The sequence below is a fragment of the Sardina pilchardus genome, chromosome 14, assembly GCF_963854185.1.
Source record: "Sardina pilchardus chromosome 14, fSarPil1.1, whole genome shotgun sequence".
Lineage (NCBI taxonomy): Eukaryota > Metazoa > Chordata > Actinopteri > Clupeiformes > Clupeidae > Sardina > Sardina pilchardus.
Genome location: NC_085007.1, coordinates 17,846,216 through 17,916,484, shown reverse-complemented (window position 1 = coordinate 17,916,484; position 70,269 = coordinate 17,846,216). Strand labels below are relative to the sequence as shown.

The window sequence follows — 70,269 nt, the reverse complement described above, 5'->3', positions numbered from 1 at the left end:
TGGTGATCTGTCCTTTGGAGAAAGAGGGTGCTGGGCCAGGCTTTCCTGTGTTGCCGTGGAGACATGTGGCATCCAGTGTGGAATGGAGCTAGCCCAGTGTCAAATTCCTCTCCTCAGGGGAGGGGGAGGTAGACTCCTCAGTCCTTCCAGATTTCCTCTGCCTATATCTCAAACACCGTTGTATGGATGCCCTGTCCACAATCTTGTGCAGTTATTGTACTGTTGTTATAGAACATATACTCTGTCCGTAGAACTTTTCCAAGCTGTATGATGTCTTAGAGTCGGATTATTCACTATCTCAAGTAAACAATTTTATATCTAACTAGTGACATGCTTTTGGCTGGGCTGTGAAGAACTGCTGCATTGAAACAACTAAACCTTAGAGGAACAAATGTTTGCAAACAGACAACGACAAGGGCACATTTTGTAACTACTAATAGAACTGAACACTAGCTTCCCAATGACTTCCCTATGCTTTAGTGCAAGTTGTGTCTTGGAGTGCTGTTTAGCCTGAATACCTAAGGTTGGTAAGCTGTAAATCATGGGCTTTAAGGCTCTGGAGTTGCATTTATACATGCCTTAAGCGGGTCACAGGGCCTGTTCAGCACAATTTCCAGGCAGAGCAAGAGCAAGACATAAATGCATACAAACCTGCTTTCATGGAAAAGTACAGTATATAACTGTCGTGTGTAATGTGACATATTTGTAAAATGACCAACTGGGTTTCTGAATGCACGTCTGAGGAAAGGTCACATGTAATGGTGAACTGATGAGTTTGGGTGCGTGTGATCTAGTGTGTGGACAAATTGGCCCATTCATTCAATCTCACGATCAGAGTGAAGAGGGGTTTCCAAATTACCATATACAGAGCCACATTCTAATCCCATTTCTTTTCCCCCCACCCTGCCACTTTTCCCCGGCCATCCCTCAGGAGCACTTACCAAGGTGAAGGAGTGCCAGCACGGCACGGCGGACGGCGGCGTGAGCGAACGCTGCAACATCATCTCCTGTGCCACGCTGGCCGAGATCCAGCACTTCCACCGCACGCGCGTGCGCGACTTCAAGGGCCAAATGCAGCACTACCTGCAGCAGCAGATCGGCTTCTTCCAGAGGATCACCGGCAAGCTCGAGGAGGCCCTCCACATGTATGACCAGGCCTAGCTGTCCACTGGAGGGGGGTTGGGAGGTGTGTGGGGGGGGGGGGGGGGCACTGGAAGCCTAGGACGCAATGGTGGGTGGGTACACACGCCAGTATGACACCATTCTAAAGAGCTGGACGCCATTGAGGCCAGCGTGAACAGGAGAATAAAGTGTACAGACGGCCCACAATCTGTCAGGGAGATATTGACTGATGGATATTGACTGATGGAATAAGTAATCGAATATGTGGGGCCACAGTGGTACGAGCCACCAAGAGTACATTACTCTCCAGGGTAGGCTATGTTGAGTACTCCCTAGCATGTAGATTCATTTAGTTTTGTTTACTAATGTTGCTCTTGCATAAAAGTTAACCATGATTTCCTTCTAACTCAGAGACATTTTCTCAAAGCCAAGATGATTGATTTGACATTCGAAAGGACATTACTGGTATCAATTCACATGTCTTAATCCTTACTCCACACTGTCATACTTTGGCCTTTAATTGTTTGAATGTACTTATGTCCAAGACGTCTACCAGTTGCACAGGTGAGATTTAGAATATCCCATTTTGTATTCTTGATACAGATTCTTGTGAGTGGGCAGTGATATAGAATGAAGACTGTAAGGATTCACTATATATCTTTATATGCCACAGATTATGGGAACGCAGAGTGAGCACGCATTCCATGTTGATAATCAGTTGGGCACACTGCTGTTCCACTGTTGGCCTTGATGCTCCACTCCACACAAACACACTCACACACACACACACACACACACACACACACACACACACACACACAGACACACACACACACACACAAGAACACAATCACAAATGGATAGTGAAAGAGAAAATACGTAGTTTTCATCTTTTAATGTATGCTGTGCGATATGCAACGCTGTTTGGAGCTACTCCTAACTTTATTGTGTTGGACATTTATTATGAACTAGAAATGTATTGGAACATGCAAACATACTTCATGGAAGTTTCCACAGGCAATCCTCTGACCTACAGAAATGAACCTTGGCTCTGGTGATAACTACATTTCCCACTGCAACCAAAGGACATTGTACCCGTAGGCCTAAAGGATCACGTACTGAGGAGGTTACTCAACACCTCCTTCCATTATTTAGATCTTATTCCCTTTTCCATTCCTAGTTACAAAAATCTCTATTAAAAGAGTGTCTATCGCCTACCAGCCATTTTAACTTTGCAGTGTTTTGCAATCACTTCCCCCTCCCCCCTTTCATAACTTGTTACGGAATTCAATGTTGGCACGAGTATGAATGCAGCCTTAGTTCATTTCAAATGACATTTAAGTGCATAATGAAATTAAACAGTGAAACGGAGAAGAACCTGATTAAGAGTGGCATTCTTTGCACAATGTCTGCACCAGGCTTGTGGAGAGCTGAATTCAGCTGTTTTTTTTGCAAGGCTCTGAGTCTGCACTGGGGTTTGCCTTATCTGTGCGAGGGGGGAAAACAACTCCACTACGCAGAGTGAATCCAGAAGCTATCCTCGCCCTTGCAGATGAATTATTTATCAGCGCTAAAGTTAGCCTTTATTTCCACTCACTGACAGACAAGCCATCAAACCTTTTAACCAAGGGCAGCAGCACCTGAAAAACGTCCAGCACAGATCAAATCGACCCTTTACTATGGCAACAGGTACTTATCTGAAAAACATTGCCTTTTGTTTTATAAAAAACTATGACTAATCTTACTGTATATGCCAGAGTTTTAAGCAGGGCTTCGCCTGCATATGCTTCATGTTTAAAGAGAACTCCGAACCTAAAGTAGCACAGTAGATGAAAGCCAAAAAGCAAAACAACAGTTTTAACAGTGCGTGAGGTGTATGCAAAAATGTGGAACAAAATGTTGCCAAAAACTAATTGTCTTTTCCACTTCGCTGATTTTGAGAGAGGAACTAACATGATATTTGACAGCAGCACACATTTCCACAAACCAACACCATCGAGCACCTTTAACTGATGCAGTATGCTGTACAGGCCTTCTTCACAGAGGCCTCTAGTGTTACAATCACAATGCCTCATTAAGTCAGAGAAGGCAGCAAGCGGGTGAATTAGAGTGCTAGAACTGTGCCCAGGGTCGCACCAGGAGCCCTCTATTCGTTTTATACGCCCCATCAGTATTCTGCCTTTACAGAAAGGCACAGGATTATGGGCAGAGGGCACTCTGAGGAGCAGGCGCAGGCCGCAAGGTTTTTTTTCTGTATCGTTGAAAAAAAAAGAGGTAGCCTGATGTTAGTAATGTAATTTCCCATAGGGCCTACAACAAACTAGACCAGACAATATAGATTTTAAACAAGTGTTTTTTTTTAATAATAACAGAAATGTATGCCATTTAAAATGACATGACAGTGACATGGTTGATCTTGGCTCAAGGAGCAGGGGGGACATATACACATACAGTATTATACACTTGACACATACTCATACACACATGCAGAGTGCTTTGGAAGAATGATTTTCATACATTGGTCCACTGACTGGTATTTGGTTGAAAATAAAGAGAGACTAAAAGTTGAACTGAAACTGGAACAGATGAACACAAAACAGATTTTGGGTGAGGTGGGTGTTGACACTCAAGTTAAACCTTGGGGAGCAGACTGATCTCAAAATTGCACAAATACCATGGCAACACCATCGACACATACTGTCCGCCTGAAACAAATTCCGTGACAATTTGAACTTGGGTTATGGCAGTGTAGTTGTTGTATTACATTACGTTTCAATAGTTTTAGATTATACATTTTAACATTGAACTTGTTAGCCCTCGGCACCTATTCTCTGAGGACTGATCTCTTTCGAATTTGAAACAAAGAAAACACCCAAGTATTGCTGGTATGTGGCAGCAAAGAGAGAATTCTTGGAAAATCTGTTAATGATTTCAGTTTTCTGAAATGCCTCATCCATCCCTTATAAATATTAAAGAGCAGTGCAATTAATTAATGTATTACTTAGCACACACAAAACAATCCACGAGTCTTTGTTGATATATGCATATAACAAATTGTGTGAAGCAATAGTTTTGTCTGGTCTTGTAAAACTAGGCGAGTGCATTGGTCCTCACATTCCTAAACCATGAGACAACAGAAGCACTCCTCCCAGAGGGTATATGGCAACAGTACAACTGCATTTATTTTGTTTGAAAAAAACAAAACAAAACAAAAGCTGCACTATAGGGCTTTATGAAATAGAATGTGGATTGTGTTTTGTACAAGCTCATTAGGGCTTCTCTTTCTCCAAAAATGCAGAGTGGGAGAGTGTAACCTTCAGTGACCTCAATTACATGCATGGGTTAAAATCATGGGAGTATCTTAGATAAGACAACATTAGTATGTGAGAAAGATATGGAAGGTCTCACTGAACAAAACATTAAAGTATGACCACAGTTCAGGTACTGTCGCTGAGATTTCTCTTCATCGCTCATGAAAACAAACTAGCACCAGAACAGACACAAATATCATGGGCAAGAAATATCAAACTCTTTGGCAAGAAATTACAAAAAAACTGAACTCATTCAAACTAAAGCCCAATGGCTTTTTGAGAATTCAATTTCTTGTTGAAAAAAATGTGTTGTCCTCAGGGTCATACCAAGGGCTGTTGCAGTCTTTGGAAGAAACTACATGTACAGAGCCCACATCTGGGTTTACTTCCAACCGAGCTGAGGTACTTAGACTCTTTTGAATCCAAACTGGTCAAACCCAGTACTGACTTTGTCCAAGTGTGGGAGCATTGGCTTGCTCCTCTAGAATGATCTCGGGCTCCATTGGAGTCACAGGAGTCACAGGGGTCCAAGCGCAGAGAATGTAAGGAGTGTCGAGGGGGCTCATGCCCGCCACGATCGCGTCTCCATGCACCCCGTCCAGCATGGGGTTGTCCGGACATCTCACGGGCGTGACCACCACCGACGGAACAGCAACGCTCCTCTCCGGAGTGCCCAGGCAAGGACTTCTCGACGGGGGTTGTTCGTTCGTCTGCCTCACCGCCGACAGCTCCTGGATCATGTTGTGCCGAGCTCGCTTCTCCCGGCGTTGCCGGAAGACCAGGATCAGTATGATGAGGATGACGATGAGGAAGAGGCAGGCGAGGAAGGGCAGGATGATCAGGAGCGGGTCAGACGCGGGCCTTGGCATGGACTCGACCCACACGGGGACGTTCTGTAGCGTTATGGGCTGTTTTCCAGATGCAGTTTTGGATGTGTTAGCAGGCTTGCCATGGTTGCCATGACCTCCTGAACGATTCCGGCCTTTGTGTTTGTGTTTGTGCTTATGTGGTCTCAGTGAATCCTGGTGTTCCCTGCCAGGCCGTGGATGCAGAGGAGATCCAGAATGGATGGTGTTGTTGAGTAACGTTGACTGATTAGTATCGGAAGAGTCATCTGTGATGACAGGCATTCCCGTCAAAGGATTGTATGGCACAACGGTGAACATGAATTCACCTCGGGCTGGTTGGACATTTTTGGCCTTCAGAAGAAACTCAAAGGAGTCCTTTAGATGGTGAATTTTGGTCATGTTACTAAGAGTCAAGTTGTATTCAAGGCCAGTTATGTTTGCGCTCTCCTCAATGGCTACTCTGCCTTGGACCACATCCTGAAAAGTGAAAGACTTCACAACAAAAGACTTCTCACCAAACTTTACCAGCCTGCCGTGCTTTGGAGGGGAGATTATATCAAAAAATGGGTCGCTGCGACTCAAGGCCGCTAACTCACTAGCGTCTATAACGTTTCTCCTCAGCTTCACTGCGATGCCACTTGGAACGCGCACGTTGCGGCTCATTCGGATCAGGGGACTGACTGTAATATTGACCCGCTCATCCGTCAAGTTGACCTCACCGGCAGAGACAGTAAACTCAAAGCTGTCCTGAGGTGAGGTCATCTCAGTCATGTGGTAGGACAGTTTTGCTAATCGCAGGTCCTCTTGGTCAAACTGTACCACCTGTTTGCTATCTTTGCGAATGCTGCCATAAAGTGGCTGCTGTGTTACTTGGTAATTAATGTTTGCGCTTCTCTTATTAGTTCTGGCAGCCAGATGCTTAGAGGTCAACGCAACGATGGCCTGGCCCTGCCTGATTGTGAGGCCTGTGTTGTTTACCAAGGTTATGGTGGCCGGCTCTACTTCCACTCTCAGGAGCGCGTGTAATGGTTGGTGCACTCCATCGGTCACGCTGAAGTTGTACACTCCGGGACCGAGTTCTCCATCATGGACTAAATAAACTTGTCCTTTGTTAACATCACCCTGGGTGAAAGCTAGAACTGTTTCGTTTTGTCTGTTCCTCAAGACCAGGAAGACGTTGTCAGGCCTGCTCAGTACTGTATAAAGAATGCCCTCTGGGAGGGTGTCTGGATCCTCTACTTGGAGGTTTTCAGGGGTTAAGGTGACTGTGTCTCCAGTTGCCACCTTCAAAAGAGGAGCCAGTGTCTTAATCACAGGTGGTTGGTCATTGACAGGTGTTACGGTGATGCTGAAGGACTCCGACACCACTTCGTTCCGCACCTGGGGTCGCTGGACATTCGTACTATTCCGATTCAACCAAACATCGAAGGAGAAATAGTCATTCCCGTTCTCTGAATCATCGTGTATGTATGTTATTCCATCCTGGTCAATGGTGTTCTGGGAGAAGTCAGCTTTCTCATTTGTCAAGTTCTGGTCTCCCACAGAAATCACTCCATAGCTGGGTAGAGATGTCACTCTGTACCACACCTCATAAGTGTGGTTCCCTCGTGTCTTAACCTTCTTCATCAAGTTTGAGGCGTCAAGTTTGGACTTATCTATCACAACCTTCCCACCTTCTGCCACTACAGCACCTGAATGTCAAACAAAGACATTGTTGGTTCATTATGTAGAGAAACAGCTTATTTTTAAATATATTTTACATTGCGGATGTGCTGTTTGAGCAAACATACCTGTGTTAGCAAGAAGAATACTTCCTTGCTCTGGACCAGCATTGTCATATGAGATGTCTATGGTGAAGATATGTGGTGGAAGAGAGGAAGGGGAGGAATGGACGGTAAAGGCGAAGGAGTCTTTGGCTGCCCAACCAACAGCATCAGTGTCAGTTTGCTCATAACAGAGTATCTCTTCATTCACCTGCAAACATGATAACAGGGTGATATAATATAATGATGGGCACACGGTTTAAAGGTCAGTCCAATAATTATGTTTCAGGATGTTATCAAAACCGAAACTGCGGTTCATATCACTGCTTGCATTGTCTATACTATACTCCATACACAGACATGGTCATGGTTCCACACACTCAACACAACACAGCACTCCAGATCTGGCAAGGTCGATATGTCCGATAACAGAACTGGGCTGATGCGTTTTAGACTCCGCTAAAGGTCTGAGTTAATCGTGGTGTAGCGTAGCATTTCTCACATAAATTAGAACCAGCTGGTTTGATTAGCCGTGCAAGTGATATCTTTCTGTCTCTTCATACCATGTAATAATGACCAAAAACTGTTCTCCTTTTAGTACATAACATATAACATAAAATAAAATCACTCAACCCAAAACTATTTGCAATAGACAATGTTTGTTGTATGGCAACCATTACATGTTCCACTACAACTGAATTACTCCTATATTTTGCATCATATCTCCTGAACTAAACATGGTATCTCAGAGGAAGTGTACAAATGTCTACATTCAAGTAGCCTAAATTATCTATAAGTGAACACACACACACACAAACACACACACACACACACACACACACACACACACACACACACACACACACACACACACACACACACTCACACACACACACACATACTGTACACACACCATGTTTTGAGTAAAGGAAGAGATTTGCTCTGTGACGTTATCTTCAGTCAGCCTGACCAATCGGCCCAGCTTTGGTGGATGAATCACTGTGAAGATGATGGCACGGTTCCCAGTGATGTCACTGAAGTCATTGGTCACCACCAGCAAATTATCGTCAGTAATGGCCTTCAAAGTGCCTGGGTGGAGGGGGGAAAAGAAGGCTGGTGTTGAAGTGATCCCATTATCTGTGCTAATTCTTCAGAAACAGCAGTTTAGTTGCTAAATGTGGTTAGTGTCTCACGCTCTGAAGTCTCTTAAAGACACAGTCCACGATTCTAATCACATACACCGTGAAATTCCGCAAACTGCTTATAGTTGTCTAACGTCTCTCCAGTCCACTCAAAAAACTTCACACACTGTCCTCCTGGCTATGTAAATATCAAACAAACAAAGTGGCTCAGGCCACAAGTAGAAACAGTCCCTGTACAGACTCCAGAAGATTGCATCTTTAACCTTGTTATGAGTAGAATTTCCTTTAATTTACAGTTGATAAGTGCCATAACATAACACACAGTTTACTCAGTAATCAGTTCAGATACGGCTGGAATGTTGGCATCAAATGGCAAGTCTACTTCTTTTGATGCTAGTGAGATGACAGGACCATATCTTAATTTTATGGTGCAGAGCTGGCAACCATAAAATAAAGATATGATGGCTATTATGACAGTGAGTGGAGAGGTTTGAATGGTCAGTTTACCTGGGAAAACTTTCAGGATCAAGTTCCTCTCCAGGCTAAGAACAAGGGTACGTGCCACAGTAGAAAAGGTCTCTCTTTCAGCAAAATTCAGTCCATCATTGACTTGGAAGTGAAATCCGCCAGACAGAGCACCTAAAAGAAAATGGCAAATACAAGTTACTGTTGCTTATACTTTTAATATATATATATATATATATTTCAGCACCTACAAGAAACAACACAATGATGACCGATATGGAGTGTAAACGCACCACCGTGGATAAACACGAGCTGGTTGGTCAAGATGTGTGCCTGTGTAAAGTTCAGGACGGGTCGTGAGGGGGCATTTTTCAGGGCCAGATGTCCATTAGTGGGAGGGGTCACAATGAACTCCAGTTGATCTGGAGGAGAGTCTTTGTCCTCAGCGTTGAGGTCATCCACTGTAATTTCTGTGACAGAGCCAACCCACACCTGAGGAATATGAACAAAGACAGGAAGGAAGAATGACAGAGAGGGAGAGAGGGAGAGAGAGAGAGAGAGAGAGAGAGAGAGAGAGAGAGAGAGAGAGAGAGAAAGAGAGAAAATCAGCCTAATCATTGCAATCAAACATGTGCTAAAATAGGTTTCCCTGTAAATTCACAATCTAAATTGAAATGAGCAAGCAACTGCAAAAGCTTTTTTGTATAAGAGAATATACCAGTGATTTGGGGATGATGGCAATTACCTTTTGTGCCCCCTGGTGGTTACAAAGTTTACTGAATTTGCGTTTGAGCCAAATGTGACAGACATGTTGCTTTTTAATATGGTTGGCTGGCTCTGTTCTCGGAATATCATTCTGTGGAAATGGTCATTTGAAAAATGTTTCTGTGTTTGCATAGAAAGAGATTTCCAGATATGGTTACCTGGATATGCTCCAGTAATTTGACATATTTTGCTTTATACTAGTCAATATGGCATGTCTGACTGTGGGCTTTCTATCTAACCTTATTTATGCAACATTTGTTCCTTCTCGTCATACTAAAGGAAAACAGATGTGGAGAATAACAATAATGACATAATAATAACATCACCTTGGCAGTCTTTTAGTGACAGTCAATTGTATGGCTCACAGAGCAAAAATATAATTTCCATGATTTGCTCAAGAATGTCAAACAAATGTGGTTTTTTTTTTTGGTGACTTGTCAGAAAGATTCCATAACACAGATGGCACCAGTATGGCCACACATTTATGCCCTTAACCCTAGGGCATAAAAGAAAGCTCACCTTTAGAATCCTGTTTACTGTGATAGTCGGAGTTTCGTCGTTAACAGGGGTCACGTTAACAAACACAACAGAGGGCAAGCTGTACCTCCTGAGGACGGTGTCATTGGCAATCAGTGTAAAATTATCAGCCAGAGACTCACTCCCATCATGGACATAGTGAATGAAGCCTTGCTCGGCCTGTACAAAAATATTCAGAACAGCATTAAAAGCAGAGAGATTTATATCTCTGGAAATGGAGTGGAAATTTGAGTGAAATCCAACAAATGCACAACTTCAGCGTCAGCAACATTCTTATAAAACTAAAGTAGACTGTGCAACTTGAGAGAGGTTACAGATATGATTCAAGGTAAAGTTATGAGGCCTAATTCAAAATAGCACAAAGAATGACAAAGTTTATATTGCCATGCAGATAATGCACATGTGATGTGTGACAATGTTTACATTTGAATGGTTTGAGAGAAATCACCTGTAATCTAGTGAAAACAGGGATAGAAACCCCTGGGAACCGCGAGTTCTCAATACGGCCATTGCGCGGCTCTTCGGTCACCTGATAAAAGAAATTGATCCCTGCAAATTGGCGGTTGGTGACTTGCATGACATTCTTGGTCAGGGCCCTGGACGACCCCTCTTTCAGGGTCACATTGGTGACCTGCAGCGGAATGTACTGAGGAATGACATCCATGGTGACCATGATGTCACTGACCCGCGTCAGCCCATTACTGACGTCTAATAGGAAGGTGTCAGCTGTGTGGTCTGAGCCCACGTGGACATACTGGACGAGGCCGTCGTTGATGTCCTGCTGGGAGAAGCTCTGAATGGGCTTCTCCATCGTCCCCTGATACGGTTTGTCCATTCCTGCGGATCTGCGCAGGAAGCCATAGGAGGGGGCCTTCTTCACTGAATACACGATCTCAGAGGGTGTGCTGTCCTTGTGGGTCACCTGCAGACACAGCAGCGGAAAATGTTTTTAGGTTGTCCATACCTTTCACGCTCACATCGCCTACAACAGCAAATTATGTTCAACATTAAGGACTTATATATCTATGTAATTATTCCTTAGTTTTGTGCTTTTGTCCAAAGCAATTTACCGGCATAAATTATTGCATGTCTTTGTGGAGTAACCTAGGGTTAAGCGCCTTCCTCAAGGGCACACAAGTGGCAGTCGATATATCATATCCAATATATCAGCCCTCTAATTATACCAATATATCAGTTGCTAAGATAAAGACGTCATCAGGCTCTACTCTAAACAGCCACTGAGAGAGCAAACAAGTGAATGCTATGTAACCCATGTACGATGTGTGACCTGTGATCGCTGTGTAAACCCCTAAACTTTGTGTAAACCTGTGAACTGATACGACTGAACAACAATCCTTTCATAGCGCCATCTGTGGGTTTGGAGTTACCAAGTGCTGTTTCAGCATCTAAGGAGGGGTATAAATACTGTTGCTCGCGAGTGTGATCGTGCAATTTTACTCAGGCTTTGCGCTCTGGAGACATTGAACAGATTTTGCATGGAACTTTTCTGCCTACTTTTTGGGGATACGTTTTTGACTCCAACACTTATAATGGTGTATTTTTATTATGTTGTGGACAAGATATTCAGACTGAAAATCTGACACAACAGTAGAGAATGAATGAACTAACCTCAAGATCTTTCTGTCTGATCTTCACAGGTTTCTTTTCTTCCACCACGATGGGGATGTTCTGAATGATTTTCGGGGACTCCTGGTGGCTTTCAAGGAACACTTTCAGGACAACGCTTGCATCTACCTTCAGCCCTTTTGCCCTAATGGTGAAGTTAAAGAAGTCCAAAAGATTCATGCCATCGTCGTGCCGATATATTACACGCCCAGCACTGATGTCTTGCCGAGTAAATGTCTTCTTTGCTGTACCATTGCACATGAGATTCCCATGACGCGGGGGAAGGAAGACCTCAAAGCCCACTTCCTGATCTTCTCGAATGTCCATATTGCTGCTGATGCTGAGGTTTGCTGAGGTCAAGACTACTTCCTTTCCCTTCTGTACCATCAGTCCTGTGTTGTTTTCCACTTTAAGGTATGGGTCCTGAGCCATGACCTCCAATATGGTGGATGTGTAGTGCCTTCCATCTGATACAAAGAGGACAAAACGGCCATAGCTTGCCCCGTTGTGGACAAATAAAATGATCTTATCCTCCAAATCCTTCTGACGGAACTGGTACAGCTTGTGTGAAGTGTCATTCACCAAGACGATATCACCCATGGGCAACCCTCGTCTAGTGTAGACCAACTGCCCATCGTCAAAGTCAGAATCAGCATCGTGGTAACACAAATCCTCCAACGTTAGTATTCTCTGGCCATTCTTTACCACATGGAAGACTTTATCAACCACACGGACGGGTTTCTCATCATTGACTAGCTCAATGGAAATCTTGAAAGTTCCCTTTACAACATCTTCATCTTTAGTTGAAGGCACAGAGGCAAGGAAGGTGAATTCATCACTAGTGGTTTCGCTGTCGTCATGAACATACATGAGACGCCCGTCTAGGATGTCCTGATTTGTGAACTGTAAAATGTTTTCGTAATTGCTCGTGGAATTGGAAAGGTTGATTTTCTTTAACATCCCATTTTTGGGACCGCTGGTGACTTTATAGTGCACTTCACTGGAGGTGAGGGTCTCAGAAAACAACTTATCTTTGGTGATAACTTTACTTTCCCCTTCCATCAAATTAAGCCCAAGGTTTGTTAAAGCAATGTTCTGCGCCTTGATCATGAATCTGAAGTCATGGTTACCGGAATAAGAATATTTAGAAAATACTAGAAAAGTGAATGAGTCCCTTGTGTCAGCAGATGGAGTACTCACCATCTCATAATTCAGTTTCAGATCAGAAATGTTTTTCTGGCTGAAAGTGGAATTGATCTTCAGCGGTTTATTGTCAAGTAACAGGTTTCCTTTCTTTGGTAATGACAGCAACAAAAAGTACAGCTCACTTTCTGATATTTTCATACCCTTAGCCACTGCCCGTAAGTCTTGGGGTGTCAGCGTCACCCTGCTATCACCATCCACCTGCATTTTGCTCTTGATGACTTTGTAGTGAATTCCCTGGACTATAATAGGGAACAACATTTCCTCACTTGTCATGGTGTCAACAGTGACCCGAAATCTAAAGCTGTCCGTCACATTGCCGGGATGGGAGCCCAGGTATGTGCTGAGGTACCTGATCCGGTCCTTTTCTAGAAGCTTCTGTGAGAATATGATTGTATTTTTCCACTCTCCACTTGAATGCAGCCTCTGAAGCTCTCCGTACTGTGGCGGCTCCACAACATCATAGCGTACCTCCTCCACTTGCTTAGCAACGTTCACTTGGATCGCCAGGTGCTTGGAGCTGAGGATTGCCCATCCACCCTGAGTCACCTCCACACCTGTATTGTTCACAACTTTATATTCCAGCGGCACAGCCATAACTCTGAGCACCACCGTGTTGCTGAGCTTGTCTCCATCACTCACCCTGAGAATCATTCTAGAGTTCTTCACACCCGTGTGGACATAATACACCTCTCCTTGCTCCAAATTTAGGTAAGAAAAGGTCTTAATGGGCTGTCCAGGGTTATCTCCAATTTCTAGAAAGCCAGCATCTGTCTTTAGATTACCAAGTAGTGTAAATATTAGCTCTGTGGAGTTGCTGTCAGGGTCTATAACCCGTAATATGTCAGTGGTCAGTTGCCGTTTTGACTGTTCCAGCAGCACAAAGAGGCTTCCTTCTGGGAGACTAAGCTCGGGAGCATCATTGCTGGGTGTGATGCTGATGTTGAACCGATAAAGCTTGTTCCCCCTCATGCAGGGTGGTATTTGTCTCTTACTGCTGCTGAACACCGAAAATATGAAGAAGTCCACCTGGTCCTCCGATCCTCCATGGACGTACATAATCCGACCAAGCCAAAGGTCCAGGAGGCTGAAGGTGTGCTCCTCCTGGTCTGGGTCGACGTCTAGCCTCAGCTGTCCATGAACTGGCTGCTCCTCGACACGGAACATGATCTGGGACTGATGGATCCCTAGGCTCTGTAAATCCAGGTTCATCTTGACATGGCGAAATCCCAAGGGAGCCCGCCCCCCCTCGGGTACGACGAGGTTCTCAAGAACCAAGAAGCTTTGTCCTCTCCTACAGTCCACGCCAGATTGATTCCCTGTGGTGGGGAAGATTGGCTCGGGTGTGGCCACGGAGTCAGAGGTTCCCTCAGTCTCACAGCCAACAGAAACATCCTTTGTCACCAGAGCATTTGGCAAGCCCATCTTTTGCGCGTTGACTCTAATGCTTTTCAGACATCCTCTGAGCGATCCACCTCCTATTTGTTTCCCTGACAGAGACTGCAGCCCCTTGTTTCTAGCCTGTGCACGGGTGTCACCATCAATGCCACCAATGAAAAGAGGCCCACTGAGCTGAAGAGCATTGGTGTGCATTTCAAAACTAGAGTTCTGCATGTCCGTGCCCACGACCAAGTGGAAGCTCAGTGTGGATAAGTGCAGCTTCACTTGATGCCAGTCATACTCACCAACTGGCATTGGGGATCGAAGCTCGGTCTTAGTGGTCGCGGCACCAATCATTGCAACCACATGGCCATCTTGCAGTTCAATGCCAACGTAGTGACCGTTGCTGGCAGAATTGTAGAGGATAATCCCATTTTTGGCTGACCGGTGAAGCTCGCACTCGAAAACCCCCTCTTGAGGCATGTCCCACGTTGGAAGGGCGATATAGGCCCTGGAGCTGAAGAAGTGTATGGGGTCATCGGCACTGGCAGAGAACTCTGGGCTGCACCCAAGTGACACCTCGTGAACTCTTTTATAGCCCGAGTATGGCCGGAGGGAGGAGAGCAGGTTGTGTTGGTTGAACAGCACTTCATCCAAGCAGCCTCGGAAACCTGCGAGTGTCCTTTCCGTGGAGAGGTAAGGCTTCCCCAGGCCTCCCAGCCCGCCCACGAAGAGACCGTCCTGGACACTCAGCTCCAGGTCTGGCCCTGGCATCCGCAGGCTGGAGCGGGAATGTTTGTCGACGGTCAGCGCAACGTTGTGCTGGTCCTGCTGGAGCTCCATGGTGTGCCAGACCAGGTCATTCAGCTGGACTCCTTTCTCGGAGCGAAGATTGCGGACGCCAGATCCCAGATCCATCGACACCTGGGACATGTAAAAGAGAGAGACATTTGAAAAACAACAATAGAGGCAAGTCTTTCAAAACAATGAAATCTGACGATCGAGCGCACAGTGAACAAGTTTGTTAGCAAGGAAAAATCATACTGTATGTAAAATGAAAACAACAATGACAATGATAAGCTATTTGTGTGTGTGTGTGTGTGTGTGTGAGAGAGAGAGAGAGAGAGAGAGAGAGAGAGAGAGAGAAAGAAGGAGGAAGATGTGCCATACTCTGAAGATTGACTGACAGTACATACTTAATGTGTATTGGTGCAAAATGCTGGAGTGCAATATCTCCCCTTCAGAAAATCATGAATGGGCTTGTTTTTAAGATGTCAGTGATTTTTTTCCTAGCAATAACAAAGGATCACCTGCTGCTTCAAGTTGTTGCCCTAAGGTACTCTCTGCATAATTACTACTTCCAAGGATAAGGGATATGTGTGGCAGACAGTTCAACTGTACAGAAGTGATTTCAAGTCATCTCCTCATGGAGTAGGCAACTATTTAACCATCTGTATCATTTGTCAGGAATGCACTACAAATAGTGCCAAGAGAGGAAGTGGAAGAATACTATTTCATTGTATTTCGGGCAAGACAGACAAGGCATAACTCGAGCATCAGCTGAGCACAATAACATTGACCCATCTGTAACAGTAAAAGCTCATTACTGTTAAGGATTATGTAGTCTCATTTTTCAATAATGAAATCTGAGATGAAACAAAGGCATCACAAATCATCACCTGGATTCGTCCAGACTGAAGTTCCACGAGGCAGAAGTCAGTATCTCCAGCTGCCAGGAAGAGAACCCCACTACTGGTGGAGGTACGGAATCGGACATGAAGCGTTGTGCGGACAGACGACTCCACAGTCTTCAGCAAGACAAAGCCATCCCCGTAGAACGAGGCTGTAAACAGCAATATGAATGCATTTATAAATCGTATGAATACGTCTTTAGAAGCCTCTTAAATTGATAACCTGAACATGGTGCAATGTGGTGTGACGTGGTGGAAAACTGAACATGAAGCATCCAGACTGTAACACGATCAGTTTATTACATTATAATTATATTGGCCTGAAATATGTACTGTACCATGCACAAACAAATACTGTGGCATGCCATTTCAGGGTGGAATGCTATTGGAATTTAACATCTAGTAAAACTAACACCTTGGACTTATAACAACAGAAAAGGCAGGAAAAGTTTGCACTAGGATTAAATTGTAGACATAAAGTCTTTGCTGAAAAAGTATTTATTTACCATTTCTTCAGAGTGCAAACTGTTCCTGCTTTTTCTGTTATCTTTTTGTTTTGACGCACCAGTTTTAAAAAAGACCATCATCTACAGTGCAACAGTACATCCCTACCTTCTTACTTATAACAACACAAATATATGGCAAAGTTCAGGTGAAAAGCGTGGCCTAAATCACGGCAGAGTACTACAGACCAGTCACGAGATCAATAGCCCCTGTCTACATACAGCCTTTAATTTCTGTTGTGTACACATGCCTACCATCAGCAGGCTTGAACAGACATCATTCCATTTATCAATTAAGCAGTCCATCTGTCTCTGCCTAGTCCATTAAATGGCATACTTGCACACTGGTCAGTGGGAGTGAACTCGGCTTGCCTAGTCAACAGCATAATCTGCAATAAATAATCTCTTTCCATATGGCACGACACATAAGAGGGGTCTATAATCTTATATGCCCATTCCAAAACACAAACATTATCTATACCGCTAATTAAGAAAACTATTATCTGTTGGCCATAATGAGGCTGTTTTCTCATTTACGATCAGAGCCACATTCTACAGTATTTTTTTTTAGACCAATGCCTAATTGCATCTCTTGCGCTGCATTAAAAAAGTCTCAGACTTTCTCTAATCTGAGTTTAATGGTCCACAGTCCAGAAAGAAGATTAGAGCTGGATGCAGAGGAGAGTATAGATTAAATCTGCCCCCTCCCAAAACAAATTTTGCTGCAAAACTATTTTAATTTCAATCTATCGCAAACATCATCTGAACTCTTGAGTGGAGACATTTAAATAGATTTTCTGTTCTACTTAAAAAAAAAGAAGAATCATCACATTGTTATTCAATAAACTCTGTTGTCTGATTAAGTGTATCATATACATTCCGACAGTAGGGTTAAATAGGGTACATTATTTATAAACTCTATGTGGGGCGTGTCCTCTGGTTTCAGTAATGCATAAAACTCAGAAAGTGGAAAGCTGAAACTCAGAAGCATTGCATTAAGGTCTTTGTGGTCTGTATTTATCATTGTGGAGGTACCCCCTTATATGACCATGGCATGTGAAGCTTAAACAAACAAATAATTCCCCTTAATTCTGGCGATGAGCACTAACCATTCTAATTAGCTCTTTGGCAGCAGTTCAAACTCAACTGGCCGAGAGGCCTCTGGCGATTGCACCAGGATTTGGGTTTGGAACCATGATGTCTGCAACCCTTAATGGTTTATCTGAATTCAATTAATGAATGTTAATGCACTGAACCCCTTTTAAGCACAGTGGGTCAGCTGGTGTGGGCGAGCCACTCATCTCTCTCTGGGGCAGTTGGTGTGTGGTCTGATGTGACAATTGCAATCAGGCCTAGATAACATCTATAGAATAAGGTGAAAACTGGGCTATACATTTGGAACGTGAAAAATAGAACTATTTGCTATAACCTAAATGTGCATATATACTGTACCTGTTGCGTGGAACATTTACAGAATTAAATAAAACTGTTTGCTAATCAAAACAACAAAACACATTCATTTGACCACATCCCAGGCAGTCAGTCTACCAACACATTCGAGGCCAAATTAAAATATCACAAGGCCAACAATGTAGTTCTATGATGCACAGTAGGCAGCCTACTGACGCATATTTAGCCTAAACTCTTTACTATAGCCTACAGGTCTTTGTCTCCTCTGTGACACTATGCTGTCTTAATAATTGGATTATTATTAAGAAGATTATACTGATCACAAATAACTGTTGCATTGCTCAGACCATCCACACAGGAGTGGCGAACTCCCTCCTACAGCCTACAATCATTTTAATTGCACTGAAAGAAATAATTTGTAGTTTGGGCTGCACTTGTCTCATGTTGAAGTGAAGACACGATGGACTGGAACACTGGAACAATAAATACATCGATACCTACATCAAAAGAATACATCAAATGGAAGTACACTGTTAATAAAATACATTTTGAAACTAGCCTAGTTGAGATTTTTTCGTGCTGTGCAACGATGGACACAGGTTATTGTTTTCATTTTTGCACTGGTAAAATGTTGTTACTGCACGGATCGAATGAAACTCATCAGTCAGGTGCAATACATCCGATCAAGTGTATAGGTTACAAAGTAACACTAACGCGGATCTGTGGAGTTAATGCAACTACTTGCATCTCTGCTAAAAACGTACCTGCAATCGCTTGACTGACGATGAAGAGAAGCAGAGGGAACCCTCTCCACCACCACAGAATACTTCTCCAAAAGTCAACAGAATTATCCATATTTTCCGGCGACAGACGGATTTCCTTCCATTTAGTCGCAAATCCTGGGTATTCGGGACATCTTCGGTCTTAATCCACACCCCAAACAGAGCCCCATCTATCTCTAAAGTCAATAGGGCGGCAGCTTCATCAGATAAAAAAGTATACCTGCCCGTTCCGTCACGGAGTGGTGTCAAGCTATGGAATTTGCCCCGCCCCTGTCGGGATTTGCCCACTACCAATCCTCGCCAGTCAATTAATGATATGCCCAGTTCGAACAGCCACGAACAGCCACGATGGTGTTTGGAGTGTAGAGACCGTGAGTAGAACAGGTGAGCAGGCAAAGGAAGTTATTTCGCATTATATGTCCAAGCTGCGCAACTTGTTCTTATTTGACCTCTACCTTGCAACACTTCAAGACAGGCAAGTAAGTGCAAGTTCATAGAGACATTTATCTGTTTTGTATATGCTTGACCTTGCTTTGATGAATGGTACTTCAATATATTCTGTAATTGGTATTGTGAGACTCCAGTCTTGTCACACTTGAGGGAAACTTCCCATGCTTTATTTTCTTCTCACTTAGGCCTACTCTACCTCCTGTTTGAAACAATGGGGCAATAATGTCCCAACTCACAACTGTATCCACACACCTTTTATCAGGTAGTTTTATTTTAAAAGAGAAAGATAGCTGAAGTCCATATAAGACAGGCAGTTGTTCACCAACAGACATGACATGCTTGATAGACATGTTTGATTTTTAACAAATGAAATGCATGAAGAACTAGAAAAGCACTCCGAGAGCGCAGCTACCTCCACCTGCATTGTTCTTCCTAGGTTGTCATACATTTGAACCGAAACTATTCAGATCGCCACCACGTGGCCATACCATGCCATTACACCACTAAGTTAAATACATAAATGCCTCTGGAATCCCGACGGATTCGAGAATTACTGTGCAGTCAGACGCCTGCGTCCGCCAACGTATGCCTCATTTTGTCACATTTCCATAAACGCGAACTGATTGGTTTGTCAGTGTTCGAAAATTTGCATACACTGAATTCCATTGGCTGGCGCTTGCGCGATCCGTCAAAAGTTGAACATTTCTCAACTTTTTAGCGGAGGCAACGTATCTCAGGCAACGCATCGGACCCACAATTCAGTGCGGCATGAAATGAAGTCCAGCCAATGTAAAGTGAATGGGAAAACAACGGACGAACGTTGGCCGACGCAAGCGTGTGACTGCCCCGTTACGGATCAGTCCCAACATTTAATCTTCCTTGGGTCATGTCTGACCTTCCCTGAAAATCTCATCGAAATCCATCCATTACTTTTTGAGTTATCTGGCTAACAAACAGACAGACAGACAGACAGACAGACAGACAGACAGACAGACAGACAGACAGACAGACAACAAACGCCGGTCCCCGATGAAAACATATACCTCCTTGGCGGAGGTAAATAAATAAAAGTGTGCCAGCAAATATAATATAGACAGCGTCCTTATGCTGGATAAAAAAGATGCCTCATTTTTCTGCTTGTTTCTCACTCAACTCACATATGTAGGCTACTAAATCAGTGCCTCTACACATCACATTCATTGCATATAAACTTGCTGTCAAAGATCCCCCCAAAGACAGTGATCATATAAACATATGTCTGGTAAATCTTTGCAGTCTGAAGGCTAATATTATCAATCAAAGGGTGCCTGTGATGAATAGGCAGAAGGGTTCAAACATGTCTGGCATGTCTGGGCTGGTTGCCCATGAAACTATAGAGTGCAGAACAGGGGGGTGAAAAATAATATACGTGTGTGCCCTCAGATACATGGGCCACTCTCATACAGTCACAGACACAGCAGAGGTACTCTGAACTTGTGGTTCAGCCAGTGGTTATTGTCACACTTTACTTGAAATTTGCTTCCACATAATAACTCATAGTGGTAGTGAGACAGATGAGACTGAAGATGTGGTTATGGTTATGGTTATGGTTATGGTTATGATTATGATTATGATTATGATTATGATTATGCGATTTGTTATGGGATTTTGCCGATGCTTTTGTCCAAAGTGACATACAAATAAAAACATTACAATAATTAATGAACAATGAATAATTCAAAAAGTTGGTCAGACTACATTAGAGAGAATAGCAATAGTAAACAATGTCAATCTAAACAACAGCCTAATGAAAATAAACCATGGAAATAACAGAGAATAGCAAATAAACAATTATACCCATTCAAACAATCAAATAATAACAGAAACAATGGCATGGTAAAGCTACATTAAGGAGAATATATTAAATAACAATGTCAATTCAATCAATGGCCTAAAATAAACAACATTAGCCTATACAAAACCATAACCAAGAAGCAAGCGCTAAATAGACGTGCATGTTGAACAGGTATACCTTAAGACCCCTCTTGAAAAGATCCAAAACTATTACAGGAACAGAGAGAAGGCTACTGGGCAACTTGTTCCACCAACATGGAACCACTGATGAAAAGAGTCTTGAATTTGACCTAGCACTTAGGTGGTCAACACAACAGACACTCATCAGAAGACCGCAGTGGGCAGTAAGGGGATGTACATCTTGATCACTACATTGACTAAAGACTGCATGTGTTGTGTTTAATGGCAGAGAGTCTTCATTTGAAATGGTTGGTGCTGTTTGGTCAGACCAGTGAGGATTTACTGAGAAGACAAATGCCCACTAGAGGGCCCCATTGGCTTCATTATAAAACTATACAATAACTTTTCATACAGGAAGTTGTTGCAGCAGATTTTACAGTAAAAAAAAAAAGGTGGGGGGGTAATGTCTTCCTCAGCCAAGTAATGGCTTACCTCAGCTTTACTAATGAAAATTGTTGCCAGGAATGGAGAATGAACTCTTCTTACTGTAAAGTCCTCCTCCTCTGTTTTTGCAACCAATAGGCCTACTATTCTGTATGCTGCCATTAAATACAAACCACAAACATGTATAGTTGCTTCATTCTCAGTAGTCCCGGTAGAGTTGTGTGTCATCCCAAACATTTCATCACCTCAATATGGAATATTAAAAATCCAAGTAGATGGAGTTTCATTGTCTTTGTAAGTTCTCCACCACATTGAACCAGATGAACATCATTGTGCCAGCTCATAATTCCATTGTAAAATAATGATCATAAATTGTGACATTCACCTATTATCGGATCATAAGTTACTGTAAGTTAGTCTCCTCAGCATCCTCCCAACCTATTATAAAGCTGAGCACTAGATGGTGCATGTAACCCAACCACACCCATAACACCATCAGCAGAGGCGTATGACAAGTTGGAACATGAAGAGAGTCGCTGTGGATCACTCTGGCACACTATATGATATCTATGTTCAATGTAAATATGTTGTGTTAAACATAGGGAACTACTGAGATGTTGAGGCTATGCCATTACTGATTACTCTTTTTCTTTCAAGACATATTCATGTTCATGCTCATGTTCATGTTCATGTTCATATATTCATGTAACATGTATACATACATACTAGACCATTTCTGGTGGTCAAAAGAGAAGCAGAGGAAGCAGTTAAAGTATGTAGAATGTATAATATTATCTTCACCTGGTATGCAAAGGAGTAAATTAATAAATGTGCATATTATCTGTGCACATTGCGTGTGACATATTTCACACAAATTATTCTTGACGTCCATGAGGATGAAAGATATGTTTCCACCTTTGTTTATTATTATCATTGCACAGCATGTTGATCCATGTCATATTTACAATACAAACAGATTTCCCCTCCCCTGCTGTCTGCATTGTAACAGGCTAAAGGTGGGTCATGCATATGTCTGATATGTCTGTTGATCAGGATTAGTGACGTGCTCTTATTGTTCCAGTCAAAGAGGATTACCTTTCATTCCTGAGAATTTACTATCCATGCTTTATAATCCTGTCATTGTCTCTCTGCATGGTATCAGTTTGCAGATGAATACTGCAAATCTGCTTTCAGGTAATATTTTGTGATTGTGTTGAATAACACAACGTGAAAAGCAATGGTTTGACGTCCGGTGATTATGTAAGACAGTGTTGTCCATCCCCAGTGGGTTGAGATGAGATGAGCAGTGCTGTTTATGAAGAAGTTACTGTCGTTACCATGGATACGGTGTCCACCACTTGACGTGCTGGCACATCGGACCGCAAAGGTCCAGGACCCAAGTTTCTGAATGAGGAGTGAAGAGCGACGAGAGGTCAACCGTGGCTGTTTTGAGCAACCGTTGACTGATTCAGTTAAGCACTGAATGTCTGTGATTGTTCAAAGTGAACACAAGCCTCGTCTGTATCCTGCGATATGGGCCACTATGTTCCAGCGGATCCAGCCATGTGTTTACCATTACTATTAGTCCCTTAGTTGCACTGGGAGTGAGCGGTTGGCTTGGCTCATGTGAGAGGACGCTCAAAATCAGGCAAAAACACAAACCTGTCGTCCAATAGGAGCTGGAGTCGACTTATCATCTGTTTTTGCATCAGTCATTCGAGAGAACATCTAGAACATCCTTAGGGCCAAACTAACATGGGCCTGGGTTTTTTTTTTTTGAAGAGTCTCACCACATCTTGACCCAGTTTTGCGTATCCAGGATCGTACATGGGAAAATGGTCCCTAATGTCAAACACTAAAGTTTTTATGGCTTTTGACTGATTCGTGACGTAAAAAGGTCTCCACAGGCTCCGCAGACTGGAGTTTGATAGGGCAAGTCAACACCGCCTCTCTCTTATTCCCCTAATTTTTACAGCGTGTTGTCAGTGGAAAGAGTCTGCGGATCTGGCCCGGTCTGCATGAGCACACACACTGTTTGTGAACTGCGGTGTAGGCACATATTTGATTGCATAATACTCCACTTTTGGAGAGTGCACACAGCTAGAGAGAGACAAAGAGGAAGAGAGACAGAGAGAGAGAGAGAGAGAGGGAAAAAGGGAAAGAGCAAAAGTGAGAAATGGACAGAGATAGAGTGAAAGAGAGCCATGCTGCGTCCCGACAGTGAGCTATCGAGTGTATCTTTTTTTTTTTTTTTTTTCCCCTCGGCCAAGAGGATGCCACAAAGAATGCTTGTGGGCAGTTTCTGGAATCAATCTGGGATTATGCAACATATGAAACAGAGAGAAAATAATCAAACGAAACCGGCAGCAGCAGCACAGCTAAAGCTGCAGCAAGTCTGCACATAGCCGGACTTTAATAACTCCCTGCTGAACTGACTGAGTAAATAGCTTTTTCAGGTAGCATACTGTATAAGGCCACAGGCCCAAAAGCACAGAGTGGCCGGCACGTTCTGAAGGTTAATTCTCTGAGAGGACATCTGATACTTGGCTTTTGTATCACAGAGATCCCCTTCTCTTTCAGGTTTATAAAGAGATGAAAAAATGTGGCCCAAACCTCAAGCTGTATTTCAGGAGCTTCAGGGCCGGGAGGAATTCCTTTGACATCTGATCTCCCTTGCCAGCTGGTGCCCCCCTGAAAACCCAAATGTACTTTAGTCTTCATTCCCTGTACTGTGTGTGTGTGTGTGTGTGTGTGTGTGTGTGTGTGTGTGTGTGACTAAAGAGGTATGTTTGAAGACCTGAGAGAAGTTGTTTCTGACACATGCAGGTTCACTTTCATACTGTCATATGTGCTTGGGACAAGATGAACAGCTGAATTTATACAATTTGAAAGATTTCAAAAGGCACCATTTGAAATCAAACACATTTTCCTGTCCACAAAATGCAAATTTGGCGCATACCAATCCCTTGATGTCATCAACCCAGCTCGACCCAATAAATGAAATTGATTGGCTGATGTCATTGCTCCGTTCTGACCGGAAACACTCAGGCACATTTACAGGGACGTAGATCGCCTTTCACAGACAGTGACATCATTCATTGTCTGTATTTTGTTCTATGGGGGAAGAGTGGGGTGTGTGTGTGTGTGTGTGTGGGGAGGGGGGGGGTTGTGAGCGAGCGACGCCACGACCAGCTCTTGTGCGTTTGGTTAGCCATGGTTATTATGCACACCGGAGAGAAAGCTGATCCCAGACCAGCAGCAGCAGCAGCAAGCAGCAGCAGCAGCACTTAGGGGATCCAGATTGCGGAGGATTAATGGAAGCCCCTGGAGGCCCCATTCTGTCTGTTTCCATGTACGTCCACGACAAGACACACTCCTCACGGAGACAGAGGGGCGGGGGCCCGGGGGATAGGGGGAGGCGGATTAACCCGCTTAATCCCAGTGGTCATCGAACTGTTTAGGCTCCGAAGGCCGTTGGAAGGGAGAGGAAGTATAGCCTGTATGATTAAAGCTGTATAATGACTCCACGCCGGACCTTCTCCTGTGGAATCAGAGGGTGCCGTTGTAGGTACCTCACAAGCTCCATTATGTCCCGCACAGCCTATTCCTCCCAAGGGCTCAGTCTAGCTATGGAGCATGTTCCTCTTGTTGATAAGATAATTCAGTTAAAATGATTTGATTACATTCTAGGCAGGAGCCTCGGAGTTGCTTCATAGCACAGCTGTAGTGCACATGGGAGTGTTTGTGAATTGTGTGCTTATGATTTCAACATCCAGTGTCTCAGTGCTTGCGGAGAGCAGTAGCTCGTAGCAGACAGGAGCAGTCAGACCAACATGTTCGGTCCCTCAAAGGGCCACTACTTGTAGAGAATCACAGACGCCTAAGTGAAAGAGCAGACCGCACTGTGGGATGACACTCACTGCATACCTTGAATAACTTCTGTCTGCTCTGCTCCACATGACATAACTCTTATTGATAGTACACATAAGACTAAGACATCACAACACTGATGAGGATAAATGGGTATGGTGTGTGGTGGGACCATACAAAAGAGATATCAGTGTGTTACTGCAGCGTGCTAGACTGCTGCAATAACATTCAGTGTGGGACCGTGCTAGACTGTTGCAGTTTAAAATTCTGTCCCAACTGAAGATATAATATCAAATGAACACCAGCTTCCACCTACAGTATATCACCTAAAGACAAAGACATATTGAAAGAATTGAGAAAGAAATTGTCTCAGAAAAATGGTTTGTTCCAAATGCCTACATCTAGATAATACTGTAATCTGATCGCTCACAGCACACAATACACTTCGTGGTGATAACTGTGCTACTACTGTAAGCATGGCGTACTCAGGCAGACCTATAATCTTTCGGCTCTATGGCAGTGTTTACAATGTGCGATAGTGCTGACAAAAGCATTGTTGCTGTCCATTGACACTTATCTGTAAAATCAAGCTGAACAATATGTTTGTGTTCAGGGGGGTGTATGTGTGCATATTTATCCAGGTGTGTGTGTGTGTGTGCGTGTGTGTGCGTGAGTGTGTGTGTGTGTGTGTGTGTGTGTGTGTGTGTGTGTGTGTGTGTGTGTGTGTGTGTGTGTGTGTGTGTGCGTGTGTGTCTGTATGTGTGTCTATGTGTGCGTCAATTCATACATAATTGTGTCTGAGTGGGAGCACCTCACCTTCCTACAGGGATCTTACAGATGGGTGTCTACATATGTGTCACACTATTGCAGTGGGTCACACCCGTCTGTAGATTAACGAGCCAGGTCTTCCGCAGATCAGCAAACAGACTGCGGGAGTGACATGCAGGAAAGGCTGACCGTGGCTGGAGGAAGGAAGGAAAGGAAGGGAGGGTTTGAAGGCTCATCAAAAATAAGTGCCTGGGTGAACACCTGTACACTGCTGTTGCAATCATGTTCTCCAAATAGAGGTATGGAGGATACAACATTAACGTTGCGTCATGACATTTCACATTCCACGTTACAAAGTCACAGTTGGATCCCTAAACGTTTAACTGAAGTCCTTTACAGCAAAATACAGTCTCTATTGTTATGGAATGTGTGAGAACCTAAACTTTGTTTGATGTAACTATTATGAATTACAGAAATAGCCGAGTCCTTGGCTTGAAACAAAGACTTAAGGCATTTGCTGTGTCAGAATTGTGGAATGCGGGTGCAGACAATAGACACTCTCAAGAACACAAAGGCTGAGCATTTCTGGGGACTGAGCACAAGTCTCTTACCGCTGCATGTACCCGAGGACAGAACGCAGCACGGCCCCTTTGCCTTTTCCGCCCTCCTCTTTAAGGAATTCAGATGCGCAATGGAGGCTCGCAGGACAATGGGAGCCGTCCTGCCGCAGCTGTGTTTACCAGCCTGGCCCCATTTCCACCTCTTATTTGACTGGCCTCACCCTGTAAAGCTGTTGAAAAAAGCACACGGAGGGAGCCACTGTTTTGCAGAGCCCCCCCCCACCCCCCCTGCCCACCCTCCTTCTTTCCTCTGGCTTGGCTAAGCTGACTTTTGTCAGCCATTGCCTCCAAACAATGACAATGAGGCTCAACAAACAAAGCCATTACCATTACCTTAACTTCATCAAATTCCTACTCCTCCGACAGCGGGGTTAAGTGTCTTTGCGTGTGGAGCAGTAAGGAAATTTGGACAGAAATAGCTACGGATTTAGCTAGAATTAGCCAGCTAGGTTTTTTTTCCCGGCTGAACCTGAAGGCGGGCAGGTGTTGACTCATCTGTGGCTGTCTGTCTTGGCAGGGTCTAGGTCAGGTTTGATGGGGTAGACATCTGAGGACCAGATCCTTGGCCAGACACTGTGGTTAGGTGAGTCAGATTCAGTGAGTGAGATGTAATCCACCATTCATTCCCCAGGGGCTTGGAAACAGACAGACTGTTTCAGGGGATCTTATGTAAATGTGCTGGAACACAAATTTACAAGTCAGTGCAATTGTGAACTATTACAGGAGACTATACTGTTGTCTACTGTTTTGCTAGAATTTCACAAATTAGCAAGCAAAGATAAGCATGATAGCGCAGTCTGTTCAACTTTGGCAATTATCGCCAAAACAAACAACAACAACATTCAGTTGGAAAACAAAAGCACAGATCTGGACAACAGGCTGCTGGCGTAGGCAGTATGTCCGGTGTGCTGTTTACTGCGACTTGTGACGCACTTGTGTGTTGTGTGACATGCTGTGATGTAGCCATTGTTGTGCTTTCGCCTGTTTTCGTCCAACTAGCGAAAGAGGGGGAGAGAGAAAGTGGGGGAGAGGGAGAGAGAGTGAGTAAGAGAAAGGGAGTGGGAGAGAGAGAGAGAGAGAGAGAGAGAGAGAGAGAGTGGGGGGTTATGGGAATGAAAGCTTCTGTCTGGTCTTTGGGTGTTCTCCTGCAGTTTTCCTCTCTTCCTGAAAGAGCTCCACTCCCCTCCCCTCCCCTCCGGCTTTTGCTCCTGCTTTTCCCTTGTTGTTTTTCCCCTTCCAGCTGTACGTACTGTTCCCACCACACCACATGTGTGTGTGTGTGTGTGTGTGTGTGTGTGTGTGTGTGTGTCTGCAGGGGTGTGCTTTTGGATCGGACTGTGTCTGGATTTCTCTCTCTCTCTCTCTCGTATGTGTGTGTGTATGTATATGTGAGGCCTTCAGTGTTTCCGAATCTTTTTCCTCATAGCACAGATTTAGCCACACACACACACATACATATTGCATACATGCATACACACATACACACACACACACACACACATTGACAGACAGACGCAGAGAGAGAGAGAGAGAGAAGAGAGAGTGAGAGGGAGGGAGGAAGGGAGAGAGAGAGAGAAAGGGTAACTACAGCCATGCGAATAGAGAAACTTACCAATACCCAAACACATGCCGACTGAAAGACTAAATAAACAGATCAGAAGTGATAGTGTAATCATGAATCACAGTGTGTGTGTGTGTGTGTGTGCGCGCGCGTGCATATATGAGTGTATGTGTGCCTGTGTGTGTGTTTGTGAGAGAGAGAGAGAGAGAGAGAGAGAGAGAATGTATGTGTGCCTGTGTGTGTGTGAGGGAGAGAGAGAGAGAGAGTGTGTATGTGTACCTCTGTGCCTGTGTGTATATGAGTGTATGTTCTCCTCTATGCGTGTGTGTGTGTGTGTGTGTGTGTGTGTGTGTGTGTGTAGTGTGCCTGTGTATGAGTGTATGTGCTTCTGTATGCGTGGGTGTGTGTGTGTGTGTGTGTGTGTGTGTGTGTGTGTGTGTGTGTGTCTATTGTCTGAGGGAGAAGGGCATACAGTAGGTGTGTGTCTGGGCTCAGGATATTTTCCTGGTGTATACGGAGAACGCTGTGCTGCTAGCCCATCCTGTTTGTACTCCACTTGCACAGAATTCCTCAAAAGAGCCACTGAACAAATCTGAACAACATGTATCAGGAAAACACAGTGTCCACTCATGTAATCTGTAAAAAAAGAGAGTCAGGAACTATTTTTGTGTAGATAAAAAACCCCATTACAGTACACTCCTTATGACAGGGGATTATTTTTAGCGGATGATTTGAGTTTTTTTCCACGCAGAAACCATTTTGTAAACTAACAACTCACAACAGGATCTCCATGGTGACTCACTATCTCAAGACAAGTCACTTTGTATTTAAAGAAGTGACAGAGAGCATGTTCTCATAATCCAATCCAATGCTCTATGATCCTTTGACATTAAAGTCCTTCTCTAAATGCAGTGCTGCACGTTCCTCTTTTGCACTTTCCAGAACCCCCCTCGCTAAAAACAGGGACTAAAAGGGACTTTTGTTAGAAATCCATTCGGTGGAAAAGAGAAGCGCTTCCCAAAAACCAGCCTCTCAGTTGCGCGTTCACTTTAATGATTAACAGCGTCACCCCGAGGGAGCTGAGGTCAGAATATTTTGGCTGTGCCCATCATCTTCGCATCTCCGTAACACTGAAGACTACCCAGCGCTCGGTATGGGGGTCAAAGAGCATTTTGGGGAGGGGTGTGAGTCACCCCCCACACTTACTGGAAAGCTCTGAGTCACCGAGTCCCCAGCTCGCGGCCCCCGCCAGAGCCCCTCCCCCCCCCCCCCCCCCCCCACCCTTTTCCCTCTCCGCACCCCTCCCCTTTGCGCTTCTTTTGTTGCACAGATGGTATAGCACTCCGAGGACCCTGATGGTTTGCAGGCTTGTTTGGTTTCAGCTGGAATTTCCCCTGTTGTTGATGTTTGGGGTTTGCTGGAAGTGGAAGTCAGTCGGTGGGCACTGCCGAGCTACTGCTGCGAAAGTGGGTCACGAAACGAGAGGGTCTGACACAAACAAGAGTCTTCTTATCTCATAGTCCACTTCACACATGATATATCTACACATGAGATAACACAAGGCAAGCAAGGCAGGTGTTTGTGTGAACTATAGCTTTAGAAGACATATTATATGACTGTATAAGAGAGGGACTACATATACTGTACATACCTCAACTCCCTAAACTTCTAGCGCATATGGAGTTATGTAATAAATTCGACATTGATCGGACAGCTCATAGACATCATCACCAGGGGAATTTGTAGAGGGTGTGTGGGCGTGTGTGAGCTAAACTCGTGTGTTTACATCTAAGGCCCGAGCACTTTCTCCTCGAGCCTCTTCACAGAGGAGAGGGCCCTGTTGGCGGGAGAACTGTAGGAGGAATATGATCCCAGGTTCACCCAACGAGTGCTCATAACGAGCATAAGCCTTTCCGGAAGCCTCTCTCCACTGACCGCGCGCTTTTTTCAGGTGTCCTGAAGTAGGAGTGGGTGAGAGCGCTCACACGGCAGCGCGGGCTCGCATCGGGTGAATTATTCTTGAAGGCACTGAAGAGTCGACAGCCTCCCGAACAAAAACGCCACCCACAAAACCATCATCTGGCTCTGCCAAATCACAGTGTTGATGTAATATGGTGTTTATATAACAAAACTCCCACTCCAGTGCTGAAGGCTCACAGCCACACCCACAGTGTGTGTTAGAGCACACTGTATTTATTCTTGTTAAGGTCATAAGTGCAGCCTCTTGTTTACCTCAGGGAATGCTGCACCGAGGAACACAGAGTTGTTTGGCTGCGTGCTGAGATGGAATTGCGCAAATGCTTTATCATCTGAAGTGGACACACCTCTGCTTGTGACTTCATAGTCCACATTTTCACTTCTCTGTGCAGTATGTGATACATTCTGTAATGAAACTTCAGAGTGCATATTAAATGGATATTTAGAATGTTGATGTTATTCTTTCAGATAAAAAAAACAAACCAACAAAATTGAATAACTCTTCCATGATTGCCATGATATGAATTTTGTTTCTCTCTCTCTCACACACACACACACACACACTCTCACTCACACTCACACACACTCTCTCACACACACACACACACACACACACACACACACACACACACACACATACACACACACACACACACACACACACACACACACACACACACACACACACACACACACACACAAGAAAGTAGCTGTGCTCTAGTCTAGGCAGCACCTACATTACAGTACGTGTTGGATAAAAAAAAAAAAAGTCAACTAAACATATTTAGCTTATTTGCAGTCAGGTAGGCTACAAGTGTGATCCAGGCTATACAACATACAAATATAAACGTCAAAGTTGTTCATCATAATTCGGAACCTGAACTACAGTAAATTAATGGAATATGGAATCTGTGCGAGTTGATGGATAGAAAACCCACCAATGAGATCGCTGGGATATTTCAATTTTGAGGTTCTTGTCAGTGATTGGTTCGTTCTTTGTCAGGGAGGGGGTTGTCTTTCCCGGTTGTCCCTTACGAGTGTTTGAATAGGGCTTGTGACTTGATCTTCTCTTCAAACTGGAAATTGTAGCGTGGTCGAGCACAATGGATATGGACTTTAGGAAGTTGTGATAATTTTCAGCTATTATTGCTGTCATCGTTGAACTGATTCAACGTATGTAGTGCAACACACTGATGTGCGCAACCGAAAGTCGTTCTGCGCGTCTTAATTTATAGCCTGGCTGCAAGAAAGAAACGATAAGTCACGTACGCTGTGTAACTTCACTTGCTAAGTTATTGTCATCGTCAACGTTAACGTTGGTGCGTAAAGTCATCTCTGTAGTGGATATTCTGTAAAAAAGCCTGCCTTGGATATTTCTTTGGATACTTCTTTCTTCTGGTGAGTCTTATTTAGGCTACCTCTTTCATCGGCTACGTGCTGAAGAATTCGAAAATCAAAATGCACCACAGTTGGTTTAATGCTCTTTGGTCCTGGCCTATCTATTTGGACCAAGTAGACGTATTTTACGAAAATATTACCTCGGTCCTATTAAGCCATCATTGTCTACCTGTATGCAAAACGTTTTCACCGTTTGACGTTGCCTGCTTGACGCGATGGTTGTTGGTGGAGGGTTGGAGCGTTTTGGATGAATGTTTTGATAGTGTTACGAAAGCGCGTTTCCACTCCTGCTTTGACGCCCTGCATGTGGAACTGCCTTAGGAAATGCGAAAGGTCTGTTTTTCTTATCGGTTTCCTGGAAGTTGTTAAAGGGACTTAACTCAACCAGGTTAATTGATGGAAGTGACTTTCCACACCATCTTCGTGCGTTTGTATTACGTCTGTCCACCTGTTTTGTTTAGCTCAGGCGTGGCAAATGAAGAATGCGGAGTGCGTTGTTATTGAACTGTCAAATGTTACATTAGATCATCCGGATAGCGTGTTTCATGCTGGCGTGCAACACTTGGACCATAAGCTTGCTCAGCAACAATAATAAAATCCTTTTAATCTGGTTATCACATTTAGAAGACCGTGTTATTGCTGGGCAATGTGGCTTTTTACAGGAAATGAACGTCCCACCAGTAACCACCTAAACATGGCTGTTTACCTAGCAGCTTCACTAATAGTACAATATATTATGTCCATTATGCCATAAGCAGGTATGGGAAACATTTTTTTATTCAGTGTGGTCTGAAGACAGATCTCCTGTAAGTCCTTAGATCCAGGGACTTTCCTAATCCCCCTCTAAAGAGTTAATGAGCTCTGTCCTGTACCACACAAACAACCCTTTCGGGTTAAAAACATCTGCAAATGAATCTTGGAAAACCTGTATTAAGACTGAATTCCACCTGTTTGATAACATGACGAGTAGGGGGAATTCAGTTAAATTTACAAGGAAGTTGGGGATTTTTTTCAGAACTAGGCTCACAGTCACAGGTGTAACGTCATGTTTTCTTTCCAGGAGGACAACATGCCCCAGACTACCCCATACGCTGGCAAGTTCAGCCCCAACCCTTACACCAACACCAGCACTCATTACACTCCCGTAGAGACCGTCTACGGAGGGTTGTGCTACCATGACAACAGCCTTGTGTCGGGGTCACTTGAGGCTTTGATCCAGCATCTCGTACCAACAGTGGACTACTTCCCTGATGTGAGTGTGCGGAGACTGCCCATTCGGTTTTCCTGTTTGCAGACAAGTCTATTAATAGTCCATCTCGACCAGTTTGACCTGTCATCTGACGTCTTTCTGCTGCTGTTATTCTGTTTCCCTTTCGTCAGAGGTCCTACATCTTTACTTTTCTGCTCAGCTCGCGGCTCTTCCTCCATCCCTATGAGGTCATGTCCAGAGTGTGCTACATGTGCCTGGAGCAGCACAGGACGACTGACCCACAGATTGACAGGGTATTTAAAACACACACACACACACACACACACACACACACACACACACACACACACACACACACACACACACACACACAGATACTCACACAATGGACACACAGTCAGACAGACAGACTCATACTCACGGAAGGATGTGATGGACATACAAAGAGACAGAAAGTGTGAAATTAAGTGAAGACACAATGGCTGCATAGCTATAGGATAGCATGTCTGTGCTGTCAAAGTGTAGAAATAAAAGGCTGTACAAGAACCTTGAATGTCTATAATATACATGCCATCTCACTATCTTGCAACTTCTCTCCTTTGGCCCTCCTAACTTCAGAGGAGAATCCGGGAGATTGCGCCCAAGATCGTTCAGCTCCTCACCGAGTGGACGGAGACCTTCCCCTACGACTTCCGGGACGAGCGAATGATGCGCAGCATCAAGGATCTCACTCACCGGCTGGCCCTGGGAGATGAGGTGAGCACCTGCACCACTCGAGTGCAGTGACCTCACATGGCCTTTTACTCTGTGATTGGCAGATGGAAGGGATGATGTCAGTTCCATCACAGAGAACATTTAGTTGTAGTAGATAGCATCATCCAGTTTGAATTGGGTAAAGGATAAATCCGTTGATTTTTAACATAGATCTACATGTCTTGAGGTCACCGAGTACTATCGGTATGAAAACCCCCCTGAAAACAGTTGGTTGTAAACAGCTCGAGTTGCTGCAGCCAACAGTTGGAGCTTCCAGACCGCTATGGTGCTGCACTCTGGGGGAATGTTCATGAGCCCCCTCATGTTCATGCCCCTCAGAATCTAGCACTATGTGAAAAATCACTGGATTTCTCCTTTTACTGAAGGAGGTGATCTCATTTCTGGTCAAGTACAGGAGTTGGGCTGTAGAGTTGGGGCTATGGAATCATTCCTATATTGATGGAAATGGCTGGAGCTGATCTCATCGTGCTTATGTAAGATTCTTATTGGCTGGTGCTGAAGTGCTCTTTGTCTTTGTGTGTGTGGGCAGCTTTCACGCAGAGCCATGCAGAGGATGACTCAGCGACTGCTGCGCAAGCTCACCACCCTGGGCCAGTACGAAGAGTCCTTGGTTACCACCAGCGCCCCGGCGACGGAAAAGCTGACCGCCCAGAAGGCCAAGCAACAGGCGGCGCGCCGAGAGGACGTGCTGACCGTGTGCAGTGACCCCTTCATATTGGCCCAGCAACTCACACATATCGAGATGGTGAGAAGGACTAAGGGACTTGTCCCTTTTGAATGTCAATGCCTACCTGGAATTCAGCTCATGAAACGGCATGTCCAATTGGAAAGCACAATGCGGTTTCCATTCCTCTTATTGCGTGTGGATTCCCTTCAGAGTCACAGATCATTACCCGTGTGATGGCTTATTGTCAGAATGACAGAACATATCTTTAAGTGGGATTAGTGGTGGAAGGAGGAAGATAAACTGTTTTTGTAGAAAGCGTTCCAAAGAGTGTTTTTAGTTTCATTATTAAAGTGAAAAGACGAGACATCTGCAGTTCCTCAGCTCCTCACAATTACTGCCAAACATTCTGTCATACGACCCACATCCGTGCTGTGCAGATATCTTTCCCCCCTCAAAGTATTTTGCCTTTGTCTTTTGACTGCCAGCACCTCAAGGGAAAACCTAAGTTTATTGAAATGATCCACCTTAGTGTTCTATGGCAGGATGAGGGTTTTTCTTCTCCACTGAATTAGGAATTTGCTCAAAAGTTCATAAAAACCATTGAGCTCTGGGTCTGAGGCCAATATCAGACAGTAGATACTCTCAAATATTATTCCGGCTCTGAAATGGCTAACATCTGTTGAACCATTGAAATGTCTCCTGCTTTGTTTATTTGCATGTCTGCAACAACAACATGGCTGGATCAGTCCTTCCATTTTTGGTTATTTCAGTCGACTCCATGGATGTGCTTTGTGAGATATCGTTCGATAGTTGTTGTGGATCTGAGCGAGGCACCAAAATAAAATAATGTTCTTTCCTTGGGTTGAAATTTCAGACTCTGACCACAGACTTTTTTGGGGGGGCTGACCACGGAATTATAAAGGACATTTTGTGGAAACCCACTGTCCTACTTTCTCACAGTGGTTGCATAAAAAAGCTGGGAGAAATATGAGCCAAAATAACCACATGGATCACATGTTGGAATAACATGCACATTTAGTTACAACGTAGAGTTGTTGAGGGGGGGAAACTTTCTGCAGAACTTTCTGACCTGAATTTTTGTTGCATGCTTAACAAAAAAAAATTCTGTCTTTACAGGAGAGACTGAGCTATATTGGCCCTGAAGAATTTGTCTACGCGTTTGCCCTGAAAGGCCCTAAGGACAACCAAAAGGTTTGTGTCCTCCACAAATTTACTACTTGTTGGTTATGCAAGAGACTCTAAATGGGTTTTGAGTGATCTGGTTGAGTAAGCCAGAATGAGATCTCTTCCTTAAATTGCATCAGCCTATTTGGCCAGAGACTGGGGACAAGCAAGTGCTTTGAGACGAAGATAAATGTCTGAGGGGGAGAGTGGATGAGAGATGAATATCTATGTCACTTCCATCCCTCTCTCAATTAAAACCACATTTGGCAAGCACACCGAGTCCGAATGGGTCTTTTTTATTTATATTGCAGAGTTACTTGAACAAGCGCCGTGCGAGTAACCTGGAGGCATACATCGAGTGGTTCAACAGACTCAGCTACCTGGTGGCTACGGAAATCTGCACTGTGAGTGCTCTTTTATTTCTGCTCTATTTGACAATCATAAACTGATTCCCCCCCCTCCCTTGATTTTTTTTTCTATGCCTGTTTGCTTTATCCCAAATACTTAACCTTGTGTTTTTTTATATAGCCTGTGAAAAAGAAGCAGCGAGCGCGCATACTGGAGTTCTTCATAGACGTGGCTCGAGAATGTTTCAACATTGGCAACTTCAACTCTCTCATGGCCATTATCAGTAAGCGTTTAATTATGTCTGAACAGCCTTATGCATGTCCCCAATTTCACCGTGCATTAACATTGATAGTTAGTAATAGTACGCCTACACCCCCTTGTGGTGACAATTCCGGACAATTCCGGTTACTCCACCTGCTCGGTGTCTTTTGGTCTCTGTTCAGTTGGTTGGATCATTGCTGACATTTGTCCTCTGTCCACAGCTGGGATGAACATGAGCCCAGTGTCCCGACTGAAGAAGACTTGGAGTAAAGTCAATACAGCTAAATTCGACATCCTAGAGGTAAGACGCTTCAAGAGAGTTCATGGTGTTCTGGTATAAAGCTTCGTGAGGCCATTTTGTTTTATTAAAGCTCTGACATTTCTGTTGTGTGTGTGTGCGTGTGTGCAGCATCAGATGGACCCTTCCAGTAACTTCTACAACTACCGCACAGCACTCCGCGGAGCCACCCAGAGGTGCCTCTCTGCTCAGACCAGCAGAGAAAAGGCAAGTGAGAGGCAAACATGCGCCACAGAGTACAGACTCAATACTCAATTTGTGTATTCGGTTTTAATTACATTTAATTACATTCATATAGTATAGTCTATTGTTTAGTAAGAATATGTCTGAAGGTGCTTTAGACATTGAGTTTAGTTGAATGGAAACTAAACGTTACGGATGGGTTCCATATTATCTCAATATCTTCAACATTTGGGACTTGCGTGTTTTGTTGACTTCTGGAAGACCTTTGCAATAGTTAACTTCATTGCGTGGTTGCGTTGTTGCTGATCTAATCAATGTGTCTGTCCACATGTTTAATGCTAGCAGTCTCTCTAATCAGAGTGGTATCCTGTTGTCCTTTTCAGATTGTTATTCCATTCTTCAGCCTGTTTATCAAGGACATCTATTTCCTCAATGAGGGATGTGCCAGCAGGCTACCCAATGGTCACATTAATTTTGAGGTTAGTAAGATTTATGACAGAAAATTAATTGATTTGTTGCCTACATTTATCATTTTAGGCCTACTTTACTGCATTTACAATTGTGGAGTAGCACTGTCATTGTCCATTTTCAAAAAGTATAAATGTAGCCAGTAGTTATGTCATTTCTGAATCCATTTGGATTTTTCAACAGAAATTCTGGGAGCTGGCAAAGCAAGTGAGCGAGTTCCTGTCATGGCGGTTGGCCGCGTGTCCGTTTGAGAGAGACAGGAAGACCCTGCAGTACCTCTTCAATACACCCGTCTTCAGCGACGATGGTGAGCTTCTATGAGCTGTTTCAAAGTTCAGAGACCTATATGGCTGTATGAAGTTGCCTTGAGAGTAAATGTAAAGAGCAAGTTTTTTTTTTTTTTTTTTTTTTAACCTTTCACATTGTAAGATGATGGAATGGGCACTGTAAACACTAAGGTGAAGACTGGTCCACTGCATACAAAGGGAAATGCTGCCACCTAGGGTTACCTGCAGTCCACTGGTCCATGGACATCAATATTTCGCGTTGACTCATGTTTGCGCTGTTTACGTTGAACTTGTCGTTCGTTGATCCAAAATGCATATAAGCAGAGTCTGTTTCTAATCCAAATAGTTTTGTTGCAGAATATCTTGGTTTTTTTTTTTTAATTTATGCGGAATTGATAAAGACAAAATGACTATGAATTACAGCCTGTCAGTAGCCTGGCTAGCGCCTACCACTTCTCATCACCGCGCAAGGCAGGATGGGAACACCCAGGCTAGCCTGTCAGTTTAATTCGTAGTACTTTGTAAAGGCTAAAGAGGTTTTAGACCCGTCAAAAAGTACTGATGTTCTAATTACTTATATATAATGTCAGTTGTTATGAATATTCCAGTTCACCAAATTACTATTTTTGAGCTCTCTCTGCATGTGGCTGTTAAATTTATGACTGTTGTTGACAAGACTCGCATATGGACCAGTCCAAAAAGACTGCATAGATTTATAGGTCACATTTTATGGCCCCTTACTTAAAAGCAATGTGAATGAGGGGGGAATGAGGTCGTTGACTGTCGTCACTTATGGCTGCATATCTACCCTAGAGCTCCAGTTGGCCTCCTATGAAAGTGAGGGCCCGGAAAACAACATGGAGAGAGACACTCGCAGGTCCCTGAGGTACGTACTGCACTAATGTCCTTTCGAGACAATCTTCATATGATTTCCATTTGCTTATTAAGCACTTTATTAAAGACACTTTATTTAACCACACATTGCACAAGTAATCATACTGGTGAACATTACCACTATATTTAGTAATGTAATCTTTTTTTGTTTGTTAAAAATATACAGGTCATCGCTATACAGGGCCTAAAGTGTGATCAGACCATGGTGAACAGCTGTCTCATACTCTCTGGATTCAGTGACGAGCATCAACTTGGACCAAGGACTCTTTGTTCACAAACACTCCACCAATACGGACACATGCTTTTCCTTGCTAAACAATGAAGACTTTGAGACTGGTTTCTCAAACTTTACCCTGAGAAGGTGTCAGAAAAGAATGTATTCACTCCATTAAGCTAATTTTGACCTGACTTGATGAGTCAAGTCATTTGTACAGACATAACTCTACGTGTTGTGATAAAGAGCATGTCGCTGGTAGGCAATGCTCTACACTGATGAAGTCAAATATTACTATTTGTCGTGTCGTTTTCATTGTGTTACTGTGTGATAACATGGACTTGGTGAATCTCATCGTGCTGATGTGTGAAGTATTTCCTACAGTGCCAATTATTGAATGTTAACCTGAGTAACTACAGTCCTGTTACAGCTATAACACTACCTTGTGAAATAAGTATTTGATAAAAGTATATGTGAGTGCTGGAGCGAAGATTTGATCAAACTGTTTGACTAAGCGTGTAACCAAAGAGTTGCACGGTAAATAGTAAATGTCTCCTCTTCCCTCTCGGTGGGGTCTATTCAAAACGTTACTTACACTTTGATAAGCTTTGCTCTTTTGGCTTTATCATGTCTGCACTGATATTGTCTTTTTTATTTTAAGTTTTGTATCACGTGTGTTTGTTTGTTCATCATGACATTATTTTAGATTATGAAAGAAGAGACTTTATATTAGGGTACTCAAAGAAGTTGCTTTATTAATTGTCTCATCAGTTCATATTTTTGTAATAAACAGAGACTAAAAACTGAGAAGGCTGAGTGTGTTGTATAAAATCCGAGACTTCTTTATTACAGTGCTGCACAACAAAAGATAAGCATAAAAACACTTTGACATTGCTTGTAGTGTCTTGGTAATACAATGAAATTTGATAATACATACAAATACGAAAATATACTAAATATATGTATCTCCCTGTGGCAGTACAAACTCAAAAAATCTATGCATCAATCTGTGCATCAATTGTGATCATTCATAGCACTCTACTGCCATCTAGTGGTTAAGATGGTCTGAAACTTGCCCATTGAGTGTCACTCCATGTCCATTCGTGTCACTGCATCATACACATACAAATCACAAATTATAAACAATATCTCCGTAAGAATGTACTTAATGAAGAAGTAAAATAATATATTAAAAAAAATACAAAGTCCATCCATGCATTAAGAAATATTGCAAGTCCACTGTAGCTATTTGGAAGCAAGCAAATTGACAGAGAAATTCTTCACCCTGAAGTGAATATTCGCTTCATCCAGAGGTCACCTAAACGTGCTGCTGTGACAGGGCATCATTGCGTCATGCACTGGGCTGAAGATCCTTAGCAAGAGGCTCATTTCCATGGAGACAGGTTAATGTGTGAGAGGCTCGTTTCCCTGGAAACAGGTGTATTTATGTGTGAGAGGTCATGTGACGGGAGAGGTGATGGCGTTCCCTGAAAGTCTCCTTGCAGATGTGACACCTGAGTCTGTCCTCCCGCTTCTGCCTGGGCTCCTGCTCCTCGAAGGGCGCCCTCTTGTGGTGAGACCGCATGTGGTGCACCAGGTCGGAGGTCATGTGAAAGGAGATGCTGCATTTGGCACACCAGTTCTGCGCCGGGAGGCCGAGAGGGGAGAGCGGAGACAGCGGGTAGGAGAGGAGCGAGTGGGGCGCGCCGGCGGACTTTCGTAGAACCGGGGTCGGGGTCGGAGCCAGAGGCTTGGGCCAGGCCCTGCTGGCATTGAGGAGGAGAGACCCTTGCCTGTGCATTGAGGCCTGCAGCAGTACGGTACTCTGGAGCTTCGACGCAGAGATGGGGAGTTGGGGGAGAGCCACTGGGAGAGGCATCACCAGGGGGTGGGTTGGGGGGAAGGACCGGGGTGGCTGGACAAAGGCACTCTTCCTCTCCTCTCCAGCGCGGATGGAGGCGTTTGTGGAGCTGGCTCCACCGTGAGAAGAGGGTGTGGATGCCTCTATCAGCTCCTTCTTAGGTTTGCAGTTCAACTGGGTAAGACCCTCAGAGCCCGTGACGTTTTTTCCATGAGCACTTCCCTTTGAGCTTGGCTGGGATTCAAAGGCACTCCTGGCAGCGCTGGTCTTGCCTAAGATAGTCTGGCGATGTGGTACTGGAATGCGCAGCTGAGCGGTAGCTCTCTGAACGCATGTTCTCTTCACTGTTTGGTCTCCCTGCGAGGCGGTAGACAACAAACGCTCATCTTTGCCTTCTCCCTCCATCTCTGAGTGCTTTCTCTTGGTGTGTCCTCCGTTCTCCATCTTGTCTGAGGGAGCTCTGCCATTCTCTAGGTCACGCGCTAGGTTGTGGAAGTCTGTTGCAGGTTTGGCCCCTTTAGAGTGCAAGCTCACTTTCGAAACTCTGTCGGAGGTGAGACTTAAGAACCTCGCCTTGCAAAGAAATCTCTGGTGTGCCAGAAATGGAAACTCAAACTGAAAGCCCTGTTTGCAGAACGGGCACATGTACGATGGGACACCTAAGAATGAGAAAAACAAGAGAATTTGGTGAGAAAATATAAATGTAATTTGAATTTATACATTAGATATGGTGCTATTGGACACTGTCGGATTAACTGAAAATTGTATTTATATTACATTTCAAATATTTTCTTTTAAAAAAGGTAAATCAACACAGTGCTTGGAGTGTCTACAATACCGCTACTTTTATACCCAATCTCACCTTTAGTCTCAGTTGAGATGAGACTCAGTAGTTGGGATAGGTCCTTCTTGTACCATGCCAAGAGTTCAGAATCCCGCTTGATTGTCCGAAGAGCTCTAAAGAACAGCTGTCCATCCTTCACATACGCCTCCAGGTTCTGCTCCTCAGCATCTCTGGCAGACTGAACCAGCTGCAGCCAGTAGGGACTCTCTGAAGAAGCACTGGACATGTCCACCTGCCCACAGAAAATAACCATGTCAACCTCTGAATTGACTGCAAGTATAGTGTTTACTAGAGAAGGAAACTGATTTATTATCGAATCTACTTTAATAGAGGCTGCATTTACAGAGTTAACTATAGTTGTTGATATTTGCCAATAGTATTTCATTTGTTTGTCTGTAGGCTCTGGTCCGCAGGCAACACAAATATTTGTCTCACATTAATAAAAAATACTTCTGTACAAGATAGGATCATTATGTAAAATGTGTCTAAAACAATTAGCCTACATACCTTCAACATGTAAGGTGTGGTCCTTCTGTCCGAACATTTCAGAGCAATGAATGCAATGCTGTCATACAGCGATGAGTGATTCAAATCACAAGGCCCAAAAACCGTGTTGACTGGGATGTCCGTTTTGGTAAAGACAGACGTTAACATATCGGTGATCCATCGATCCGCCACATAGGAGTCTGCTTTCCTCATCAGTTTGGTTCCATCCATCTTCTGCTATAAAACAGCCATGTATTAGAATCAGCAAGTTCAGTTAAATCCGTTTTTGAACACCAGTAAAGGTTGATCTGAAAACAATAAATCTAAACCCTTTCTTTCAAAACAAAGGGTATTACAATGTGTGTCATCATGAACTACACGTGAAAACCACAAAAAGTTAAATGTGAGTTCAAATATGTTGGTCTATATATGGAGTCTTACCATGACAACAGATAGTTTCCCAAAATGTTATCAGTAGCCACGGGTCTGAAGAAGAAATGAGTATGTGAGCGAAAGGTTCCAGGATTCGGATCTGACAGATGCGCTCCTTGAAATGGCCTGTGATGGTGAGGGGAGACCCAGAATATAATCTCAGCCCCTAATCTGGTTAATGAGATATGACACGACTCCGCCTCCCACATCGAAAGTGAACCTGTCAACTGACATCAGTTGTCCTGCATACTGAAATAAAAGAAAACATAACAAGGGCATATATTAGGGATCTGGGAAGTTGTTTACATAATTAGGAAATAGAATATTATAGGCATGGGTAAATGTGTTTTATCACATATATGGCAACCACCATAACCAAATGAAAGGGTTTAATTTCAGATCCTGACTATTTGGTGTGTCATAATCATTATCCCATGGATGCTGTCAGTTGCTCGTAGCTGTCAGTGATGCACTGGTGAAGTTCTTGTGGGATGTTCATTTGCCCGATAAAACATTGTGAAGATTGGCTGGATTCAATACGAGCCTTCCTCATTACTGTCAAATAAGTCAGTCCAACGTCGTGGGGCGGTGGTGCGTTAACGATGAGAGGTCAGCGTTGTGCTCGCGGCGAAAGCGCAGCGCCATCACGCATTCGGTCCGGAATCTTATCCCTCGGGCTATGGAGGCCACACCCTCGTGGATGCACGAATCTAACTTCGACTGTCCCGGGCACGTTGTCCACTACCCACGTTATCAATTTTTTCGAGCCATTGCACAGGCGGGAGTACACCAGTTTATAGGCATATTATCGTGTAACAGGTTGGCGGCGCATTGTTTTATTCGCTGACTGCGTAGCTTTGAACCAGACACACAACATCTGAAATTAAATTAAACAAACAAACAATTATTTGTACACCATCTTCAACATCAAGACATTAGCCTACGGGCGAAATAGTAAAGTTTAAAAGGCAGATTCATTAACATTTCCAACCCCATAATTTTACTGTTGTCCTGCCCCATAATGAAATAAAAGCAACGCTCGTTATTCTGCGCATGCTCGCTGCTTGAATGCTCAGCAGCTGTCATAGGGAAATGTTCTTGGCTGTATTCGTCTGGAAGAATGTTTTGGAGTGTAATGGGCAACCACTGAACTAATCATGCGTTATGATGTTCTATACCTGATTTATTAGGCGCAATATGACCAAGTATTATATTTTTGCGCATTTGTTTGTGCAGGTAACCAAGGGAATTCTCTAATCGTGCGTCTGGTCTAGCTTAATAGATTTGAATTTTAAGAAGCGTGAGAATTTTTTTTCTACAGACTAGTATGAGAACAGACAAGCTATATTGTGGAATTTGGTCACATATCGCACTTCTGCAGTTATGCGCAGTTCTTTTGAACAGTTTCTGTAAAGGCGAAGATGCCTCATGTAAAGGAGCGTTTGATCTCTACTTTGTGCTGGATAGGTAAGTGTGTCTAGTCATCTTTAACTTACTGCTTTTTATAACAAACATACACAAATTAGATTGACCCTAGTACTGGTTATCTGCAGTATTTACGTTAGAATACAAGTACTTTATTTTCTAGATCTCTCTCTCTCTCTCTCTCTCTCTCTCTCTCTCTCTCTCTCTCTCTGTTTGAGGGTGTATGTGTGTGTGTGTGTGTGTGTGTGTGTGTGTGTGTGTGTGTGTGTGTGTGTGTGTGATTGTGTGTGTTTGAGTATCAGTGACTATCAGTGACTCAGTGACACACACACACACACACACACACACACTCTCTCTCTCGCTCTCTCTCTTTCTCTCTCTCCAGCACAGTTCAACTGATATTGTTATGTTTGTATTATTGCTTAAGTTCCTTCACATGACTGACATTCATACCCATCCTCTGCTTACACTGCCATGCCCTAGAAATCCAAAAGTGGTGTGTGTGTGTTTATTATAGCAACACTTTTGAATATTTGGCCAGCTTGGGTGGAACGTCACTCCCTATGTGATTACAAATGGTATTTTTAGTTGTTTAACAGACTCTTTGAAGACCCCACCACCACCAGAATCCTTATATAGACTTGTTTAGTCTCTGAAAGCACTCTCTGACTCCATTCTGCTACAGGTCTGGGAGTGTAGCCGGTAACTGGGCTGAGATCTATGGATTTGTTGAACAGCTGACCAACCGCTTCGTAAGGTAAACAAACCCCCAGGTTCAAGGTTGTCTCGGTTGACAGTGATGCATTGGGGGAAGGCCTACAGCCAGAGTGAATGTTTTTCAGTATGATCCAATCACGGGATAATACTAAAAAAACATCACATAATGTCAATTTCCACATGGATGAAAATACTTTACGAGGCAATGAGCGTTTTATTTTTTATAATATCTAAATAAAATGTTTCACCTGCAAGAGTATAGCTGTGTGGTATGTGGCTGTGCTAATAGTTTCACTGATTGAGGCTTGCGGTTAAACATTCATTGAAGTGGTGTAGCCTGCTTCCGTCTGTGTGTTATCTAATGACAAAGCCTCTCTGCCCTAGACACCCCATCACAGCGTTCCTCACCAGGGAGCTCTGTGTGACGGCCTGTGGGGACTACTTTCGAGGGCCTATTTTGAACATAATTGTGGATTACTTATTTTAACTTCACAAGCAGGGCACTACCTCATGTCTGCATCTGCCCAGCACACAAACGTTGGTGGCTTGACCCAGTAAAGGGTGCTGTAATGGTAGCGGTAGTGGCCAGGGACCAGGGCAGACTGCCGGTGTAACAATTCACATATGGTTCAAATATGGTTCCAGGATGTTTTCTTTAGGGTATAACTCTAGGTTTGTGGATGCTGTTGAAGCCACAGTGTTTGGGATGTATACTTATAGTAATAGTAGCTACCAATTTAACATATCCACTTGACCTCCATAACTCACTGTGACACAAGAATGATACAATATGAATTTAGCTTTTTCCCAGGACAGTACTGTATACTTTTATGTCTTTGTGTTCGTTTCAGCCCCAGAATGAGGGTGTCTTTCATAGTGTTCTCCTCCAGTGCTGAAGTTATACTACCTCTAACAGGAGATAGGTATGATCTCACACACACACACACACACACACACACACACATACACACACACACTCTCTCTCTCTCTCTCTCTCTCTCTCTCTCTCTTCCTCTCATCTTTTCACACTCACTAGACTGCCAAAAAGCCTTTTGAACCCTATTCAAATGTCCCCTGTGCACCACACACAATCGCTGCACATCACTTTACACATGGTAACATGAACTCCTCCAATCTATCCATTACTCCTATCCTGAGAGAACCTCATTTTATAACTTTGCAGAGCTCAGATAGATCAAGGCCTGGCTGAGCTGAGTGCTGTCAAACCAGCCGGAGACACCTACATGCACGAGGGAATGAAGAAGGTAAAATGGACAAGCTCATCAGGACAAACAAAAATGGCTGAAAGTTTGTAGCTTTAACGTAACCTCTATCCAAGGAAGATGTACTGGAAGATACAATGGAATGGAATGGAGCAGCATCTCTCCTCTGCTGTGTTAGCCAACACATCTTTTCAGTCTTTCCACTGTTCAGTCCATAAATGTATCTACGCAAAGGCTTTGATCAGCAATTTGATGTTTTGGGTTATGCTTTAGCTCTGTTGTAATCACTATATATCCCATGTCAGTCTTATCATGCGTTGACATCTCTTTTGAGGCTTTGGAGCAGATGAAAGTCCAAACCACCAAGGGATCCAGCATCATTATTGGCTTAACAGATGGAAAGCTGGATGTCTATCCTTATGAGCTCACAGTGCAGCAGGTACAGTTGACCATTTTGCCTGTCACTGGTCTTGGCTCTGTGCTAGAAGGCCTCTTTGCGTTATATTTAGTTCTTTCCACTTCAGAGCTTCATAGTTCTGATAGTAGCGGATAACTGGTTCACTGGCATTTCAACACTGACACCATCTGAAACCTAAGAATGACAAATCATGCCTTGCGCGTTCCCATCGTCCCAGTTAGATGACTTTGTTCAGTGTAGCAGAACTGTTTGGGTGGAATGGGTGCAATGATGTGTTCATTGGCCGGTTGGTTGTCTCATCCAGAATCTTACTTCCTGTATCAGTGGACATTGTCAGCTTCCTTGCCCAGTCCTAGAAACACATACAACTTCAAATGGTGATGGCTGCAGATTAACTACATACGCACAATGTTATTGGCAACCTAAATCAATTCTTATCTTTGTTATTTGGCAAGCTTAATTTCGTAGCCATTGCCAGCACAGTTCAACATTGTTCAACCTGATAAGTTTGCACCTGCCTAATACGACGTTAGTTGGCAATAGAAACCATTTAACCCTATGGTGGAACACCAGTCTTTCAACCAAAAAAAAAAGAGTATATGTTCTATTCTACCTCTGTTAGTGGTGATTGCAGACCGTAGTCAATATGTTGCAAGAATAGTGGTTTGAAAATATAATGTATTCATTTTTGTGCAGGTCTTCACATTGCATGTTCATATTTTTATACTCATACAGGCAAATAATGCCAGATCGTTTGGTGCCAGGGTCTACTGTGTTGGAGTGAAAGACTTTGATGCAAATCAGGTCTGTATTTTCTATCAGTAATATATGTATTTGATATGACTCACCTGATATCATACATGTAACTCTATATGACATTGCTAGAACCTTCGCCTGTTGTCATATTGCTTTATTATGCAACTAGTGTGCTCACAAGTACTGCAAGATACTGAAACCAGCTCATTCTACCATAAAAATGTAAAATACCAGTGATAACGTCTATCCTGACCCCTTTGAAATACAGTATTGTGCTCAGCATTTTAAGGCAGATCATTGATCCCTATTTTTTTTTTAAAAAAAACAAGTTTGTGTACTGTTGGTAGATATGAATGATACAGCAGGATATTTCCTCACTGCCTGATGGTTGCAGGCTGTTCCTACTCCCACTGCGCAGGAACTTAGATATTACCATCTAATTGGATTTTGCCCGCATAACATCCTGTCTGTGTTTCTGGGCTCTTTGAAGCAGTCTTGGGTACCCACGGCAGGAAAACATAATCTGGCCTGCTGCAAGAGGGACTGACAGTGTGTTTGTTTGTACAGTATGCATAAGTCAGTGCCTGAAGTGAACCGTCACGACTTGTTTTGCAAACGACTCTCTGCTTTTCTTCCCATAGCTTGTCGACATTGCTGACAGTCGAGATCAGGTGTTTCCCGTGCTGGAAGGTTTCCAAGCCCTTAATAGCATTGTTGATTCGGTAAGGGGGCCATGATGAACCACAAAGTCAATACTGCATGGGTCAGTTTCTGGAAGCAAAAATGAAGCCTGGTCTTGAGTTATATTTATTAGGGGTTTTAACAGAGACTCTATACCTTCAGAGTACTATTTGATTTTATTTGATGCGAATTTAACATTTAGCTTCTACCATGTCAATGGGTATTATAGTCACATATAACAACCGTATAGCAGCAATATAATATAATCAAGTAATTACTTGTTGTCTTTTTATAGATTCTAAAGAAATCTTGTGCAGAACGTTACACAATAGAGCCTTCCAGTGTGTGTGTGAATGGTAAGTGGCGTCAGACAGCGCCAATACTGACCAAACTCGTCTGTAAAAAACAAAGGCTTCTTAATTCCAAGCTTATACTCTTAACAACACTGAGGAAGAGATGGATGTTGTGCTTGCAGAGTCATTCGACATTGTCCTCCGAGGCGACGGTTTCGCCCGTGGGAGGACCCCAGAGGGAGTGGTCTGCACCCTGACTGTCAATCAACAGACTTACAGTGAGTGCAACAAACACATTCCTCTGTCATTCCCCGGAACTGTCCCCTGACCGTGCCCTGAAAATAACGCATGAGTACGGGAATGTGATGGCTGTAAATCAAGGGTATTAAGAGTGTAGCATACAGTATAGCCCTGGGGGGGGGGGGGTGAACCCAACCCACCACATCAAGGAAATACTCAAGGCATGGCTATCATTAGCTAACAGTTTGAGAAAAACACAAGCCCCCGGCCACCCTTGTCCATTTGGCAATCTGGTTAAGTCGCTGGTGCGTTAACAGCCTTGGTATTATGTAGCTTGTAGCCGCCGGGGCTCACGAGGACTGGAGTGGCATGGAAAGCACACAATGATGTCTCAGTGTTTGACTCCGGGCAGCGAGATCATGCAGCTCTCTTCCTTTCCTCCGCAGATGAGAGACCAACTATAGTGCAGGACAATTACATCCTGTGTCCAGCTCCAGTGTTGCAGGAGGTCGGAGAGTGAGTATCACTTACTTAGCGCTTGGATGGTACAATAGACTGTTCAGCTGTACGCCAGCTGTTGATATGCCACCAGAAATAGAATGGGATCTCAGTGTTAAGTATTCCATTAGTTGGCTTGCCAAAAATGTCTCCCAGGATTATCACCAAAATTAAACGTGTGTGTGTGTGTGTGTGTGTGTGTGTGTGTGTGTGTGTGTGTGTGTGTGTGTGTGTGTGGTGAATGTTTAACCAACTATTATATTTGTGTTTGCCTTGCCCAGTGATATTCTGGCATGCAATAGCTTTGCCAGTGAGACAACTCTGAACTTTGAAAATTGACCCACATTTTCTCTCTCTCACAGACACACTCTCTCTCTCTCTCTCTCTCTCACACACACACACACACACACACACACACACACACACACTCCCTCCCATGCTCCATGAGGTTAACAGTTAATATAAACTACCGTCAGTGGTTCAGCCCTGTAGAAACTGAGACATTTCCCATGAGACGACAACTGGCTTTTTGTCAAGTTACACCATCAGTTATAGTCAAACATGGAATGCTATGCATGCAATGAGGCACCCAGGAACAATAACATGTTGATATGAAACTAAAACACCTACATATTTTAATGTTGTAACGTTAATGTTGATCTGTGTTTGTAGATCCATAGAGGTTTTGATCAGCTTCAACAAAGGACAGTCTTTTATCTCAAGTCCACTGACGATATATGCAACCACTTGTGTGAGTCTTTCCCACAAGCACTGATAATCTGTATCGAACAATGATATTAAGTGCAGTCCTTTTAACATCATCAGCTTGATAGAAGTACACTACAAGTGCTAATAGAAATGAAGAGCAAAACCATACTGTACATTCAGTACAAGAAATTCTATTCAATTCTGAAATGGCATTGAAACTATTGATTGAAACAACTTTTAGTTTCTTTTTTTTACTTTGATTTCGCTTTTTATATTCCTAGTAACATTATTATAATAACATCATTTAAATGAATGAATGGTGCATAGCATGCTCTGAGGCGGCACATTTCCTGATCTCTTCTGATAGTCCAGCGGGCTGGTGGTGTTGCTGCTGGTCTTGGTTCTGCTCCTGCTGCTGGGCCTGGCTCTTCTCTGGTGGTTCTGGCCTCTGTGCTGCACTATCGTGAGTTCACATTTTCAGTTTCATCAGAGTGCTTTGCTGATGCACATCCAATTTCTCCTGAATTTGATTAGAACAAAAACTCTCTGGATTTTTGTTGTTTCATGGGACATCTGCTCGAAACGCAGGCCTGAGTAACATCATAAGACTTTCGATTATCGAGAGACAAGGGCAGACCTCTAGCAGTTATTAACATTATGAAATGTTCCAAGCACAACACTGTGATCCTGTCAAGCTGTCAAGCTCTGGCCTCTTGAGAAAAAAATCTGTTCATTTCAGGTCATCAAGGACCCTCCACGTCCTGCTCCTCCTCCTCCCATCCCTGTGGCTGTAAGTTAGCAGAGACGCCCTACAGAGCATTAATGACAAATTACTCCTTAACAAGTCTCACATGTAATGATTTAAATGTGTTATTATGTTTATGAAAGTCTATGTGGGTGTGATCCATGCAGACATTCACCACTGGCTCTATAGCAAAAATGAATCACCACACTAGTTTTATTCAATGCAGATGTGGTGGTGAGTTGTTGAATGATGAAGTCCATCCTTGACCTTGCTCCGGTATCTAATTACTCTGATTCTGCCTCAGGAGCCTGAGGAAGAGCCCGAGCCAAAGAAGAAGTGGCCCATGGTGGACGCCTCGTACTATGGGGGTAGAGGGGCAGGAGGAATCAGACGTATGGAGGTGAGTTTCATCTAAAAGGTCACGTGTGTATAGTGCAGAAGTTCAGTGGGTTCAATCCCAAAGCGACACCGGTCTGACAAATGTTCTAACTGTACTTCGTCTTACCTTCAGTCATTACTTTGGATCAGTTGTGATTGAGTTTTCACTCGAATGTTAAGCGTATCCAAGGGTGAAACTAAGTTGAACTTTAGGGGTGCCGAGTCCCCCTCTTCACCATCCTCTATTTCTATTAGGCCTACTGGGGAGTTTCACTGGCCAGTTTTGATTATAACACCTACAACTGTATCATTCAGGTCCGCTGGGGGGATAAAGGGTCCACGGAGGAGGGGGCGAGGCTGGAGAAAGCCAAAAATGCTGTAGTCACCATGCCCGAGGAAGTGGAAGAGCCCATTATCAGGAAGCCTCCCAGCAGGCCTCCACCTACATATCAACACCACACCCCTCAACAATCCAAATGGTACACTCCTATAAAGGTGAGACTACACCTGTGAAGGCAAAAGTTGCCATTTTCCACCATACCCAAAAATGTAAACCTTACATGTAGGTCAGGACCATGAACAGCAAAGGAAAGAACAGTGAAGGACTGCATTTTTTGCGTGTGTAATCCTTTTTTTTTTTTTTTTTTTTTTTTTGAGTTTTTTTTTTTATTATTATTTTATCCCACCACCACCCCCCCTCTTCGGGGGACATCTTTTTTTTTTTTAGTTACAGCTTTTTTTGTTTCAAGGGGGGTTCATACATCAAATAGGAAACAAAACAAAAAAAACAAAAACAAAACAACAACAGCAACAACAAGCTGTTGGACATATGGGACAGGCTGACAAGAGACAGACAAGAGACAAAACACAGCGACAGACAAGAGACAAGACACATTGACAGACGAGAGACAAAGACAGGAGACTAGGGACAAGAAGTGTTTGTGCAGTGCTTAGACAGGGTGGATATGTAATTACTGTTGGTGATGCTGTTGTTAATCAGAAGGGATATACGTGGTTACAGATTATGTTAGTTGGGTTTGGTAAGGGTTATAAATGGTTTCCATATTTCTTCAAAGGCTGCGTGTGTAATCCTGAGTAGCAGGGTATTGTGCACTCTTAGGCCCTCAGTGATCTCTGAATAAATTACTTAAATTTTGCTTTGTTCACGTCAGTCTTCAATATTTCACAATGTCTTGAATTCTAGTCTACTGATACTGTAGATCCTCAGTTGGAACCCGCCTTTCTTATTGCTGTGAATGTCCTTGTATATTTGTAATATTTGAACTGTTATTGTAGTGTTGCAGTGTAAGGCTGGAGCTCTTCAGCTCTCTTAACAGAAGCGTTGAATGTTTCAGGCGCCTGAAGAGGGTTCTTGTCTAAATGTTTGCATTCTTGTGTAGACACTCTACAAACAGAACAAAGCAACACAGACTACACACCTAAGAACCATTTCCCTCTCCGTCATCACCCTAAACTAAATGCACACTAACACAAAGTGATCAGACTATGCTGTATGTGCTTTCTAAATCCTCTGCAGGGACGCTTTGATGCTATGGTTGCACTGATACAACAGCAGTACCACCGGGTTGCTGTGATGAGACCAACAGCAGAGGACCAGGTAAGACATTATAGACTAGATTCAATTTTATTGTCATTGTGCAGAGTACAACGAAATGCAGTTATCGCCTAACAAGATGAAAAGAGAAATCTGGACAGTAGAGACAAGTGGTGCAGTGTAGACAATATATGACAGTACAGGGTAGACAGTAGTATACAATTGAGCAAGAGGCATGGTTTACAGTAAGTATATGTGGAGTGTATTAACAATAACCTTACCGTATAAGAGCAGAATAAATATGGATATGCTGTATGAACAAAATAGACAGTATTATATACAGGCATGTGCATTGACAGTAACATTATACTAGTCAAAATAAGAGTAGTTTGAACAGTATAGACATGTACTGTACCTTGGACTATGGTAAGTATTGTCTACAGTATGATGCCAATAATATTATAAGAGTAGCAGAATATTATAAGTGTAGTAACAGTATGTACATTTTGCATAATAGAATTCTGTGGGTGGGATAGGGTAGTGCCACCTCCTTGTTGTATCTGTCAAGCAGTCCAATGGTCGTGGTCACCTCAACAGGAGGTGTTGGTGGTTAGGGGGGTGGGGGGGTGCAGAGTTAGTGTTCAGGTACAGTAGGGTGACAGGTGATAGCCGCATGGAAGAAGCTTCTTCTGAACCTGCTGGTAAGGGTGCGGAGAGACCTGTTATGTCTTCTGGAGAGGAGTGAGGTGAGAACAGTCTTTGATAATGCTGTACGCCTCACGCAAGCATCACTTGCCCTGCATGTCCTCGATGGAGGTTGAGTGAAGAACCGGCGATGCGTTAGGCAGTTTTCACCACCCTCTGCAGTGCTCTGGTCCGGTCAGAGGCAGAAAAGTTGCTGTACAATACTGTGGCACAGTTGCTACGTTTACATTTACATTTATCAATTTGGCAGACGCTTACATTTAAGCTACAGACTAGAGCTGCAGCTACAACAATAGAATATATAAACATTTAAGCTGCAGTGCAGAGGAGATATACTGCATCTGTCAGTACCATCCATATACATTTCATCCTCTACAAGTTCATCAATGTTTAATTTAGTTGCTGTTTGGTTTTTCCCAAGAGGACCCAAATGGCATCACTCTACTCAGCTGTGCTCATCTAACCATGTATAACAAATAGAGCGTGTGTCCGTTGTTGATACTGTCAGGCACTTTGTGAGATAATTGCCTTCACTGGACCGTGTCCCATCTCTGATGTGGTCCAGTCTCCAGCGAGAAGGAGGTTACTGTGCTTACTGTAACACCCCCCCCCGCACTCCTCACCATCCCCCATCACGTGTACCTCTCTAGTGCTGTCTCCAGCCCTTGAGCTCCTCCACCATGATGAGTCCTGAGTGGGCTACACTGACAGGCCCTGCCGTGGCATGAGAGGAAGGAGACAGATCCCAAGCTGCCCTCTGGCCTGGCCACCAAGCTCCCCCACCCCCGCTCCCACCTCAAACACACGCACCTACCGCTGCCCTTTACCCAGCATGCACCTCCCCGCGCCACGTGCTGACCCAAGAGGAGCCGCGGCTGGTCGCGTGCGGCTGGTCGTTAAGTGGGCCGCATGACCCCGTGCGGGTCTCCCCTCTTGGCTTTCCAGCCATTAGTGTCATTACACTCGGAGATGTGCCCCGCACTGTCAGGGCACTTGAAGGCACTAACGAGGGAGGCACGGGGCGGTAATGAACGAGGTAGGGGAAGGGGACGTGGTCCCTGGTCCTTGAGAAGGGCTGACATCTTGACCCTGGCCTCGCCGACTGTCAATCTGTATTTGTGGTGGTTTCTCACTGGTAGCTAGTAAGGAATGTATGTTTTTCTAGCATATCTTTCGAAAGTGACAGTTAGTGGTTGTTGTGGAGGAATGAATGGGTCATTGAAGCACAGAACCTAGAATTCATGTGGACCTATTAGGATTGATGTTGCAGTGTTGACATCAGTATCTGAAGGCTCTGTCATGAAATTGTTTGCCCTATTTCACATTTTGCTGAGGGTATATGAGGATTCATTGGATATTGAAAGTGGACCATGGATAGATAGTGGAATATGATAGATATGAAATGAAATAATAGATGGTATTTTCAGTATACTGTATAATAGTTCTTGAAGTTTTAGAGCAATTTCCTGTAACACCACGAGGAGGCCACACCATTCACAATATCTGCATATATTTGTATATGGCTGTTATTTCATTCCATTCCTGCCTATATCTGTTTGTGATTATGCATTTAGAGATAAGAGGGAATATTATGCTTTTGCCGTGTTTCACTGTTCTGCATCAGTAGCCATTGGCTCAGGATTGCCAGGTTGGCATTAATCAGAGTCAGATTCAGTGTAGTCCATGGAAGATGGGATGACCAAAGCCATCTCCCGTCAGCGTGGAAGGATACTTAAACCCTAACTATTTCCTTGTCTTAAGTAGCAAACTGTTTGTCCCAGACTGGTACCTGCTCTGTAGCTCGGTCATCGTGTAGCGCTCACTGATTGGTCCAGAATGACTGCCAAGCCATTTGTTTCGTACCGCATGATTAGCCTAATTTCAAAGACTCCTTCCTCATTGCCTATTAGAGTCAAAGTTCTCTCAAAAGGATTCAATTACTCTAAATTATCGTTAATGTCAGATTGTCAAAACAGTGTCCAGTGATATAGCATGCATATGACACGCACTCCTGTTGGCTGAAGTAGCAACATCAGTTACAAATTAGACTGAGATACACTGCTATGTGATGTGCATGCTGTGGCTTTGGTAGTTACCAGCATTAGATTTAGGACACAGCAGGTCTGTCAGGAGTGTTCATTACTGCACAGACCAGTTGACAGCAGCTATATTCTATTTAAAGAGACACAAAAGAACCATCCATGTCATATGTCTCATTTATTTAATTTAACGAGATAGCCTAAATTAAATGAAGATTAATGTTGATTAGAATAGGCCCTTAACTTTTTTTTCATAACTGAAGTGGCCCGATGTTTTTATCTTTTGTCTCTCTGTTTTCAGGGGCGCTGTATGAAATTCACCCGAGTTCAGAGCCAGTGAACCAAAGGTCCTCTGAAGATGCCCAGTTCTGAAGAGGGGGACAATAAAATTGTGCCTTGTACTACAATAATATACCATACAATTAATGCCATATCTGTCAAGTCATTTGTTATAATAGGTTTTATCAAATTAATGTTGATAAATATTATTTTGGCATACTTAAATAGGCTTCATAATGATATGAATTTCAAGTTTCACAGACCTGTTTTAATGTACGTAAATTAAGGTTGTTGCTGGTTCCTTTTGTATATATATTTTTTTTATTGTAAATCTCCGAAATAGGAGAGTAAACACAATGGTTGTAAATATGATTTTTAATTGCAAGTGTAGGCTACAGTGGTCTTTGAAGAGAAGGAACCGAACCACAGTCTTTATACTTCACACTAGTCAACAATATGGATCACATAACTCTTGCCTTAGCAACATTTGAAGCTGAATGTGGAGATTTAAAAAAAAAAAAAAAAAATAGCCAATTAAGTGTGAGATTATCTCCAGAGCTTTAATTTGGCAATAAATGAATCCTTAAAGTAGCCTATTTGTCTTCTTAATTGTGTTCACCTAATCTATTTCATGAAGCCATAGGCCTATTTTTATTTTCAAACTTTATACTGAAAAGGATGGTAACCAATTCTTATTATCTTAACAAAATATTCACACTAGTATTTGCCTGGTGACAATAATTATCATAATTCAGCCTAAAATGTTGACCTGGAGACAGTAGGAGAGACAGTGTAGATTTTTTTAAATATAGGGCCTATTTGTAACGCCTTGTAGCCCATGTTGTTTGAGGGAATAAAATCAACCATTCCACTGGATTTAAACGTGCAACCCTCATTATTTCCATTCCTTAAGGGTTGCTATAGCCTGCTTCTCAGATGTATGAAACGTGCTTTATCCAGCGTAAGAAAAATAACAAATAAAGAAACAAATTATATAGTTTCCTCAGAGAGTGTCTTCTATTTACCACTGATTCTATGCAGGCAGCACAAGAAATGCACAAATGGGGCCTTTCAAACACTCGGCGCAGGGCTATTGTGTAACTTGAGGGTGATTTATTTATTTATCCCCGCAGTCTGAACTTACCCGGCTAGCTAGCACAGCTAACAGCAAGAGACATGCATCAAATATAAGGCTTGTGACAGCAAATTGGCTGTATTTAAAAATGACTTCATCATAGCATTAAAAAACGGGGCCCAGGGCCTCTTTGCACCAGGTAAAAATCTACACGTTGGCTTAAAACGGCATATCGGCATGGCTAACAATAGCTAGCATATCTGTTCATTGTAACGTTAACGTTACTTGCAAGGACGGGCTTGATATATTTGTTATCTTGCACCTTCTGTGGACATGCTTGTTTTGTCTATTATAGGCTACTGTTTCGGAAGTAACCAGTCAGTGGTGTCAGACATATCTTTGGGGCATTGTAAGGAGCACCTTGTATTTTAAGAAGTGAAGTTGGCGTATGACACTGGTGTTACCTGCTGGTTGACGTTAAGCTAGCTAGCCACATCTTGCTTGTGAACTTGGATTCCTCGGGCAGGGCGAGTAGTGACATGTTGTCTTAAAGACAGTGATTGGCATACTGATTTCCGCATCTACAGTATGAGTTGATGAACTTGTTTTTTCCCAGTCATTCCTCGAGTCAGCTGCAATTCCATTTTCGCCAAAATGCCTCAAAAACTACAGAAAACTACCCACTATATAGAACTGGGGAGCTACCAGTATTGGCCAGTGCTTATCCCAAGGGGGATTCGCCTGTACACATATGAACAAATACCGATGTTTTTGAAGGAGAATCCGTACATCACAGATGGATACAGAGCACACCTGCCGTCGAAGCTTTGCTTAAGGAGGTAGGCCTAAAATGATGCCGACAACCCGTTGTAATTTAGGCTATTTGTGTTTTTGCTCGTTCATGAAATCTCAAGACCACCCACCCACATACCTGCGACATGACATTAATTTGGTCGCTCTTTTGTCTCCTTGAATTAGTATATTCATGCTCTCCAATGAGACGGTAAACATCTGGAGTCACCTGCTGGGGTTCCTCTTGTTTTTCTTACTGGGGGTGAATGATGTGTCCACGGTGCTACCTGCCTCAGGAGCCTCCAGGGAAGACTATGTCATCTACGCAATAGGGCTCTTCTGCTTTCAGGTAAGCCGATTGTCACACACACCTATGGCTTCTATGTTTACTGAAATCTTTGTCACAGATTGGTGTTCTTCGTAGATGTGGACGTTCTTCATATTTCAGCATTTCATTATTATATCCAATCTCTGTTGCATTTACATTTACACTTATTATTTATAAACGGCAACTTGACAATGAAAGTATGAAAAGAATCCAAACCTTCTGTTTTTATCAGCAGGAAATCATTGTCTTAGTAGGATTATCAAGATTGAATAATTGATGGAATGTGTTTGCCAACAGTGGCAGAGATTAAAGCACCTATTCTTTTAGGTGTGCATGCTGTGTTCAGTGGGCTACCACCTGTTCTGCTGTCATCGCTCTGAGAAGACCTGTCGCCGCTGGCTGGCATTGGACTATGCGGGCATCTCCATTGGCATTTTAGGCTGCTATGTACCCGGGGTGTTTTATGCCTTCTACTGCAACAGCGTAAGCTGCCCACTAAGAGATGATTATAGACAGCTTGTTTACAATGGCTCTGATCACTCTGACCATGTACTATTGAATTATGTTACTTGAATTTGGCATTTTGTCACCCAAGGGATTATAGTGTATAAATGTACAAATGTAATGCAGATCATACTGAAAGTGAAGGTGTTAATTTCTTGTTTAAGTTTAATTGAAGTTTCATTGTTTTTATAAGTTAACGAAACACAATATTATTAATAATAAGTAATCACAATTCTCTAACGCAGTAAAGTAATCAGAAGTCTGCTATGTGGTGAAGTAATTAGCCCTTTTCACGGTGATGTCAGACGAAGCGTTGCTGGGTGTCCTCCGGCATGTCCAGCCGCCCAATACTACAGAAGAAGAAGAAGTATTCATGGGTTTCATCAGGTCCCTTTCCACAGGTGTATACTTGTACAATCAAGCACCATGCAGTCTGCATTGATAATCAAGGTGCTTGATTGTATACACCTGTGGAAAGGGACCTGATGAAACCCATGAATACTTCTTCTTCTTCTTCTGTAGTATTGGGCGGCTGGACATGCCGGAGGACACCCAGCAACGCTTCGTCTGACATCACGTGAAAAGGGCTAATTAGAAGTCTCCTCCTCCTCCTCTCTATCCTCTGGCACCTGTAGTTCTGGCGTCAGGTGTACCTGGTGGTGGTGCTGGCTCTGATCCTGGCCGTGTTCAGCGCTCAGGTGCACCCGCTCTACCTCAGCCAGGAGTGGAAGCTGCTGCGCTCGGCGCTCTTCTGCTCCGTGGCCGCTTTCGGCGTGCTGCCCGCCTTCCACTGGGTGTGGCTCAACGGTGGCTTTGGCACCGAGGCCGTACAGGTGAGGTGGCATAGGGGGGTATGAATGAGGTTTAAAGCTCTGGCCGGTAGTTTGGGGTTAACTGTAACCATTTTCTGAGGCTATTGAATGGTGCACAGGTGGCCTGTTGATTTGAATGGTGAATGGTGAACAGATGGCCTGTTGATTTGGTGTGTTTTAACCTCAAAGTACCCCCTGGCCAATGTTACAGTTGACAAAGTCAATTTTGTGCTGTCAATGCAGATGTTTTTTTTTAGGTCAGATCTGAACCTGATGTGTTTCTTCCACCAGGCGTTTTTCCCCCGGGTGATGATCATGTACCTGATTGCTGCATCTGCATTCATGTTCTACATCACCAAAATCCCAGAACGCTATTTCCCAGGTTTGTTTGTTTTCATCTGGTCCTTTTTCCTTAGAATTAGTGGATTGCACAATCACTAACTCTTTTTGATACATTGTGTTTGGTGTAGAGATGGTGGTTTGATTGATTCAGTGCCTTATGAATCATTGACTTGTGAAATAACTCAATAACTCGTGAAATACCCCTCAAACCTTTAGTTTGATGGTTGAAGAGAGATTATAAATGTGATGAATTAGAGAAATTAGTTGAATTAGCAGTTGTGTTTACTTTTAAATCAATGGCGTGTTGTGTTTTGAAGTATGATTTCCCTTCCCTTTTAGCCTTGGCAGACCATGTACCTATTGTTATGTTGAAAGCACGGGAATTAGATTAATTCCTCATTCTGAACCATTTTTTTTTAGGTCATGTGAACTACCTAGGGGCCAGTCACCAAGTCTGGCACATCCTGGTTGTGCTTATGTTCTACTGGTGGCACCAGACTGCCATCTACATCATGACCTACCGCCACAGGACCCAGTGCCCAGTATACACATCCGGTGGGTAGGACACAAGGATCCAGTACGTTTCTCCAAGGGCATGGGTACACACGTACACGGTCCTGCATTTGATTAAACCTTGACGCCAGTCCAACAAATCATAATCACCGACAGTGTTCTTATGACTAAGAATTTGAGAACTGTTTGTTGTTGTGTCTTGAAACGAAAGAAACACGTATTCTTCTATGTAAGCCTGGTATCAAGAGAGCTGGATGAACAATCATACATGGGGCGATCGCTGCGGGGCTGTGCTGCACCGAACACTGCAGCACAGTATGGGGCCTGAACACCAGCATTCAAACTGCTGCCTAGACTAGAGCAAAGAGAACAAATACACACAAATACACACACACACACACACACACACACACACAGCCTGACCAAGCACATATCTGCTCTATGCTAACTATAACGGGAGATATGAAAGCTGCATGGAAAACTCCAGCTTCAAAAAGTAAATGTCCAATCATGTATTGGTTCTACATCTGCACTTAAGACAGGTGATCTCATCAATTAGCTGCTCTAGCTGGCTGAAGAGTTGTGCTAATTAGAATCAGCTGGTTTAAGTGAGTGGTTGGCACAGATATGTGGTGGGACTTTCACTCTCTGAAGATGGACTTTTCCACCTCTGCTGCATGGTAGTATATTATTGCACTGGTAGCCAGAAAACGTGTAGACTTATTCAAATATCAGTTTCTTTTCCTGTTCCTTTTTTTATGTGTGCATGTACTGCCTGAATTATCTCTTATTTGCCTTGGAAACATGAAGAACCTTGCAATATCCAATGCATCTTCTCAAATGCACATACATGTACTGTTCTGCCCTCCTGTCTGAATAATTTTTTTGTTTTCTCTGAGAATGTTATTTGTTATTTTATGACACACCCTTTTCTCCCCTATCACTGATACTCTGAGCCTTTCTGTTATTGATGGAATGCAATTTAAGGTACTGTATTTTATTTCTGGTATTTTATTCCTCTTCTGTGATAGTGTTTGATTAAATGTATACGCACATTATTGCCATATGTATCGCAGGTGAATGGAGCCGCTGGATCATTGTTACAAGTCATATCATATAAGACTAAATGCACAAGGGAAAAGCAGTGGGGAAACTGAACATGTATGCTATTGAATCTCTGCTTCCCCACTTGCTGAAGGTTTATCTTGGGTAGGGCCAGTACCACTTCTGTTGTACTGGTTTGACAATGAATGAGATCATGGCAGTCACTGTAGTTGCTGCAACGTGATCGGTTTTTGTTCTCACTTTTTTTTTCTGATGTCCTTTTTTTAACTTGACAATAATAACTTCTGTCTCTGCCTGTGTTCTCTTTGCCTTTTCAGTTTGTTTGGTTTGATGTCTGTAATATACGTTTGGAATGATCTGAGTATCTGTGAATGAAGACAATAAATAAAGGGCATTTGTTTCAACCTGTCCCCATTGTGTGCCAGAAAGCGATGGGGGTTACCCATCAACTGAGTTTAACTGGGGGATGCAAATCCCTCCACCCTCTCAGCCCCCAACAGTCCATCCACATGCAGTGGTTCCTGTCAAAGGAGGGCATCAAATGGCAAGTGGGATGTAGTTTTCACATATGATTGCAGGATTTTCCTCTAATCCCATTCTAAAATCTGTGATAATCTGACATTGTTGAAGTGTCGGAGCGAATTGAAGGATTAAAAACATGCATTGTTCTGTCTGTGTTGGTGGATTAATATTGTAAAATATACACAGAGGTCAGGAAGCTAAATGCTTGACCTAATCAGGCCACCAGATTACATGAGTTTCCCCTAAACCATAGACTCAGTAATTATGAGTCCTGTCCATCTTTCCACAGTCTGTTACCATCATAAAAAAATAAGGTCAACATGACTGTAATTTGAGCATTTATGTAGCAAATTGTAGTATGGCTTTTAACATAATTTAGGAAACTTCCATCCATGTCATTTGGAATGCAGACAGAACAATAAGACCACAATAGGCATCCTTCTATTTCTGTTTCCTAGTGTAATATTTTATAACTTGATTTGAAGTATTTCATTTTTTGTCTATAGGCTACTGTGATTTAATTCTGTACTGTCTTGCTCCTTTAACCACTGCTATAGCTGAGCAGACAGAGATGACTGTTTCTAACCAGTTTCAGTAGTAAATGCTTTACAGGTGCTGTGTCAAGACTCACGTAGGTTTTTTTTTTTAGTTTTTAAGAAATGGCTAGAGAAAACTTTCTTAATGGGTGCCAATAAATGTGAACATTATAATGCAGATACACAACATTCATTACTTTGATGCATGATTTATATCTTGGGAGGTTGGGGTACTATCAATAACTGTACACAGAACACATACAGTATGCCTAAATGTGTCTATAAATAAGGAGAACCTCAATGCTATTGTTTAAAATAATAATTTTTAGTTAGTTATAAGACATCTTTGGACATTTTCCTTATCCGTTGATGGCCCAGTCTCCATTGAACAGATGTCGATTTTGTGGCAGTTCAGCTCTTATCTTGGACCTTGAATCTTTTTTTTTTTTCAAACTCTCTCTTAATCTTTAAGCGGCTTGACCTCCCATTCACTGAAATTGATAGCCACTCCCCGTGGATGTCTCTCACACAATGTGGTAAAGAGAAAATTACAGTATTATCTGCACATAATGCAAAATGTCAATCATGACTCCCACCAGGCCAGACAATTGAGACAAGCACTTTCCATGTCTTATCCAATCTGAGCACTGCCACCAATCGAGGCATTGTCTTCGGGATTATAGGATTGGGACTTTCTATTATTCCACATTGGAGAAATGACTCTGTCAGTAAGTTACTTATGGCAGGCAGATGACTCTCACAGCTATTGGGAACCATGTGTAAATCCTGTGGAATTCATGAGGATTTGTAAGACTGTATGATTTTGAATCATGTCACTAAACTGTATCCTATCTAGATTTAAAGGCTGAATATTCATAGTGCATTAAGAATGCCACTGCCACCTGCTGGCAGAACTATGGCACAACAGGGAGAGATATGTACACAACTTCACGCAAACTGGCAATATTGCATTTCTGCAATGCAGGTTTTAATGTAAACCACTGTGCTGCCATACCAAAATACACATTATGAGTTAAAAAACAGGACAATGTTAATAACAGACAAACAAAATATGCCTTTTTAGATTTAACAGACTATTCATTGTGTAGTCTGTAACTGGCTCGTACACATTTGAAATGTTATAAAGTTAAATGAGAAATAACATTCTAGTCAAGATTGACTAGTAGTATGTGCAGTTCTTGTGAGGGTTTGACATAGCTGTATCCTCCATCCAGACAAATATTACTTCACTTTGGGAAATGTTGCATGTTACACCACAGACATGCTATAGTGTGAGGCCATGAAGATTGGGAGAACAAGCAGAAAAGCCAGGGGGGGTGGACTAGAGGTGTTACCAGTGAAGCACTGCATTGGCAGCTCTCTCAGTGAACTACACCTTCTAGCATGCAATAGAATGGCTCTAGCAGCAGTGTGGTGCGGTTCACAGTTAGTCATCCTTCTCACAGATACGCAGCAGAGTCTGACGATAGTTCCCAGATGTCTCAGACTGAAGGGTCAACATGGGGCAGAAATGGAGATTAAATTTAAACAATGTTAGGTTACGTCACACAGAAGTGTGTTTTTTTTTTTTTTTTTTTTAAAGAATTGTTCTCAGATACAGTTAAAGGGATATTCCGCCATTTTTGGAAATACGCTCATTTTCCACCTCCCCTCGAGCAAAACAATCGATATTTACCTTGTTCCCGTTCATCCAGCCATTCTGTGAGTCTGGCGATACAACTTTTAGCTTCAGCCTAGCATAGATCATTGAATCGGATTAGACCATTAGCTTCTCGCCTGCTAGCTTCATGTTTAAAAGTGACTAAGATTTCTGGTAATTTTCCCATTTAAAACATGTCTCCTCTCAAGTTAGAAAGTGCAATAAGACCAACTGAAAATGAAACCTGGCGTTTTTCTAGGCTGATTTGACATGGAACTACACTCTCATCTGGCGTAATAATCAAGGCAACTTCCAAACGTACTGAAGGCGCAGTGATATCGTACGCAGCATCTGAAAATAGTCCCCATAGACAACAAGCAGTAGTAGTGCCAGTAGGTTGCAAGTTGCCTTGATTATTACGCCAGATGAGAGTGTAGTTCCATGTCAAATCAGCCTAGAAAAACACCAGGTTTCATTTTCAGTTGGTCTTATTGCACTTTCTGACTTGAGAGGAGACACGTTTTAAATGGGAAAATTACCAGAAATCTTAGTCACTTTTAAACATGAAGCTAGCAGGCGAGAAGCTAATGGTCTAATCCGATTCAATGATCTATGCTAGGCTGAAGCTAAAAGTTGTATCGCCAGACTCACAGAATGGCTGGATGAACGGGAACAAGGTAAATATCGATTGTTTTGCTCGAGGGGAGGTGGAAAATGAGCGTATTTCCAAAAATGGCGGAATATCCCTTTAAGATAATATCTAAGGTATTATCTGAGCAAGTCTCTTCCTTTTGAAGATGAATTAGAAATCTGGACAGCAGAATAGTACCAACTGAAAGGACAGGGATTGACAACAGCTGTTGCATACCAGATTAACAGATGAGTATACTATAGGAAGTGAAGAAATTGGACATTTGAGGGCAGGGTTTAGAATTGGGTAAAACCCATGAGATGAATTCAAAAAAGAGGAAACCTTCAAAATGTGTACACACACATAAGCAAAAACTCCGTTATGTCTTCATCCAACCACATATCCTGTTAGTACACACTCTTGACCCCAGATCAGACAATTCTAGATCTTTCACAAAACAGAAAAGCTGCTTTCAGCACCATCTTCAGATGAAAGCTCGAAGGAAAAGCCAATCAAATTAGCAGCGCAGCCAAGGGAGAGCGTGACATGAGCAAGGAAAAATAAGAAGCCAAGACATGATTCTATAAGATTAATGTTATTGAGCACAACAGGCAAAAGTCCAGCAATCACAAATCTTATGGACTGGGACAGATGCACACAGCATGGATTTAGAAAGCAGAGATTGCACATTCATGCAGAAATGTCAAATGCATTTTACAAGCTTTGGTTTGTGCAGCAAGTGAAAAGATTTTTTTTATAATCACATTTTATTGCCATGAATCATCTTGTGTGTGTGTGCAGATCAGATTTACTAGGCAGTAGTGTCTGTGGAGGGCGGCATTGCATCAGGCTTGATTGCTCTGCAGCTATACAGTACATCCTCCTCTGAGGGGTGGAGTTTCTCATCCACCGGGCTCATCGGTGGTTGGAGCTAGTCATCAGCGCCACAGATCATCTTCAGACAGTCGCCGTAATGGCCCCCGACGTCTGACTGGAATCAGCAAGAGAGGGATCGCCCTCATTTTACTCCCATGGAGAAACACCTCTTGTGTTAAGATTAAACTGAACAATACTGAATACAGCTATATATGTATATGTGTGTGCAGAATATCTAACTGCACAAACAAATACATTTTTCTACAAAAACACTCTTCTATACACAGTTGCTATATTACTGAGGTCAAGGCAAGATGGTGACCTCTGTTAGAGAGGTAAAGCCTTGCACTGAAAATGAGATCAGCCAAACATAAGAGCTTGCTGTTGAGTATGCCATTGTTCAAAATGACAAGAGGTTGATATAGTTGCTTTCAGTTCCAAGTTGGGAGGAAAATGCTGGGACTGGCAATGGCAATGCATCACAGCACATGTACAAATGCGTGAAAAAAGAGATGCTATAATTTTGCACTTACCTCTGGTGCATATTTGATAAAACTCTAATCAGATCTATATTTCTCAACTATTTGCATGCATGTTGTTCTTGAAAGAATTTAAAGCAATGTTTCGAGGTTATTGCCAATTCAATACAACGTTTTGACGATATTGCCTTCCCCGGGTTTAACTTACCTCAATAGCAGAGTACAGCGAGCCACCAAACAGTTTTTTGTACTCGGCCTTGATGTCCATCAGGTCGATCTCAGAGCGTCCTACTATTATCCTGGTAAGCGTGGATTCAGTGGTGCCCATCCCCTGTACAAAGAGCCCGGATTTACACAGCCATCACGCTCCACAGGATTTATCACTGACAATAATTCTCAATGAAGGCTGAAACATGTGGACTACTCGGCACAAAGTGCAGAATGGGTAATATGGCATGTATTAACACACAAGTTGGGAATGTCTGTGTATGACAAATGTAATGGAGTGAGTTGAGTCGCATATAATTGCATTTGTGCAAACCAAACAGTAATTTCACGCTCTCGTGCAACCTAAATAGTTGCTCCATGTCATCGTAGCACGGGGAAGTATAGCGTCGCTGTGACAATTCTCCAATTAAGTGAGAAACACTTGGAGGGTTGAGAGAGCTTTCGCAGTGACCTCATCTATTCAAAGCAGTTGGTATTCAAAAGTATGCAAACGTCACATAGGATAACACCACATTACTGAAGCTCATGTGCCATTTTACCTTCATGCTTTTATAGAGTCTTTCTGCCAGGTATGCCGGTACACTCTTCACACATTTCACTGCAAGCAAAAATAATAACCATTCAATGGTTTTATATAGGCACCACATGATGTCTATGACAACAGCTGAAGTGCAAGGCATAATATCTAAAAGACATATCATGTCCACAACATTTTATGCTGAGGCTAAGATATACAGTATGCTCTCCATACCAATGGCCACCAGCAGCTCCTCCAGTTTCCCTGACATCTCACTCTCAATGCTCTCCTGCAGGGTCTTCCCACTGACGCTCTTGTACTCCACCAGAGCTGAAACATGAAGGGCATACTGAACAACACTGACAACAGGCCGCAGCCAGTACATTTCATTGATTGGTAGAGGTGCTTTAGCATGAAATGAAGTTCATTTTGCATACACACACACACACACACACACACACACATCTCAGAGCCATTTTTGAGTCCTCAGATGTTGGAGAGAATTGTGTAAGCATTGAGGTTAGTTATGTTGAAAGTGTGGCCCTGAAGAGAGAGATAATGAATCTTACTCTGCCTCAGTTGAGGAACACTCCTGTGGCACAACACATCTATGAACGTGCTCTCGTCTGTCCCCCACTTCTTCTCTCCCGCTTCGTAAAGAGCCTGTATGGACATGAAACAAGGCCAATCAGACATTTGCATCCACTGGCCAGAATGCCACTTTAATTGCAAGACAGAGAGGCCCTCGCAGAAATTATAATCGGACCTCAATATCACTCACATAATTGATCAACTGGCCAACTTAAACTAAAACTTTTTAACTATATTATTACAAAATACAACAGCTGATGATTCATAAAAATATACCTTCTATTCAACATAATGATGTATAAAATATGTGTCAAGAGCAATGTTTACACCCTGATGCATCACTATAATGTAAGAGTTATGATGATATAGTCATAATATTGATGTGTTGTGACTTGCAACTTCACCTTGGCGTCTGCTTTTGCTTTAGCCGCATCTATATTTGTACTTTCATCTCGCTTCCCCTTGGAAGTGAGAAAGGAGAGAGAAGGCAAGTCTATGTGAAAGTCATCAAATAAATTACTCTCACTGAAATCTTCCATTGAAAATTCATTGAAATGGGACTAACCTCTACCAGGATGAGAAGAGTTTTACCATAGTCACTAGACACCTCTGACTTGAGGTCATGCATCAATGCTCTCCCAGTATCTGTTACAAAATTAACAATATGTTAGTATCGTCAAAATGTATTTCTGTAAATGCCTAAATGAACATCCTATGTGAGACACAAACCTTCTAGGTAAGCTTCAGACATAGATTTAATTTGCCGGTTGGACTTGGAAGCGAACAATTCTATCAAAGTGCTGTCAGTTGTCCCTGCTCCCTGCGAGACAAAATTAAGTTGATATGATAAATCAAATCAAACGAAATCAAACAAGTGTTATGTTTTCCATTCATATGTGCCATTATGTTAATCAGCAAAAGCAGTACCATCATCTACACCAGTATATAAACCCATGTGAACAGTTAAAAGGCTCATTTCAGCTATGGAAAATAGCCTAGATAAACTAAATAAACATGTTACTTTTGTGGCTTTGATGAACTCATGACAGTCAAACATAGCAGGGTGTGTGACCAGAGCCACCAGCACATCCTCGTAATCTCCGCTAGTGTCCCCCTTCAGGTCGTCAACAAGAGTCTGCGGAAAAACACAACGCCAGTCAGGACCAAGACGAGTAAATAGAGAAACAAAACAGCTCACTCAATTATAAAATATATATAACTCCGATTTTATGGCTACGACAGATGGGTATAGTAGATTTGCTCATAAAGGTGAGCAGGAGGTAAACAGTAGGCTACTCGTACCCTTCCTGCGGCCTCTTTGTAGGCCTTGCAGATGAGCTGCCGCTGAGCGTTGCTCCTCTGAGTTAAGATATCAATCAAGGTTTTGTCAGTAGTTCCTGCATGTACACGCCCGTGCAAACACACACACACACACACACACACACACACACACGCGCACACGCACACGCACACACACACACAGAAAGAAAGAGAGCGAGAAGGAGAGAGAGAGAGAGAATGTGTGCTTATTTGACATATTCAGATTTAATCTTAAAAATGTATAATGTAAATGTGTATAAAATATGTATAAAGTACCCTTTCATATACATCGGCACCGATATGAATTAACAAGTAACCAGATGATGATACTGTAGTTTGGGGTTGACATGCTTACCAATGCCCTCCATGGCCTCTCGCAATGCGGCAGCATCCTCACTGGCATTGAACCCCTGTTTGTCCTTGATAGTTCCTTTTGTTGTAGCCTGTCAGCGATCAAGTAATTATCTCAACAACACTTCTGCATTTTACATCTATAGGCAGTCAAAAAAAACATACATAAAACTGAAAGAGGACTTTATCAGAGAACAGCTTACCGTCACTGTCAAGGAAGACGGTGAGTCCAGAAGAAGATCCAAGTCGTCCTAATAAAAAAAAAGCATGTTCTTTATAGCCTATACTATTACTCATGACTTTTACATTTAGTGCTAGCCATTTAGCTGATGCTTTTATCCAAAGGGATCAATCCAAAAAGGCCTAAAGAATTTCACACACACACACACACACACACACACACACACACACACACACACACACACACACAAAATAGGCTGATACTGACCCAAACAGACATGCTGACCTTGAGGTATTCTGAAAAGTAAAACACCGTTGTTGAGTAACATGCAGGAGGCACAAAAACAGCTGTTAAACTGTAGCACCAAGCCCTGGGCTATGGTCATTCAGGGTTGAGTAGGAGGAGCATGGTTATTGGAGGCTAACCTGAAGACGATGCAGAATGAACTGGTAGCCTACACCTGAATTTCTTTTACACTGATGGACATATGTGAGTAAGTAGCCTAGGCCTAGTGATGTTATCACGTTTTATGTTTGCTCTACTTTCAGATATAGGTGATAAACAGACAGACGACCATATGGCCTAAGCGACATATAACACGCATATTTGAACTCCCGATGATTGTTTTATGATTTCAGCTTAGATTCTAGCAGGGAGAAACTCAAGCATCGTAGCCTAATGTCCGCGTAAAAATCTTAACAGATTGGAGATGTAGAAACGTCACGTAACTGTCTTCGTGTATGATCAATCAAATCAAATAACTTAATTTAAGGAATAGCAAACAGGAAAATAGTAATTTACCTCTCAATGAAAAATGTGTCGACAACTTCAGCAAACTCACCACACCTCAAAGACCACTGACTGTACAGTAACGCCCATTCTACAGAGGAAATGAAGTCACAGCCTGAAACCTCTCCCATCACAGAAACGCTGTCTGGGTGATGTTTCGCAAGGACTGACGGGGGAAATTACATATAACATTCTAATGAACATATTCTACAACAACACCAAAGGGAATGTTACGTAAGTCGTCTTTCGGCCTTTTAGATTATTATTTAGGCTAGGCTATTGTAGCCGAGGCTATTGCGCATAATGCGCAGTTAAGAGGGCCGGAGGAGGAACTGTCATCATATCATATTACAAGGGGTGAGCGGTCCACGATGTCTTTGTCCAACATGAAACAGTTAGGCCTGAAATTACATCTTATGTTTAATGTGTCAGAGAGTGTCTGCGTCGTTCTTACATAGTCTCATATTCCCTTGATGTCCAGCAATGACTAATCCCACATTTTTGCTACACCCTCACTATCTGATCAAACCTGTAAACCTGCCAAAAGTCCATGGTAAAGTTTACACAGTTAATGATAACTGCATGACAATACTTCACTGTTTTACCTGCACTGCCCCCCAGCACTTTCAGTCGTTCTCTCAACAACATTTATCAAATGTCTGTCAAAAAAATTAAGGCATGTAAGATCATCTTGATTATCCTAAGTAGAGAGCAATTACACCACATATTACAGTTAGTGTTACTTTTCAAAGGAACTGCCGTACACCTCACTTGGAAATGTTGGGAACTTGGGAATTGGAAGACATTACACTGTAATTTCTCTGGCATTGTTTTTGTCAGATGTAGGTTATGACACATCTGTACACACACACACACACACACACACACACACACACACACACACACACACACACACACACACACACACACACACACATCTCACATAGAAGACGATGTTTATAGACCAATTCATTTCAATCCCGCCAATGTGTTTTTAAAACATATTGCATGGTGTGGCCTCTCTTTTTTAGTCTTTTGTCTAACTGTTACAACTTACCCCAGTAAAACAATGGACCCCGGTAGTGGGATAGATTGTAACAATGGATCATCTTGTACTCTACATCAAATTAGAAGGTCTGGTGCGGCAGTGGATCTGGAGGTAGAGTCGTCCAGCAACTGCAAGGTTGCTGGTTCGAGCCCAACTCCTCCTGACCCTGTCCTCGACACTTAACCCCAGTGCTCCCGATGAGCAGGTTGGCGCCTTGCATGGCTTGGCAGCATCCGCCATCAGTATGTGAGTGTGTGTGTGTGAATGGGAGAAGGAAAGGTATGACAGTGCTCGCATGAGTGAAAAAAAAATGCATTCCATTTACACGTCTGTGATATTCTTGTCGAAATTAATTTGAGATGGTTTTATCTGAAGTACACAAATGTGGGTATTTTGAAAAAAGGTTACAGGATTGTAGCTAAAAAATGTAGCGAGTTACTGGTGCTGA

The 70,269-nt window shown here is 43.0% G+C and overlaps 6 protein-coding genes across 8 annotated transcripts in view; 4 read left to right on the top strand and 2 right to left on the bottom strand.

Moving 5' to 3' along the window:
- The window catches only part of snx18b (sorting nexin 18b), a 3,162-nt gene extending 2,000 nt beyond the window's left edge, over positions 1 to 1,162 (top strand). Inside the window, exon 2 of the mRNA XM_062554476.1 lies at positions 932 to 1,162. Coding sequence (XP_062410460.1) covers positions 932 to 1,161 — 230 coding nt within the window. The 3' untranslated portion in view covers position 1,162. The remainder of the gene's footprint in view (positions 1 to 931) is intronic.
- Positions 1,163 to 31,252: 30,090 nt separating this feature from the next.
- rasgef1bb (RasGEF domain family, member 1Bb) lies at positions 31,253 to 39,188 on the top strand. The gene is made up of 14 exons (XM_062554643.1): positions 31,253 to 31,589; positions 32,650 to 32,841; positions 32,970 to 33,092; positions 33,418 to 33,555; positions 34,103 to 34,318; positions 35,378 to 35,452; positions 35,737 to 35,829; positions 35,954 to 36,056; positions 36,256 to 36,335; positions 36,444 to 36,539; positions 36,899 to 36,994; positions 37,167 to 37,290; positions 38,084 to 38,156; positions 38,331 to 39,188. The coding sequence occupies exons 2-14, from the start codon at positions 32,659 to 32,661 to the stop codon at positions 38,350 to 38,352; spliced, it is 1,422 nt and encodes a 473-aa protein (XP_062410627.1). The 5' UTR covers positions 31,253 to 31,589; positions 32,650 to 32,658; the 3' UTR covers positions 38,353 to 39,188.
- Positions 39,189 to 39,822: 634 nt separating this feature from the next.
- prdm8a (PR/SET domain 8a) lies at positions 39,823 to 42,099 on the bottom strand. Its single transcript, XM_062554877.1, has 4 exons — positions 42,011 to 42,099; positions 41,591 to 41,803; positions 41,102 to 41,315; positions 39,823 to 40,898 (listed from the first exon to the last, which is right to left on the bottom strand). The coding sequence occupies exons 1-4, from the start codon at positions 42,011 to 42,013 to the stop codon at positions 39,823 to 39,825; spliced, it is 1,506 nt and encodes a 501-aa protein (XP_062410861.1). The 5' UTR covers positions 42,014 to 42,099.
- Positions 42,100 to 43,094: 995 nt separating this feature from the next.
- Positions 43,095 to 55,613, top strand: antxr2b (ANTXR cell adhesion molecule 2b). The gene is made up of 17 exons (XM_062554102.1): positions 43,095 to 43,468; positions 44,112 to 44,183; positions 44,995 to 45,066; positions 45,327 to 45,408; positions 45,701 to 45,805; positions 46,520 to 46,588; positions 47,182 to 47,262; positions 47,517 to 47,577; positions 47,697 to 47,792; positions 48,201 to 48,270; positions 48,925 to 49,003; positions 49,328 to 49,423; positions 49,700 to 49,750; positions 50,010 to 50,105; positions 50,399 to 50,578; positions 51,621 to 51,701; positions 54,684 to 55,613. Exons 1-17 carry the CDS (start codon positions 43,329 to 43,331, stop codon positions 54,720 to 54,722), a joined length of 1,470 nt encoding a protein of 489 aa, XP_062410086.1. The 5' UTR covers positions 43,095 to 43,328; the 3' UTR covers positions 54,723 to 55,613.
- A 187-nt stretch (positions 55,614 to 55,800) lies between these two features.
- paqr3b (progestin and adipoQ receptor family member IIIb) lies at positions 55,801 to 60,496 on the top strand. 2 transcript variants are annotated; one of them, XM_062554101.1, is made up of 7 exons: positions 55,801 to 55,935; positions 56,514 to 56,575; positions 56,715 to 56,877; positions 57,184 to 57,339; positions 57,996 to 58,193; positions 58,464 to 58,554; positions 58,935 to 60,496. In XM_062554101.1, the coding sequence occupies exons 3-7, from the start codon at positions 56,722 to 56,724 to the stop codon at positions 59,075 to 59,077; spliced, it is 744 nt and encodes a 247-aa protein (XP_062410085.1). In that variant the 5' UTR covers positions 55,801 to 55,935; positions 56,514 to 56,575; positions 56,715 to 56,721; the 3' UTR covers positions 59,078 to 60,496. The 2 variants fall into 2 exon arrangements, with proteins under 2 accessions (XP_062410085.1, XP_062410084.1); XM_062554100.1 differs by having other exon boundaries at positions 55,803 to 56,575.
- Positions 60,497 to 62,108: 1,612 nt separating this feature from the next.
- anxa3b (annexin A3b) lies at positions 62,109 to 68,858 on the bottom strand. 2 transcript variants are annotated; one of them, XM_062555260.1, is made up of 14 exons: positions 68,786 to 68,858; positions 68,252 to 68,280; positions 68,007 to 68,054; positions 67,808 to 67,895; positions 67,435 to 67,529; positions 67,154 to 67,267; positions 66,862 to 66,952; positions 66,698 to 66,777; positions 66,537 to 66,593; positions 66,111 to 66,204; positions 65,776 to 65,871; positions 65,564 to 65,622; positions 65,005 to 65,127; positions 62,109 to 62,657 (listed from the first exon to the last, which is right to left on the bottom strand). In XM_062555260.1, exons 2-14 carry the CDS (start codon positions 68,261 to 68,263, stop codon positions 62,598 to 62,600), a joined length of 1,017 nt encoding a protein of 338 aa, XP_062411244.1. In that variant the 5' UTR covers positions 68,264 to 68,280; positions 68,786 to 68,858; the 3' UTR covers positions 62,109 to 62,597. The 2 variants fall into 2 exon arrangements, with proteins under 2 accessions (XP_062411244.1, XP_062411246.1); XM_062555262.1 differs by lacking the exon at positions 62,109 to 62,657 and adding an exon at positions 63,565 to 64,432.
- Positions 68,859 to 70,269: the final 1,411 nt, after the last annotated feature.

What these genes read in the sequence shown, in the direction of transcription:
- anxa3b (XM_062555260.1), bottom strand. An exon ending in GGAGCTGCTGGTGGCCATTG is followed by an intron (nt 65,623 to 65,775) that starts GTATGGAGAGCA and finishes TTTTGCTTGCAG; the next exon opens with TGAAATGTGTGAAGAGTGTA. An exon ending in CGCTGTACTCTGCTATTGAG is followed by an intron (nt 62,658 to 65,004) that starts GTAAGTTAAACC and finishes TTGACCCTTCAG; the next exon opens with TCTGAGACATCTGGGAACTA.
- antxr2b (XM_062554102.1), top strand. Translation starts at nt 43,329, where the DNA reads ATGAGAACAGACAAGCTATATTGTGGAATTTGGTCACATATCGCACTT. An exon ending in CTCTACTTTGTGCTGGATAG is followed by an intron (nt 43,469 to 44,111) that starts GTAAGTGTGTCT and finishes ATTCTGCTACAG; the next exon opens with GTCTGGGAGTGTAGCCGGTA. An exon ending in GAGGAATCAGACGTATGGAG is followed by an intron (nt 50,106 to 50,398) that starts GTGAGTTTCATC and finishes TGTATCATTCAG; the next exon opens with GTCCGCTGGGGGGATAAAGG.
- prdm8a (XM_062554877.1), bottom strand. An exon ending in CCACACCTTACATGTTGAAG is followed by an intron (nt 41,316 to 41,590) that starts GTATGTAGGCTA and finishes TTCTGTGGGCAG; the next exon opens with GTGGACATGTCCAGTGCTTC. An exon ending in CATCTCAACTGAGACTAAAG is followed by an intron (nt 40,899 to 41,101) that starts GTGAGATTGGGT and finishes TCTCATTCTTAG; the next exon opens with GTGTCCCATCGTACATGTGC.
- rasgef1bb (XM_062554643.1), top strand. Translation starts at nt 32,659, where the DNA reads ATGCCCCAGACTACCCCATACGCTGGCAAGTTCAGCCCCAACCCTTAC. An exon ending in AACTCACACATATCGAGATG is followed by an intron (nt 34,319 to 35,377) that starts GTGAGAAGGACT and finishes CTGTCTTTACAG; the next exon opens with GAGAGACTGAGCTATATTGG. An exon ending in TGGCTACGGAAATCTGCACT is followed by an intron (nt 35,830 to 35,953) that starts GTGAGTGCTCTT and finishes TTTTTTATATAG; the next exon opens with CCTGTGAAAAAGAAGCAGCG.
- paqr3b (XM_062554100.1), top strand. Translation starts at nt 56,391, where the DNA reads ATGCCTCAAAAACTACAGAAAACTACCCACTATATAGAACTGGGGAGC. An exon ending in TTGGCACCGAGGCCGTACAG is followed by an intron (nt 58,194 to 58,463) that starts GTGAGGTGGCAT and finishes TTCTTCCACCAG; the next exon opens with GCGTTTTTCCCCCGGGTGAT. An exon ending in CCCAGAACGCTATTTCCCAG is followed by an intron (nt 58,555 to 58,934) that starts GTTTGTTTGTTT and finishes ATTTTTTTTTAG; the next exon opens with GTCATGTGAACTACCTAGGG.